Below are 72,089 nucleotides of genomic sequence, written 5' to 3' on the forward strand. Positions count from 1 at the left end.
TTGTTATTGTTGTTTGACTATTCTGGTTACTTTAGCAATGTATGTATTTTTAACTTACGCATTTATGTATGGACTATTCCGTATGTAATTGTATGAATCTTATTGTAGTATGTTGTTGGTTTAACTCATCACTTTGGATTGTCGACTATTCTTCTTTCCATTTTGTGATGTCATTCATCTCGTGTGTTCCTTTTAGGTTGTGTACCATTACAAGCTTCTAAGGGGCACACTTCCTTTTCCATCCATGTGTTAGAACCTCTCCATGCATCTCTCCTTACTTGCTACAAGGTCACACCCTTGCTTCCAACAAATATATCTTGATTACCTCTCCGTGCTATCGTAGTCAAGGCATAGATTTAGTACCCACTACTATGACTCCTACTCCAAACGGTATGAGGTTTAGTTGGGCTTCTTACTGGGGAGATCTCTAACACGTTGGTGGGTCCAACATTGTTGACATTTCTAGCATCAGAAGGAGGGAGAGATGACAAGATGAGTCCTCAAAGTCTGTTTTGAATCTCCACACATCTTTCATGACTATCTGTATAATTCGCCCTTCAAGATGTATGTCTTATGGAAATGACTTTGAAATCCTGGAGGATTTCTGGAATGACTTGTCACAATACACATATGAAGGTGAAGGAAGAACAACTTGGCCTAGGCATCTAGCTTCTTTCGAGGATCTCTATGATACCTTGGAAGACCCTGAGGATTATGTGGCCTGTTCATTGTTCGCATTAACGCTTCGAGCGCACCCATTGCAATGGTGTGTCACACTACCTGATAAATCTATTTACTCTTTCAATCACTTTGTTGAATAGATAGATTGTGCTTTCCATCACTTTGACCATTAAGTACTTAACAAAAAAATTCTTGAGTTACAGAAAGCCCCTGATGAATCCTTGGTGCAATTATGGGATCGTCTTTGTAATATTAGATTTCAATTCCCATAGGATGAAATTAATTGGAAATTTCTTCGTGAAATAATTCAATATCTTCTTCACATATTTGAATATCCACAAGTTTTAGAATCATTCAAACCCATCCAAGTATACCTCAGTGTTAGAGATGCTAAATCCAAGGTAGACATGGTTGTTGTCACAAGTGATTATCCATCCTCATCTCATCAAACAACTCTAGCCCCGCAGTGCAAGGTGGGAGAAGGTGCGCATCCACTTTTTGAACTATCACATCCTCCCACCCCACCTTCTCCTGATTTCTGCACAAACTTGGCTTGCAAGACTGTTGGTTGTCACGTGGAATTGTTTCCTCAATCTCCATCCCTACATTCTATTGATCCTCTGGGTTGTACTGTGTTGTGTTCTCCCGTTCCAGAGTCCACACTTGTTGTTCACGAGGATCAAGTTATTGACAGAGTTGGTGTTGAGCATCGAACCTGCACTATCATTTATGATGAGTATGTGTGGGAATCTGAAGGAGAGCCTGTGGTGAAGGATGACCTCCTTCTGTCCACACATCATCCGCTTTTCCTTGACATCTTTGGTGATTCTGGCATTTTTTATTTTTATTTTTCCATATGAGAATTCATTCCCTGATCCATCTACTTCTGATCATTCACAGGATACAACAGATGTTAGTCTGTCATTGCATAGCAGAGAGGACACATATTTTTTTGCAAATCCACTCAATATTTCATCTATTATTTCTGAAATGGTAGAGGGTTAACATTATATCTTCTCATCCATCTCTCTATATGATTCTTCAGATCATGAGGATGTTGATGGACATATCGAATTTTCTAATCGGGGATGTCGTGATCTCTTTTCTTCTTCATTTGATCATGATGATGATCCATTCACTATTGATCTTTCTAAACCAACCGTTTTCAATGATCAATCTATTGATCTTTATAAACCCCACAAGATATTGAGGCACTTCAGCCTGAGCTGATGGTTATGTCAGGTCCTCGCTGCCTTAAGGTCGATTCCACTTCAGATCATAAATCTGTTGAAACACCAAAGGATCATCATCACTCTCATGTTCACGCTAAAGATCAATCTAGTTCAAAGAATTCACATCCTCCACCTGAATCACATGATCCCATCTCTCATGCATTGGAAGAATCACACACAACAAGAACTCTTGCTAAACGTAAGTTTTCTTTCTTTTTCATGTTTTCTCATTTTTCAGGGTCAAAAGAGTGTGCATGTTTTTCATTTGTGCATAATGTGATGCATAACCATGATACGTCCGCATAATGATTATCTTGCGCTTTTATTGTTTTCTTTTCTATGGGTATTTTTAAACTCGGATCATTTTTGTATTCACTGATATATTTTTCTTGTTTGTTGGTTTACACGCTTATATTTCTCATAAACCACACCTTCACCAACATGGGTCAATCAATGCACCATTGGCTACATTGGAAATATCACTTTACATGATGAGGCCCATGCACTATTTAGTTTAGGAGTAGGAGTAGTGTTTTCTTTCTTGTTTTTCTTTGTTTGCATGCTTTGTTTGTTTAGTTTGTTTGTGTTGCTTGTGTGCTTGATTTTTTTTCTTACTTTTCTTTCACTTACTTTTTTCCTTTCCTTTCTTGTTTGTTTTCTTGTTTTTCACCCATAGGTTTAGTTTTGCACGAAACCTTGTGTGGCTCTCGAGACAAGCAAGGTAAAATAGAAGAGGACTTGTATAGCTACCAACACTTGGCTATTTGTTGTCCTCTCCCTTTTGAAGAAATTTTTTTCTTCATTCAATGATACCCTGATGGAAAATACGTTATATTTAAAGTGGGTCTTGGTGAAAACACAACACTTGCATTTTAACTAGTACTGCCTACTCTAATCGGTTCTTTTGGGTTAACCCTTTTCAGCTCAGTCAAGTAGAGTAAGGTGAGGGGGAAAACCTTAACAAGTATTGTTAGAGGTGTATATAAAATACTTCTCTAAAGCGACAACCTATTCTTCTCTCACTAAGTCAGGATCCCTCTTTAGCCTCTGAAATAAATAAGTGCCTATGCAAATTTCTTTGAAAAATGATAAAAAAAATGAAAAATGCAAACAAAATAAGGTGGAAGAAGAGAAAGGATTACTACGCAGAGAGGTGATGCAAGTAACTTTGCCGGGCTACTATCTAGGATCATTGGTAGCGGAGCAATGCTTGTGTCCTTGCATGACTCTGTCAAGGTGCTATCCAAGACTTCTAGCAATGGAGCAACACTAGAGATGAAACTAAGACTCTGACATCCATATTATTGTGCACCAACATACCCCTCATCCCCAATTAAAACAATCGACTTGACTTGGCTTGGTATGTGTGCTAACCAATCAAGAGAATGGCAGGGACTATATCTTTAACTCAAGTTGAGTATTGAAGCCATGATGATCGAAGAAACAAACAATACTTCCATAGAAGTTAGACTCACTTTTTACGAACAAGGTCCATAAAGATAGCTGGAATTCTACCATTGTGTCGCCAATGTTGTAGCGAGTACAACCACCCTCCAAATTTTTGCCCTCGCTTCATTTTAGAGCCTCCCTCTTCGAAATCAGAGTAGCTATCATGCACTGATCAAGTACTTGTGTTTACTTGTTTTCATCGGACGCTTAAAAACTTCTATTCACTCACTTGTCTCCTCAGTCAACCACAAGCTGACTAAGCACTTGGTTCAGATCTGGTTAATCGGCTGTTAGGTTAAATTGTGCAATATTGGAGGGTAGTCTATCCTCCCCTCAGAAATTTCCCAGAGAAGCCCAGTAGTTTCCCTACACTCAGAAATTATGTAGAGCAAGCCAGCCTTCCTTGATCTGGATATTGCGCAGAGCAGGTTATCCGACACTGCTCTCTAAAAATGCACAGTTCCAACTAAAATACACTTCTCTCTAGAAATGCGTAGAGCAAGCTAGGCCAGCTGCACTGATCTCTAGAAATGCGCAGTACTGGGTAGCAAAACTACTTCGAAAAAATGCACAGAGCATGCTAATATCACTGCTCTAGAAAATTTCGTAGAGATGGCCAGCTAGCCAAGGCCACTCAACCCAGAAGTAGCGCAAATGCTTTCCTTCAGTGGATGTCTATCACATGTGCCGATAGGTTGTCTAGTTCCCTCCATAACTACACAATCCTTCGTTTCTTGCCAGGAAGCTTTTCCTAGACAAGAAAAAAATCAAAAAGTGAAAAAGAATCCCTAGATTTTAGGGATCTATTTTTAGCAGCATGAGTTACATGTAAAGTAATTTTTAGAAACTCCCTGCCAAGTGTCAATTTTTCCTAGATTTGTGGCATGTGTGTCATAAACCCTAATTTTTCTAAATCTATTTATACGACACCTTAGAGCTCATTCCTCAAATTCGATCTTGGATCTCTGGCATTCCCGAGACATCTAGGAACCTTTAGTATAGTCAGCACAACTTTTTCGGGTAAGTTATGATTTTCATGCCTTTTACCATTTTTTATGTCGCTTTTTAGTTTTTGGCTTGTATAAGTGTTGTTTCCTTCATTTTATTGAATTACCGCTGTCGTTTTAAGGTGTTTTAACTTGTAGAAGTTTTGTTTCAAGTTTCAAATTACCTTTCCTTAGTGTTGCATGCATAACATTGTTTCTGCACTAACAGTTGCCATTGTGGCGACTATGTTCATGAGCTTCTTGGTTTTATCGTCTGACTGATTTCTATAGCATGCATGTCTATTCACTAAGATATGCACTAGCTTTGCACACACACTCAATCCTTTTCATTTTCAAGTTTCCATTAGGCAGATCCAAGCTATCTTGGCCCAAATATTGTGTCTTCGAGCATGCTCTGCGCATTCTTGGTAGTCAAGGGTTTGCCTTGCCTCTAGGAATTATGTAGGGGCTACCCACATTGGCTCCCAGTTGTGCTTTATGCAAGCCTATGAGGCAGTGCCCAGTCTTGCCCACTGGAACTGCAGAATGCACAGTTCCAGCTAGCAACCCAACTTGACTGTTATGCGCATTGCGTAGTTTCAGTCAGTAGTCATCCTCACTAGGCTACGCATTGCGCAGTTCCAATCAGTAGTAAGCCTCACCAGTAGCTATGACTGTTATAGACATTTTTGTGCCTTGCAGCTCCAAGCATGAAATGTCCATAAACCAAGGGCTCCTAAGTCCCTAAAGTGTTGTTCTAACCCCTAAAGGAACAAGGTCAACAAATTACAGCTTCTCTCAGAAGTTCTCCACCAAAAACTACTCAAAATTGGTCAAAACTGGATCAATGCACTTGCTCCATGGCCAAGGTGCGCTGCATCGCACCTTGTACACACGGGAAGTGCGTTGCAATGCACCTAAATACACTGTGAGGGTGCGATGGACGGGAAAAGACAAGTGGCGGAGACAGTTTGCGAGGTGGATGATCATGGAATCTTCTAGAAACTTCTCCTGGGACACTTGCCTCTCAAAATCGCCCAAGGATGAGTAAGAGATCAATGAGATCTCCAAGTGGCATCAAGAACTATCAGAGAGAAGACACTAATAAAAAACCCAGAGCTGACTCACACCTCTGCAAATATCTATATATAGATCTCTCATCCCAGAGATCCAGAGGTTAGAGGCTGGAATTTTGCACATTGTAAGGAATTGCTATTGGTTTTGAGATATATATCAGAGAATTGGGTGATCTATGCTTTGTTGGGGTTGAAGAAGGGAATTCTTTGCTAGGAGGTTGATGCTGGGTCAGGAATCATTGGTTGTAACTCCTCCTGGATCTTCTTGTATATCAATAAAACTATTTGAGTTTCTTCTCCATGCTTGCATTTCATTGATGCTTGTTACATTTGTATGGTTAACTTAAATCTGATCCTAAGTTATTTATGAATATAAACCCATGTCTTTGTATAGTTTCCTTCTTCTGTGATCTTACAGGTACTTGGTGAAGCTGGGCAAGTGAGGGAGTAGGTAGCTAGAAGCTGTCAAAGAGAAGAGAGATTGGATCGAAGGACTAGCGCAAGACACAGGTTGGTTCATCCTATCCCTCTTTGTTTATAGTTCATAAAGAATAATACAAAAGTAGTTTTCTCTGTTTGTTTCTAAGGTAGCTGTCACACCTTAGTGGGATAGAGTAGTTCTAAATAGACACTTTTCCCGATAACAAAATGGCGACTTCGTTGGGGATCATGTCTAGTTAGTTTGTTTGCGTTTCTCTTGTTGTTTGTTTCATACACTTAGAAGTAGCAATCGAACTGCATTTGCCATTAACAAATGCAAAGTAGACATATGCTGCTTCAATCCATTCACTAGATCTGTTTATGATTTGAATAGCTGATTCATAAACTAACTGATTTCCCTTTTGATAGCTCTTAGAACCCCCCTTAGATCTACCTCTGATTGTGCATTACTGATTGCTTTTACTCGGCCAAAAACCAAAGATTAAACTGCAAACTGTGACCCAGAACCCGGATAGAATTCTCGTTTCTGCCCCAGCGCAGGCACTGTGAAGAGGTTTTGCATTTCAACGCACTTCCCGAGAGGGCAACCTGCGCTGCAATGCAGTTTCTTTGTGTAACAGGTGCGCTGATCAGCCTAGCCCTGTGCAGCTGAGGTTCTTGTGCTTCATTCTTTCCAGTTTTGTCTTTGTATTTTGCAGCCTGTGATCAGTATATGACTGTTTCAAACCCCTTTTCCTTACTGATATTCTGCCTCATTTGTACAAAAGAACTGTAGATGTTTTTATGTGTTTGTTGAGTCGTTTACAGTTTTCCATTGCAAAAGTATAATAATCGTACTGTAGCCCTTTGATTTAGATCTGTCGCAAGTGTCGATTTTGATCATAGGATAAAGTTTATTTTCTTTTGATAGTCGATTATGCTTTTACTTTTGCCTTTGGTTTGAATTTGTGACTTTCTAGTGTCGAAACGAGTATTTATTTCAAAATCATAAAGTGTCGTAATTATCTCTACCTTTTGATTTCGAAAAAAGCTTGTTTGTGTTTGTCGCTTGAAACCAAATTCAGATTGGTACATCAACTTTCTTTTTAGCATCAATACTAAGAAAGTGAAAAACAAATACATGCATGTGCATTTGCATATAGACAGTCTGTTTGGATTGATTTAGGAAAGTGCATTTACAGTGTGCTCTTTGCTCTTTGTGAAAAGATTGTGTCTTTCTTTTCCCTTAGTAGCTAGGATTTTCATTGCTGAAAAGAGATAAAAGTTTGTTTATCATCTTTAGATTGCATTTTAGGAATTACATCTACATCTCGTGGTGAACCCAAAAGGCAAACTTCATAAGAAAGATCAACTTAAAATAAATTCAATGAACCTAACAACGCTTTGGAACTTAATGCACAACATTTAGAGGTCTAGGCTAGAGACATATTCCGGCGTTGTAAAGTCTGGTAACTGTTGTCCTCATTGATGGTTGGGTGATTCCTCCACTTTGAGACGATAAGTGCCAGTACGGACTTGTGCTCCCACATACCATCGAGTATATATTGGGAGACCCCTATAGGCTTAAACCCTTTATCCATAGGAAGCCGTGTCAGCCGCCCTACTGATCGCAATGCACCGAACACAACATTCGGGAAGATTGACTGCCGTACCGTAAAAAGTATTCTGCAGTTTTGCGATTGGTTTGGTACTCCCTCTACCTAGACCTCCAAAGCAGTCCCTTTCATTCCTTTTCAGACTCCTTAACGGAAAAGGTCCATCTGAGCACTTGTCACTTCAGGCTCATTAAAAATCGAAGGAGACTAGAGTCATCTTTTGTTTTTTCTCGACTCTTAAAAACTGAAAAAACAAGTTGTGTCAAAGCGTGTTAAAATTTATTTTAAACGGAATATTCATACCCTTTTCCTACGTTGATCTTGGGTTGAGAAAATGGAGCCTACCAACCAAGGAATTCCCCTTGGTGGAAATCCTAGTCCCTTCTCCTCTTGGGGAGATGTTGGTGCGCCCCATATGGCCACATTGTCGCTTCCAGGACTGACAATTGGCTTGCCAGTATGGCTCTTCTCAACCAATGTCGTTCAGAACACCACCATTCCTGAACAATCGAATCAGCAATTAGACGAGTCCAGAGTTTCCCACCAGCCTTCTACTTCCTCTAATTCTTCCTCTCCTCCTTCCTCTTCGCTTGATGGAACTGGTAAAGCTAAAAGCCATGTTCCTAAGGAGAAGAAGGAAAAGAAGAAGAAAGAGAAGAAGAAGAAGGAGCCAAAGGCGAATGGGGGAAAACGAGTGTCATCTAATGAAAATCCACACACTGCACCGACCAGGTCTAAATCGCCATGTGTCATTTGCAAAGGAGACCACTTTCACATAGATTGTCCTTGCATCCCCCGGATACTAAGGGACTGGTCTCCTCGTTTGCACAACCTGGTGTCGTCAACCTCTGGTGATCATGTTGAAAGCACACCGTCAACTAGTGAAAGTGAAGCCCCAAGACAAAAAGGGAAAGCTAGATTTCCTTGTAAACTGTGCGAACGCAATCATGCCCTCCACCATTGTCCCTTCTTAGACGAAGCTAAAAGAGTTTTGGATGATCGTCTGGTTTCACCGTTACGACTTCCTCCTGGATATAAAAAAATCTTGCCGAGTCCGTCACTAGTTGAGAATCCAGCTGGCCCGTTCAGGTGGTCGGCTGAAGCGCCTATCATTGAAGATAAACCAACTGAATCCATACCAGATGAAAGTCAAAAGGTCGAGGCGGCAGTTGACCCGCTCTTGCCTTCAGAGGTTTTATCTTCAGATGATACAATCACTGAAGAGAACAAGGATGACACCATCCAAATTCTCTTCATAAACATAGACTCCGACGAACATGGGGGCAATCTACCCATTCCTTTACCGTAGGAAGGAAGTTCGTCAGAGCCATACCCGGCCGTCTATTCGGTCCCACCTCCAAGCAACCTAGTTGTCTCCTTCGACTGGAATCAACTAGGCAGACCTCGTTTACCAGCAAGTGTACCATTCCGAATTATCGTTCAAATATATAGAATGGTCATGGTCGGTACCATCATAGATGAGGGGGCTTCTGTGAGTATCCTTTCCTCTACTGCTTGGGAAGCGCTTGGTTCGCCATCACTTTTGCCTAAGATGAGAAATCTGACAGGCTTTGATAAAGGAACCAGTCGACCTTTAGGGATCCTTCCCGATGTGCCCATAACATCGAGAAGGAAGACAGTTCACATGAACGTAATGGTAGTTCAAGGACCCTTGGATTATAACCTACTCCTTGGACGAGACTATATTTATTGCATGGGAGCGATTGTCTCCTCACTCTTTAGAGTAATGTGTTTTCCGCACGAAGGAAGAGTGGTCAAGCTCGTGGACGAGCTTTCATTTCCTGGATCACGCATAGCAAATAGTCATATACTGTCCCTAAATGGTCTCTTCATGCAAGAAATGTCTCAATCCCCAGTCTGTCCTCCCGATGAGCGCGAGTAATTCGAAGGGATATGACTGAAACCCAGCGGGCAAGCGTCCTGGTCTGCTTCGGCAGGAAAACTTCGGGTATAGAGTAGGTTTCTGCGGGAGAATATGCCTAGTCTGTACCCCCGTCTGTGATTGGAAGAGGGGGTTATTCTAGTACAGGATTCTCTTGTCAAAGTTATGTGAGTTGGCGAGCGCCGCCACTCACCTTTGTTCATCTCGGTAGACATCGCCAGGGAAGTGTTTTGTTTACGCCGTAAATAGAACAATCTTTGGGTAACCTATAAGAGGTAGTACCCTTCCTGATAAAACAAATGTTTTGTCAGCTCGAATAAAGGGTGACCCTTCCTGATAAAAACGAATGTTTTGTCAGCTCGAATAGAGGGTGACCTTGAAACTCTGTTTTATACCTGGGGGCATGCAAACCTTTTGGAGTGCAAGCAAAGAGCGATTATTTATCTATTTTTTAGATTAGTTGTTTCCTAACTTGTATAAAGAAAGGATGTGGGGCAAAAATCTAAAAATTGCCACTTTTATATGAGACATTCTTATCATATGACTGGATTAATCGAGAAGTGTTACCGCAAGGTTCAAGCTCATTAAAAAATACCCGCACCGAGCAAATGTTTCCACCCGCGTTTAAGCTCGTTAAAAAATGAACTATCCCCTGGTAAATAACCACCGTGAATGTAGCATTTCAACCATTAAAGCCTTGGTCGTGTTTGCACCGTCACCTCCACTTTTTCATTGGCCGATCATTCACCTCCATTTGATTGTTTACCCATTTTGAGGAACAGCTGCGAATAGTGATTTCACTAGCCATCCTTGTGACACTGCCGTGATTGGAAAATTCCAAACCTTACCTGGAATCAGCTACTACCCATTTTATCACTCGTTCCTCAAAAGACGAGTCTTCTTTAAGCTCTTTTCAACTGAATCGTAAAATATGAAAAGATTGCCGAGTCCTTGGCCTTCCAGCTCGTTAAAGGGATAGGAAGTGCTATCCCTCATTTAGATTTTAATCTTTTTGGACCTGAGGGATTATTGCACAAAAAGATCGAGCGCTTGTTTTGTTCGGCTCGTTAAAGCTATCGAAAATTCATCCCTTCTGTATTGTTTTATACTTTTTCGGACTTAAGGGATTAGATGACGAAAAAGGAATTTTGGAGTTACCTTTACGTACCTTTTCAGACTCTCTAAAATTGAAAAGGACCGAGTTATCTTTGTCGTAAACTCATTAAAAAGATTAATAGCGACAAACTTGTCTTTAGACGAGAACGAGTTTCACTATCGCTAGGCTCGTTAAAACATAGCGATGGGTTTTCCCGAAGGGAAAATTATAGAACAAGCATATGTTATCCTCCTCAAGCTTGACAAAAATAAAGAGGTACTGGTCATCAATGACTGGGGAAAAATTGGGAAGAAAACTCAAAGAATCTTTATTGGTAGCAAGTCACTCTTGAACATGACACTTCCACTCCGTGTCCGAGTCGGGTTGGGTTGTTTCATTCACCGATCACATCGCCATGGTCACACCATACCATCCACATTTGGGGTCAATGCTACCAATCCATCACATCAGTGTCGCCGACATGTTCAAGAGAAGTCATCCAGAGAAGCCACCTGTGTCCCACCCACTACCATACATTATACTCCATTCTTTCATGACCGCCACCCTGAACCGTATATCATCAGATCATTTTCACCTCCATCAAAATCATTTTCTCTGTTCCGTGTCATTGATGTGGGATTCATTAAGGCCCTCCTGTGATGGATCACTTCTTGTCGACATCAGCTCATTATCCAAGAAGTTGATCTAGGAACACCCCATTCAGTACTTTGAAGCTTGCATGCCTCAATGGCAAGTTTCTCACCTCCGACGACAGGTTTACATCAATGACCTTCGACCGAAAGATTTTGCATGGTGTTTGACGCCAAGTCCTTTATTCACACCATGTGAATTGTACTGCAGTACCTTGAGGATCATTATCATTATCGGTGATTCCTCTCGCGCTTGTTAATAGTTTACATCATTGACTAGTAATCAAGCGATGTCTTTCCATGTTCGACTTCAGGACATTTCTCACATGGATCGACTTGTACTTTGAGTGAAGACCCCGGATCTAGTTTCATCCATCCGGGCTGTTAGCACCCAGGTTGTTCCCTATGACTCCCAAGGGAATACGGCCGGGTTAACCACTAACCAATCTTTGGATTACAGTTTCTAGCCAAACTGTAACCAGAGAGGGCTCTCTCTTTATGATTTGTCTCTGTTTGGATAGTATTTTAGGCTAGCTGTGATGTTCAGGTTTTGGTTTTATGTTTTGGTTGAGGGATGTCTTCTGTACCTAAGGTGCAAACCTCTAGATAATTTTAGTCCATTGGGCAATGGAGTCTTTGGTTACTGGTTGTTTGAGAAGTAGATTATGATTGCTGAAAATGCAAGGCATTTTGAATATCTCATGAAACAAACTTGATATTATAGTGATGAAATGTGTGCAACCAGTGAAAAGCAATTAAGAATTTTCCACTAAGCTGGGTTGTGAGAAGGAGATGTATTGTAGAGGAGCAGACTTGAATTCCTAAACAATAATTTCTGTGAAAGATACAGTGTAGAGGTGCAGCAATTAAGAATCACACCTTTATAACCATAACTAAAGAAAACATTTGTAATAGCATAGATTGAATTCAGGGTATTATATGAATAAATCCTGGAATTAGTCTTTTTCTCTGTTATTAATTGTGAAATCTAGAACATGGATGAGTTATGAAAAATAACAGAAAGAAACATAACGAAAGTTTAAAGGAAACTTATTGAGCCATGACAACATGCAGGAATCCTGTAGCACTCAGCAAATCGCATCACAATCCCTCAGACAACACAGACTTTGGAAATTCCATCGGCCTTTGTATTAAACTCTGAAAATTTACAACAAAAGAACTCTTGAAGAGTAATCAACAACAACCCCCGCAAGCTTATGCGAGGGGGAAATATATACAAACGATTATACAAAATATCTAAGGCGTTGAGTCATCTGAGAAATGAATGTTTTCACCAACTTTGTATAGAACAGTAGATAAGAAGTTATGACTGCTTTTAACTCAACATAAAAGCTCTTTATGTTTGTCAGAAGATATTTTGGCCTTTAGAGGCCACTGAGTCGGTCTGACCGTTCTTCTTTAACTCTGAAAGATGCGTCTTTATGGCATGTCGTGCTGTAACTTTCGGCCCTGCTACCTATTAGCTGTCAATTGTGCTTTGTTGGCCAAATGGTTCTGTTGAGTTGGCTCAGCCCTTCCTCTTTCATGCTTGCTGATCTTTTCAAGTTTTCCTGTGCATGATCATTTGTAGATTTGAATAATAAATAACAAAATTTGATTTACAGGCTCTGGTTTATAATATCATCTGTATTGCCTTAGTCCACCATTCCTGTGTGGGCAATTGATGTCTGAGAATTGCATCTAATGTCTCATCTGCCTCTGTATATTTATAAAAAGTGGGAGGTACTTCAAACAGATGTTTGATCTCATCCATGATAAAAAATAAGTTCTCTACTCTGTTGTAGAGACTTTGCCCTGTTGCTGGCCCTGTTTCCTCTGAGGTGCTGGCCTTCTCTGTGATCTGATTTGTGGCAAAGGTGTTCACCCTCTTGGCGTAGTTTTCATGTGAAAGAAGTTTTCCTGCGCTGTTCAGTAAGCCTGGAAGACCTCTGTTTTGCAAAGCCACAAATTTTTCCATGAATCTATTGACCTCGGTCTGCATATCCTGGGTCCTTCTTTCTAGTGTCTGCACTAGGCTTCTCAGTGTTAGGACCCTCTTTATTAGCTGAATAGTCTCAGTTCTGTTGGGGATTCCCATAGTAGCTAACTGAGCACTTGTTCTGTTGTTAAGCACATTGATCATTCTGTTGGCAACCTCAGGCATATTGCCTAGAGATGCCCTCGATCTCTGGATTTCTCTCTGTGCTTTTGCTATGAGCTCAATCTGCTCATGGATTGTCTCAATATATTGCCATTGGTCAGTGATGGACTGGCCAATATTTGCCCATAGCACTGTCTTGAGCTCAGCTGTCACTTTATCTAATGTGAGCTCCTTCTCCAGCTCCTTAATCCTGTCTTTAAGGGCCTTTATCTCCCTGCCCTTTTCTGCTACAGTCTGCTTAGATTTGTCATATCTTTCATTTAACTTGACCAAATTTTCCCTGGCCTCTTTTAACTCTGACATTTGGGCTTCCAGGGCTTGGATTTCATTCCTTAGTTTCTGCATGTCCAGGCTTGAAGCCTGGTCTGTTGTTGGCACTGGTGCTGAAGTGGATGGTGGTGCCTGTTCTGTTTGTTGAGTTGGAGGAGCAGTGGTTTGAGGAGCTTCCTCAAGATTGATTATTTCAGGAGGAGGCTGAGAGGTTTGACCTCCTTCCTTTTGCTGCAATGCTGCCTGGGCAGCCTCTGACTCTCCCAGCTTCTCTTGGGTCTGGATTAGCTGTTTGTAAAGGGATACCAGCAAAGCAGTGGCATCTTGATCATGCCTTAGCTGAGCAACTTCTTCAGTTTGTGGGTGAATTGTTGCTGGGATTTTGACCATCTTCCTAAGGGCTGCCATGTCTGCATCCCTCAATTTCAACAATGCTTGCACAGCCTTAATATCCTTGGGATCATGCCCAAGTTCTATAATTATATCTTCTAAGGCCCTGATTCTATTATCCTTTGCTTGAGAGGAGGCCCTTTCCAATTCAAGCTGGGCAGTGGTGTTATTTAGGCTATTTTCTAGCCTGTAGTTATCCAGTGTTTTGTCTGCCAAGGAGGCATACACCATCTCACCTGTTTGTTTGTGCAATTCAATTTTGTCCATTGGGTGGATGTCCTTGGCAAGGACCTCAAGATTGGTCCTTATATAATCTGCAGGGGACTGGGGCTGTGCTACAGCTGGCATAAAATGACTCATGATCATTTTGCCCTCCTGTACATCATAGGCAGACATCAACCTTTGCTGGTTGGTAGGAGCCATTTTTAGCAGATGATTGTAGAGCTGTATTTTAAGTGGCTCATTTTTCCTTTTAATGTCAATAAACTGCTGTTTGATTCCTCCTTCAGCTTCTCTTTGGTGGCTTGAGGAGCTGACTTCTCCTCCTATTGTCTGTCTTGTCCCTGCTGGAAGGAGCTAGCAGATGCTTCTCTACTAGGTGGGCCCATGCCCAGAGACTGTCCTATTGGCATTTCCTCCTCAGAGAAGGGATTCAATCTATGCCTTTCTCCTCCCTGATCTATGGATGATGTGAGGGGAGTCTCTCTATCCCTTTTCCTACTTATGTCCTCCTTTTGTGGAGTTTGGAGGACTGAAGCTTCAGTAGTATTCTCTTGCCTAGGAGGCACAGTGTTCTGAGCCTGTTTCTCAGTGAAAATTGGGGCCTCAGCTGCCCTTTCTTGCTGTAATGGCTCCTCTTTGTCATGCTACCCCTCTTCTTGTTGTTGTGCCTGCTATTGTGGCTGCTCTACCTGCTACTGCACCTCCTCATGAGGTGGCCGTTCTGTTTCCATCACTTTTTCCTTGCCTTTGCTAGAGGTTGGCTCACTAGCTTTGGCTGCTTGCTGATTTGCAGTTGAGGACGAGGCAACTGCTCCCACTTGTGTGCTTGGAAGAGTGGGTACCTGTGAACAAAGTTCAAGGTCAGCCATCTTCTTCAGATTTCTCACTGCTCTTTGATTCAACTCTTCTTGTGTAACAGGCTCCTCTAGGGTTCCTCTTCTCCATTTTACTTCATTAGCATATTTTTCTATGTGAGGAATCCTCACATGATCATAACCGGACAGCCTATACTTGACCCTTCTTAGAGATATGAAGTGACTGGGGTCATATGGTTTCCACAGGAAACTGGTTTGCAGGCCAAGGGATTCTAACATGTTATCCGCCTCCTTCCAACCTTCTTCCCTTTTGTTGTAGATAAAGTGGCCATGTTGGTTCCTCACCTTTAGTTGTGCTTTCTTGCCTCTGCCTGAAAAGTGCAGCACATCGGCATTGTCAAATTGCCTGAAATATTCCAGGGCAAATAATCTCATGGGCACATACTTGGGCAATCTGTAGGGAGGCAGTTCACACCCATAGATCCTGATGACTATGTGGTTCTGGTAGAAGTACCAGTCCCCAATGTTGTATGATTTGGATAGCTCAAGGATCCTTTGCATGTCATTAGTGAGCCTTGGAGGAGGTGAGCTCATCAATATAGACATGGTTGGGTGGATGAAGAGATCTATGAACTCACAGTAAGTGTATGGAGAGTGAGATCTGTAGTGGAAGGCAGAGGACCAATAGACCACTGACCTTGGATTGCCTTGGGCATCCACTCTTTTCATAGCAAAATGAAATCTCTCGTGTTGATAGTACAAAATCAAATGGTAGATGTAGGAGGTGTATCTGAACACCCTTTCTCTGGCCAGGTTCATCAATTGATCGTGTATTTTGTCTGATATATAGGTGGCATAGTCATAGCAGACTAGAGACTTGCCAGGGGCAAACATAAGCATCATTACCAGCACAGTTTCATCAACAAAATCAATTGAATTGTAGCCCAAAGTGGGACTAATCATGTCTGCAAGATCTCTGCCCAATTGGTTGAGGTATACTTGATTGATAGGAGGATACTTCACATAGTCAGAGTCAATGTAGAGCTGATTTAATTTGGTGACCTGAGCATCTGTCAATCTGGCTCCTTGATTTATCAAGTCTATGAGTGATAGAGGGACCAGTTTCTTCTCAGTCCTGAAGCAGAGCATCTCTCTGATAGCTTCTGGGGTGATATAGAACACAGCTGATCCTGAAGGGTCAAGCACTGCCCTCTGAGTAGGGTCATAATTTTCAGCACATAGGTGGATCAAATCAGGGAACTGATTGACCTGAGGAAGCTTGAATATAGGGAGAAAAGAGTCCCATATGCCCAGCACATCTGTCCCACTCTCATGTTTAGCTTTTAATTCATTCAGCAGGTGGATGTGGAACTTGGTCCTCATCAACATTTCCTCTGAAATTTGATAGTCCAGGTCTGCCAGAGGCTGCCACTCCAATTGTCTCTGAGGGGCATTCAATGGAGCAACGTTTAATGCCACCGGGGCTACTGGTGGATCCATGGATGCTTTAAGGATTTCTGTGGTTTATGGACTAGTGTTACTGTGCAGAACAACACTAAAGAGTTTTCTTTGAACAGGAAGGTGAATTACTTGGGTATAGAGGACAAAAGGTGAGTTGCAACAATTGAAATACTGCTTTGAACACAACTAAGGCAAATGTCTAGCCTTACTCCCTCTTTTACAGCAAATTGGTATGGTTTGGGTTACTAGTTCGCGATTGCGCGAACAGAATGCAGTTTGGACAAAAATTTCAGGTGAACGAGGCTTAGCAGGTGAATGTAGACCTTCTCAGTGCAAATGGGAACAAGGCAGAGGGGATTTTCCGGTGAATTATCTATTTTTTCACTGCTTTGAGTTAATTTGGCAATTTACAGACAATAACCGGGCGCAGAAAGGATTTGCACGGATAAATACCTGATATACAGTCAGCAATGGTCAAGGATGCAGGTGAAATGGCGCGTTGGCGGTCTCGAGGTTGAATTCAGCAGGTTGGCGAATGCTCGGACGTAAAATTCATGTAGAGGATATAACAGCTTCTTTTGCAAAAAGTGCGAAAAATGTGACATTTCGGCCAAAATATGGTTTTTTAGGACTTTGGCGCCTTTTTTTGGATGACGTCATCAGGTGGGGTCAAGGTCGGATGACGTCAGCATGACGTCATCGGGTGACGTGGCGGCATACAAGGGGTCCACGGGGATGGTGAAGTGGTAGACAGGTGGGTCAAATCGGGTACGGGGCGCTGACACGGCGGTGACGCTGGCAGGGCGGATCAACCGAAACCGGAAGTGGTTAGCGGTTTCATATCGCACCGCTTTTGTTACGGAGGCAGGAATGTCAGATGTACCTCCGATACGCTGTGGGGGTGGCGCGTGGCAGAGGCCTGACGTCACCCTCTGACAGATATCGGAAGGTAAATCTCGTACGTCGGGGCCAATCCGATATGCACGAGGGCCGTTGGATCAAAGGGGCCCGATCCGACGGTCGACAGGACGCTGAGATGACCGAACGATACGGGCGGAGGGCGGAATAAAATAATATTTCTTTTGGGATTTGCGCCTGGCGGAAAACTTTGGAATATGGCGGATTTTTATGGTTTTTCCAATGTTTTTTGCAAAAATGTGCATAGCGCTAGAACTTTGGATAAAATGAAAAAGTGGGTTTTTGGTGGATATTTCGCAAACGAAGCGGGTTAGGGGTATAGTAATGGGGTTTTTATAAGGTTTTAGCATATGAAGGGGTTAAATGGGTCAAATGACTTCTTGAAGGGGGGAAGAGGGGTAGGGTTTAGGGTTCTTAAACTGGCCTGGTGCCAATTTAATCCCTGACTGTGAACATATGGCTATAATGCCAAGGGGAGGGATATTTATAAAATGCTTGGGGTTTATACACCATAGTGTTATAATAGTAGGGAAAGGGTAACATAGGGGATTTAGATAGTAGAAGTTAGGGGTTAATATGGGTGGAAAAGGTGAATGAGGGGTGAAATCACTAAGTTTATTTGAAAATCACTTAGCTTAGGGAGTAGATCAAAATGAAAAGAATTTTAGACAAGAAATGTGGCTTTTAAAGGAATAAGAACCACTATAAAACCACCAATTCTTCCATAAATCTCAACTGATGAGGGGATGTTAGGAATGGGAGTGAAAAGGGAAACCGGGAGGTTAGACATGCTCCTTAACTTTGCTGCAATATAATGGAGAAGAGAATCTTCTCAAACCATTGATTTTCCTTTGTGAATAGTTTAGCCCCCATTCAATTGTAAGGAATGACACTTCTGCAACCCCATCTGCCTACCCATCTATTTGCCTAGCATTTTTTATTTCTTCATAGAGGGTGCACTTAGACTTGCAGACCCTTATATGCCTTTTTCTTTTCCTTGGCTTTTTCCTTTTGATTTTCTATCTAATGCTACCCTTATTGCTTCCAAGGTCCCAGATTAAGCAGTTGGGAACCTTAATTCTCTACCTAAGCTACTGGTCTGCCAAGATTGAACAGTTTGGACAGACTTCTTTTCTCTATGCTACAACAGAAAATTGAAACATGGCATGATCCAGATTAGGCTTTTGGATCACCCACAAAATGAGTCAACAAAGAACTATGTACATACATGGTTTTCTCTAGGAAATATGGGATCTTTGCATCACCAAAGTAGAGCATATTTGGACCTTTCTTTGCCAATCATGAAATATGAAACCTATTGATATAGGTAGCTAACAGTGGCTCCACATGGGGATGGTTTTTCATTTGAAAGACCAAGAACAGCAGGTCAGAATGCCTCAGCCCTTGACTACTTTTACCAAAACTTGCAGTATGCTGCTTTGAAATGCCCAAATTGTGCTCTTCCTATCTTGGTAAATCTCTGCACTCATTTGCCTTTTGCTGATACCTTATAAAACTTGAAAAACTGCATTTTTACATGTTTTTAAAGAAAGCAATATATACACCTGGATATGTACAAGGTAAACACAACTGCTCTTATGGATAGTAGTCAAAATAGTGCTTCAGCATCCTGCCATTCACAGGACCTTCATTCAAATCAGCTTCATCAAGACTTTTGAGGAAATAAGTATTGTTTCCTTGCACTGCTTAAACAGCAAATGGTCCTGTCCAAAGGGAATCAAATTTTCCATGTTTTCCTTTATCCTCTCTTCTTGAGTCCCACTTGAGGACTTTGTCACCAATGTTGAAATCTTCTGCCTTGGTCCTTCTATCAAAAGATTTCTTTAGTTTTTCTTGTAAAACTTGAACTCTGCTATAGACTTGATCTCTAGTTTGCTGCAAACATATTATTTGATTGATCCTTCTTTGCATATCATTTGGTTCAGCTTGGCTTTCTTGAAGAAGTTTCATAACAGGAATTCCTAGTGATGAAGGGAATTTGGCTTCTAATCCATAAACCAACTCATATGGGCTGACCCCAATTGATCTCTTGGTTTTTAGTCTATCTGCCCATAAGGCATTGACCAGCTTCTTATGCCAATTCTTCTTATTTTCTTCCAGCACCTTCTTTATGATGTTAACAAGGCTTTTATTTGATGATTCAGCAAGGCCATTTCCTTGGGGATAATATGCAGTAGAATGGCCCAAAGTTATGTGAAATTTGTGGCAGAAATTCACCATCTTCTTAGATCTGAAAGCAGCAGCATTGTCTGTTATTATTTTGTCAGGACAACCAAATCTAGCCAATATGTTATTCTCCAAAAACTGAATGATTGTTGAATCATTTGCTTGTCTGCATGGAACAGCTTCAATCCACTTAGTGAAGTAGTCTGTAGCTGTTAAAATCCATCTATGTTGGCCTGAAGATGAGGGATGAATTTCCCCAATGAAATCCAAGCCCCATTGTTGAAAGGGTCTCTCTGTGGCAATAGGCCTTAAGGGAAGTGGCAGTAACTGTCTCTTTCCCTCAAACACTTGACATTTATGACATGAGGTGGTGAATTTCTTGACATCAGAGAACATGGTGGGCCAGTAGTAACCAGCCCTCAGTATTTTATCCACAGTGGACTTCCAGTACAAGTGTCCACCACAGTCACCTGCATGAAATTCTTTTATGATATTGTTAGTTTCATTCTCAATTAAGCAGTTTAACAATATCCCTTCATGGTTTTTCCAAAGTAAATTTCCATCCATAACACAGAATTTAGAAGCTTTCATTTTTAAGAACCTACATTTAGTTCTGGACAATCCTGGGGGAGCACACAGGTTTTGTAATACATAACATATATCAGAGTACCAAGGGGATTGTTCAAAGGCTACATTGATCTTTGGAGTCGCCAGCTCCGGTTCACTGTCCAGCTGGTTGATGTCTAAGGCTTGGAAGTTTGCCTCTGTCATTAGTTTGGCCAAACCTTGCCCTTTTATCAGTTTTGTAGGTTTTATTTCAATGTCAAATTCTAGAATATTTGCAATCCATCTTCCCCTTTTGCCCTCTAAGTTCTCTTGGGTGAGAATGTCTTTAACAATGGGACTTGGTACATAAGCTATAACATGTGAATAGAGGATGTAGATCCTAAAGTCTTTGATGGCCTTGACCAAAGCATAAGCTTGTTTCTCCATGATTTGGTATTTTAGGGGAGCATATCGAAGAGCTCTACTAAAGAACGCAATGGGTTTCTCATTTCCTTGGTCATCTTTCTGTAACAAGACAACAGCAATTGTGTGTTGGGAAGCAAAGGAAAATATGATAAATTCCCTGTCAAATTGAGGATTTGTTAGGACTGGGGTTTGGGTAAGGGCCAATTTTATACCTTCAAAGGCTTGATTTGCTTCAACTGTCCATTTCACTTTTGAATCCTTCTTTAGCATATTATTCAGTAATCTGATCAATTCAGCTAGATTTGGGATAAATCTTCTCAGGAAGTTGATTTTACCCAAAAAGGCTTGTAATTCCTTTATATTTCTTGGGTGAGGCATTTGTAAGATGACCTGGATTCTGTCTGGGTCAATTCTTATGCCATCCTTTGAAATGATATGTCCTAACAGCTTGCCTTCTTCCAAACCAAATAGAGACTTCTTGGGATTCAAGGAAATTCCATATTTCCTGCATGTTAAGAAGATCTGCCTTAGATGTTTCAAATGTTCTTGATCTGATTTTGAGAAAGGTGTGAGGTCATCTAAGTAAATGACAAGAAAGTCATGAATCTCCTTGGCAAAAGCAATATCCATTGCTCTTTGAAATGTTGCCCCTGCATTTTTCAATCCAAAAGGCATTTTCACATATTTGAAAGTTCCCCATGGGGTTGTAAATGCAGTTTTGTCTTGATCATCAGGGTGTACCAGGATTTGATTAAAGCCTGAGAATCCATCAAGTAGTGAGATCCTTGAGGCACCTACCACTCTTTGGAGGATGTGATCCATCTTGGGTAAGGGATAATTATCTTTGAGGGATACTTGATTCAGATTTCTTAGATCTACACAAAGCCTTATTTCACCAGTTTTCTTTCTTGTAGGGACCAAATTTGAAATCCAATCAGAAAACCTGATTGGTGCTATGATGCCTGCTTTAAACATTTTTTGCAATTCCTTTTCAATTGAAGGGAGGAGCATGGGATTAATCCTTCTCAATTTTTGTTTGAATGGCTTTTGATTAGGCTTGAGAGGGATAGTATGCTGGATAACAGAGGTGTCATAGGATTTTAAATCCTCATAACCCCATGCAAAGACATCCTGAAACTCTTTGAAAAGGTCAATGTATTTGGGTCTTTGATCAGGAGGCAGAGATGCAGATAGCTTTATTATCTTGGGCTTATCAACCGTGCCAATGTTGCACTCTTCAATGGCTGCATTTAGGGGCTGCATTTTTGGTTTTCTAGGGATGTCATTTGAGTCAAAGATGTCTTCTAATGGAGTTAGCCCTGTTGGGAGAAAATTGTCTTTCAGCTCTATGATTTCAGCCTCTACAACAGCTGCTTCCTCATGATTGGTTTGTTGAATTTGTTGTATGTTCTCCTTGTTGAAAATAGTTGGATTTAGCATTTGTTTTGCTGTTTTGGGTGATATTGGGTGGTTAGTCTGTTCAAACTGTATTTGTGATTGACTTGCTCTTTCAAGTATTTGTGATTGACTTGCTCTTTCTGTGTCAATATTTAATCCTGCAAATTCTTGTTGCAAGGTCAAGAAGTTGTTTATTTGTGCATCATCTTCAAATACCTGCCAGTCTTTGACATTGTTTGGGACAGAAGGTCTGTGTTTTACCTCAGCTGTAAAGCAATGATGGGGCTCAAAAGGCAGCTTGCAGGTACTTGCAAATGTGGCTAAACTATGAGCATGAAGATTATGGGTCCTAGAAATTTTGGTGATTTGGAATTCAGAGAAGAAGCTTAGTATTTCAGCCACAGCAGACCTATAAGACCTCAGTCTCTTGTCATTGGTGACAAAATTTCCCTTCACTTGTTGGATGACTAAATCTGAATCCCCCATAATTGAGACTTTTGTGGCTTGTAAGAACTTTACTGGCTCGAGGCCTAGTAAAAGAGCTTCATATTCTACCATATTATTAGTACACTTGAAATTCAGTCTATAGGCTCGGCCTTCTGCATGGCTGTCTTGTTTATTATGTATCCAAACTCCAGCTCCTGCCCCTAATTTGTTGACTGACCCATCAAATTCAAGGAACCATAGGATCTCTTGTTCCGGGGAGAGCTTAATGACCTCCTTGTGTGCTGGAATTGTAAGTTGAAGCTGTGGTTTGCCATCTGGTTTGTTTTCTAGGGCAGTCTCCTCACTTGATGGAACCTGTTCGCTTTCTTGAGCAGCAGCTGTGTTTAATGTTTGCTTAATCATTGTTTCTTGGGTAGCAGTTTGCTCATTGGTGTCTTCCTCTTGTATGAGTGTCTTGGGTTCAACCTCATTATCTGAGAGAGTTGTATTATCATTGAAGAGAATGTATGAGTCTATGTCTGAATGGACAACATATATGGGAAAGTTTTGAGGCTTTTCTTCACTGCTGACCATGTATTTCATTAATGTTTCTCTATATAATCTCTTTGGTTGCCCAAAAACAGTGATGGTGGCATATGACATATCTAACTGTAGGGAACCTTGAAGTTTAGCCCCCCATGACCTTGATAACAGCATCCCATACTTGGGCGGGATGTCAGCAACTACAACATCCATTAGAATTGTTTTGTTTGGGTACTGAACAAGAGACACACATAGATCTTTTATTAGGCCTAAGCACTTAACTTGGTTGGAATCAAAGGAGAACAGGTCCTTGTACGGTCTTGTAATATCCAGGTTTAGTCTTTCCATGACTGATTTGGGCATCAGGTTGTGAGAGGCACCCGAGTCAAACATTGCATTGTGTAATATCTTGTCATGAACATGCAGGCTGACATAGAAAGATAAAATGCCTACACCTGCTGTCTTTCCATCCACCTCTGGGCCGAAAAGTAGCTCTGGGGTATCATCCAACACATTAACATCATCTTTGTTGCTAGTAAGTTGGAGGGATTTCCTGATTTGTTGTTTGTAGATGCTGTGTTTGGCCAATTCCGAGAGAGGAATTGCTATCTTTAATTTCCCAATTTCAGCCTCTAAGTCAAAAGGTTTATCAGATTGAGTCTTGGTGTTGTGAGTGGCAGCCTTTTCCTTGTTAACCAGGTCCTCCTCTTGTTTCTTATCTTGATCTGGGAGCTTGTCCTTCTTACTCACTTCTTGAGAGGTGTTACTTAGGTTGGGCTTCAAGGGTGAGGGATCTACTGGCTGTTGTTTTGAGGAAAAGGTTTCAGCTATTTCCTCAACGGTTACCTCATCTGTATTTGGACCAATTTTGTTACTTGGTTCTGTGACAATGGCTCTTTTGGGCTGCTGGCTGTCCTTTGTCTTTTCAGGCTAAGTTACATTTACAGTTCTGCTCCTTAGCTTGTATTGCTTATGGACTTCATAAATAGCTGTGTCATAGCCTTGTTTGAAGTCAAATGACTCACCTGATTTGGTTGGGAACAGCTTGATTACATCATCCTCATGGTCTTCTTGTGTCAAAAAGACTTGACTTTCACCATCTAGACCCATTAAATTAATCTGAGAATCTTCATTGGGTTCACTTGATGTGGAAGTTTCAGCATAGTTTTCTTGGAAAGGGGGTCTTATATCTTGGTCAGCACTGGCCTTGCCAATGTTTGGGTTTTGAATTCTCCTAAAATTTTGATTCCTAGGAGGGTTGTTTTGTGGTGCTTCCCATGATGATTTTCTCTCAACCGATTCCACTCTATCCCCCAATCTCTTCATACCAGTGAGTATTGCATCCAGTTTTTGATCAAAGGCTGAGGGTTCTTCTTTGAAGGTGGTTCTCTTTTCCAACCTTGCTCTGTTTCTTTTGGCAATCAGGTTAGCTTCCACTGTGACAGCAACCTTTTGGGCATCTGCAAGGGTTTGAGGGTCTCTCTCCTTCAACTGATAGGCCATATCAGGGTCAAAACCATCAGGAAATTTGTACAAGGCCAAATCAGGGGGAGGTCTTAAATTTTGCGGGATTGCGTTATATACATTGTTAAATCTTGCACAATACTCCAAAACAGTCTCTTGGGGACCTCTTTTGATAGTGTCATATTCACCAAGTATGTGCAGAGGATCTTTCTTTTTCTCCCATCTGTTAGTAAAGGCTTGATAAAGTTCATCAAGAGTTGTGATGGAATTTGCATTCAGGGATCTAAACCAAGTTCTTACATCCCCAGTCAGACTTTGAACAAACATTTTCATTCTCACACCGTCATCATCTATTTCATAGGTCTCAAAATGGTCTTGCATCCTTTTGGCATGCTGAGTAGCTGTAAGATGGCCAGTGGAGTCAAAATATGAGATTTTAGTTTGGTAGTCTTGGGGTAGAGCTGCAGCATTAGCTGGTAACTGCAAGGGTGCATATCTGTTAGCCATATTCACAAGGTTTGGGGGATTTACAGGAGCAACTGGGATAAAAGGAACGATGTGTACCACAGGGGTAACAGGTGTAGCATCACCTAGAGTGTTGGTCAAGGGGATTTGTGCAGTGGGTGAAGATGTGAAAGGAGGGCTTTAAGATGTTGATGGTGAACTGGGGGAAACAGGAATAGACCGAAATAGAACCTTGATAGGAGTTGGAACTGGTTCAGGGTGAGCTGTCTCAGGACTCAAATCACTAGGATTTTCAAGCCTTTGCTGCTTCCTAATGATTCTAGGGATTATATTAGGATTCTCAAACACAGCTAGTGGATTTGGGTCAGGGTTCGACCTAGTGTGTCTGGTTTTCCTTCTAGGAGCCAGCTTCTAAACTTATTTTTGGTATTTTTTTATTTTTTTTGTTTAAGATATTTTTAGGACTATTTTAAGGGACTGCTCAAGCTTTTAAAACCACCGTCTTGGTAGACAATAGTTGAAAAACAATATGCTCATTCCCCAGTGGAGTCGCCAATTATGTTAGCACCCAGGTTGTTCCCTATGACTCCCAAGGGAATACGGCCGGGGTAACCACTAACCAATCTTTGGATTACAGTTTCTAGCCAAACTGTAATCAGAGAGGGCTCTCTCTTTATGATTTGTCTCTGTTTGGATAGTATTTTAGGCTAGCTGTGATGTTCAGGTTTTGGTTTTATGTTTTGGTTGAGGGATGTCTTCTGTACCTAAGGTGCAAACCTTTAGATAATTTTAGTCCATTGGGCAATGGAGTCTTTGGTTACTGGTTGTTTGAGAAGTAGATTATGATTGCTGAAACTGCAGGGCCTTTTGAATATCTCATGAAACAAACTTGATATTATAGTGATGAAATGTGTGCAACCAGTGAAAAGCAATTAAGAATTTTCCACTAAGCTGGGTTGTGAGAAGGAGATGTATTGTAGAGGAGCAGACTTGAATTCCTAAACAATAATTTCTGTGAAAGATACAGTGTAGAGGTGCAGCAATTAAGAATCACACCTTTATAACCATAACTGAAGAAAACATTTGTAATAGCATAGATTGAATTCAGGGTATTGTATGAATAAATCCTGGAATTAGTCTTTTTCTCTGCTATTAATTGTGAAATCTAGAACATGGATGAGTTATGAAAAATAACAGAAAGAAACATAACGAAAGTTTAAAGGAAACTTATTGAGCCATGACAACATGCAGGAATCCTGTAGCACTCAGCAAATCGCATCACAATCCCTCAGACAACACAGACTTTGGAAATTCCATCGGCCTTTGTATTAAACTCTGAAAATTTACAGCAAAAGAACTCTTGAAGAGTAATCAACAACAACCCCTGCAAGCTTATGCGAGGGGGAAATATATACAAACGATTATACAAAATATCTAAGGCGTTGAGTCATCTGAGAAATGAATGTTTTCACCAACTTTGTACAGAACAGTAGATAAGAAGTTATGACTGCTTTTAATACAACATAAAAGCTCTTTATGTTTGTCAGAAGATATTTTGGCCTTTAGAGGCCACTGAGTCGGTCTGACCATTCTGCTTTAACTCTGAAAGATGCGTCTTTATGGCATGTCGTGCTGTAACTTTCGGCCCTGCTACCTGTTAGCTGTCAATTGTGCTTTGTTGGCCAAATGGTTCTGCTGAGTTGGCTCAGCCCTTCCTCTTTCATGCTTGCTGATCTTTTCAAGTTTTCCTGTGCATGATCACTTGTAGATTTGAATAATAAATAACAAAATTTGATTTACAGGCTCTGGTTTATAATATCATCTGTATTGCCTTAGTCCACCATTCCTGTGTGGGCAATTGATGTCTGAGAATTGCATCTAATGTCTCATCTGCCTCTGTATATTTATAAAAAGTGGGAGGTACTTCAAACAGATGTTTGATCTCATCCATGATAAAAAATAAGTTCTCTACTCTGTTGTAGAGACTTTGCCCTATTGCTGGCCCTGTTTCCTCTGAGGTGTTGGCCTTCTCTGTGATCTGATTTGTGGCAAAGGTGTTCACCCTCTTGGCGTAGTTTTCATGTGAAAGAAGTTTTCCTGCGCTTTTCAGTAAGCCTGGAAGACCTCTGTTTTGTAAAGCCACAAATTTTTCCATGAATCTATTGACCTCGGTCTGCATATCCTGGGTCCTTATTTCTAGTGTCTGCACTAGGCTTCTCAGTGTTAGGACCCTTTTTATTAGCTGAATAGTCTCAGTTCTGTTGGGGATTCCCATAGTAGCTAATTGAGCACTTGTTCTATTGTTAAGCACATTGATCATTCTGTTGGCAAACTCAGGCATATTGCCTAGAGATGCCCTCGATCTCTGGATTTCTCTCTATGCTTTTGCTATGAGCTCAATCTGCTCATGGATTGTCTCAATATATTACCATTGGTCAGTGATGGACTGGCCAATATTTTCCCATAGCACTGTCTTGAGCTCAACTGTCACTTTATCTAATGTGAGCTCCTTCTCCAGCTCCTTAATCCTGTCTTTAAGGGCCTTTATCTCCCTGCCCTTTTCTGCTACAGTCTGCTTAGATTTGTCATATCTTTCACTTAACTTGACCAAATTTTCCCTGGCCTCTTTTAACTCTGACATTTGGGCTTCCAGGGCTTGGATTTCATTCCTTAGTTTCTGCATGTCCAGGCTTGAAGCCTGGTCTGTTCTTGGCACTGGTGCTGAAGTGGATGGTGGTGCCTGTTCTGTTTGTTGAGTTGGAGGAGCAGTGGATTGAGGAGCTTCCTCAAGATTGATTATTTCAGGAGGAGGCTGAGAGGTTTGACCTCCTTCCTTTTGCTGCAATGCTGCCTGGGCAGCCTCTGACTCTCCCAGCTTCTCTTGGGTCTGGATTAGCTGTTTATAAAGGGATACCAGCAAAGCAGTGGCATCTTGATCATGCCTTAGCTGAGCAACTTCTTCAGTTTGTGGGTGAATTTTTGCTGGGATTTTCACCATCTTCCTGAGGGCTGCCATGTCTGCATCCCTCAATTTCAACAATGCTTGCACAGCCTTAATATCCTTGGGATCATGCCCAAGTTCTATAATTATATCTTCTAAGGCCCTGATTCTGTTATCCTTTGCTTGAGAGGAGGCCCTTTCCAATTCAAGCTGGGCAGTGGTGTTATTTAGGCTATTTTCTAGCCTGTAGTTATCCAGTGTTTTGTCTGCCAAGGAGGCATACACCATCTCACCCATTTGTTTGTGCAATTCAATTTTGTCCATTGGGTGGATGTCCTTGGCAAGGACCTCAAGATTGGTCCTTATATAATCTGCAGGGGACTGGGGCTGTGCTACAGCTGGCATAAAATGACTCATGATCATTTTTCCCTCCTGTACATCATAGGCAGACATCAGCCTTTGCTGGTTGGTAGGAGCCATTTTCAGCAGATGATTGTAGAGTTGTATTTTAAGTGGCTCATTTTTCCTTTTAATGTCAATAAACTACTGTTTGATTCCTCCTTCAGCTTCTCTTTGGTGGCTTGAGGAGCTGACTTATCCTCCTATTGTCTGTCTTGTCCCTGCTGGAAGGAGCTAGCAGATGCTTCTCTACTAGGTGGGCCCATGCCCAGAGACTGTCCTATTGGCATTTCCTCCTCAGAGAAGGGATTCATTCTATGCCTTTTTCCTCCCTGATCTATGGATGATGTGAGGGGAGTCTCTCTTTCCCTTTTCCTACTTATGTCCTCCTTTTGTGGAGTTTGGAGGACTGAAGCTTCAGTAGTAGTCTCTTGCCTAGGAGGCACAGTGTTCTGAGCCTGTTGCTCAGTGAAAATTGGGGCCTCAGCTGCCGTTTCTTGCTGTAATGGCTGCTCTTTGTGATGCTGCCCCTCTTCTTGTTGTTATGCCTGCTGTTGTGGCTGCTCTACCTGCTACTGTTGCTGCTGCACCTCCTCATGAGGTGGCCGTTCTGTTTCCATCACTTTTTCCTTGCCTTTGCTAGAGGTTGGCTCACTAGCTTTGGCTGCTTGCTGATTTGCAGTTGAGGACGAGGCAACTGCTCCCACTTGTGTGCTTGGAAGAGTGGGTACCTGTGAACAAAGTTCAAGGTCAGCCATCTTCTTCAGATTTCTCACTGCTCTTTGATTCAACTCTTCTTGTGTAACAGGCTCCTCTAGGGTTCCTCTTCTCCATTTTACTTGATTAGCATATTTTTCTATGTGAGGAATCCTCACATGATCATAACCGGACAACCTATACTTGACCCTTCTTAGAGATATGAAGTGACTGGGGTCATATGGTTTCCACAGGAAACTGGTTTGCAGGCCAAGGGATTCTAACATGTTATCTGCCTCCTTCCAACCTTCTTCCCTTTTGTTGTAGATAAAGTGGCCAAGTTGGTTCCTGACCTTTAGTTGTGCTTTCTTGCCTCTGCCTGAAAAGTGCAGCACATCGGCATTGCCAAATTGCCTGAAATATTCCAGGGCAAATAATCTCATGGGCACATACTTGGGCAATCTGTAGGGAGGCAGTTCACACCCATAGATCCTGATGACTGTGTGGTTCTGGTAGAAGTACCAGTCCCCAATGCTGTATGATTTGGATAGCTGAAGGATCCTTTGCATGTCATCAGTGAGCCTTGGAGGAGGTGAGCTCATCAACATAGACATGGCTGGGTGGATGAAGAGATCTATGAACTCACAGTAAGTGTATGGAGAGTGAGATCTGTAGTGGAAGGCAGAGGACCAATAGACCACTGACCTTGGATTGCCTTGGGCATCCACTCTTTTCATAGCAAAATGAAATCTCTCGTGTTGATAGTACAAAATCAAATGGTAGATGTAGGAGGTGTATCTGAACACCCTTTCTCTGGCCAGGTTCATCAATTGCTCGTGTATTTTGTCTGATATATAGGTGGCATAGTCATAGCAGACTGGAGACTTGCCAGGGGCAAACATAAGCATCATTACCAGCACAGTTTCATCAACAAACTCAATTGAATTGTAGCCCAAAGTGGGACTAATCATTTCTACAAGATCTCTGCCCAATTGGTTGAGGTATACTTGATTGATAGGAGGATACTTCACAGAGTCAGAGTCAATGTAGAGCTTATTTAATTTGGTGACCTGAGCATCTGTCAATCTGGCTCCTTGATTTATCAAGTCTATGAGTGATAGAGGGACCAGTTTCTTCTCAGTCCTGAAGCAGAGCATCTCTCTGATAGCCTCTGGGGTGATATAGAACACAGCTGATCCTGAAGGGTCAAGCACTGCCCTTTGAGTAGGGTCATAGTTTTCAGCACATAGGTGGATCAAATCAGGGAACTGATTGACCTGAGGAAGCTTGAATATAGGGAGAAAAGAGTCCCATATGCCCAGCACATCTGTCCCACTCTCATGTTTAGCTTTTAATTCATTCAGCAGGTGGATGTGGAACTTGGTCCTCATCAGCATTTCCTCTGAAATTTGATAGTCCAGGTCTGCCAGAGGCTGCCACTCCAATTGTCTCTGAGGGGCATTCAATGGAGCAACGTTTAATGCCACCGGGGCTACTGGTGGATCCATGGATGCTTTAAGGATTTCTGTTGTTTATGGACTAGTGTTACTGTGCAGAACAACACTAAAGAGTTTTCTTTGAACAGGAAGGTGAATTACTTGGGTATAGAGGACAAAAGGTGAGTTGCAGCAATTGAAATACTGCTTTGAACACAACTAAGGCAAATGTCTGGCCTTACTCCCTCTTTTACAGCAAATTGGTATGGTTTGGGTTACTAGTTCGCGATTGCGCGAACAGAATGCAGTTTGGACAAAAATTTCAGGTGAACGAGGCTTAGCAGGTGAATTTAGACCTTCTCGGTGCAAATGGGAACAAGGCAGAGGGGATTTGCCGGTGAATTATCTATTTTTTCACTGCTTTGAGTTAATTTGGCAATTTACAGACAATAACCGGGCGCAGAAAGGATTTGCACGGATAAATACCTGATATACAGTCAGCAATGGTCAAGGATGCAGGTGAAATGGCGCGTCGGCGGTCTCGAGGTTGAATTCAGCAGGTTGGCGAATGCTCGGACGTAAAATTCATGCAGAGGATATAACAGCTTCTTTTGCAAAAAGTGCGAAAAATGCGACATTTCGGCCAAAATATGGTTTTTTAGGACTTTGGCGCCTTTTTTTGGATGACGTCAGCATGACGTCATCAGGTGGGGTCAAGGTCGGATGACGTCAGCATGACGTCATCGGGTGACGTGGCGGCATACAAGGGGTCCACGGGGATGGTGAAGTGGCAGACAGGTGGGTCAAATCGGGTACGGGGCGCTGACACGGCGGTGACGCTGGCAGGGCGGATCAACCGAAACCGGAAGTGGTTAGCGGTTTCATATCACACCGCTTTTGTTACGGAGGCAGGAATGTCAGATGTACCTCCGATACGTTGTGGGGGTGGCGCGTGGCAGAGGCCTGACGTCACCCTCTGACAGATATCAGAAGGTAAATCTCGTACGTCGGGGCCGGTCCGATATGCACGAGGGTCGTTGGATCAAAGGGGCCCGATCCGACGGTCGACGGGACGCTGAGATGACCAAACGATACGGGCGGAGGGTGGAATAAAATAATATTTCTTTTGGGATTTGCGCCCGGCGGAAAACTTTGGAATATGGCGGATTTTTATGGTTCTTCCAATGTTTTTTGCAAAAATGCGCATAGCGCTAGAACTTCGGATAAAATGAAAAAGCGGGTTATTGGTGGATATTTCGTAAACAAAGCGGGTTAGGGGTATAGGAATGGGGTTTTTATAAGGTTTTAGCATATGAAGGGGTTAAATGGGTCAAATGACTTCTTGAAGGGGGGAAGAGGGGTAGGGTTTAAGGTTCTTAAACTGACCTGGTGCCAATTTAATCCCTGATTGTGAACATATGGCTATAATGCCAAGGGGAGGGATATTTATAAAATGCTTGGGGTTTATACACCATAGTGTTATAATAGTAGGGAGAGGGTAACATAGGGGATTTAGATAGTAGAAGTTAGGGGTTAATATGGGTGGAAGAGGTGAATGAGGGGTGAAATTACTAAGTTGATTTGAAAATCACTTAGCTTAAGGAGTAGATCGAAATGAAAAGAATTTTAGACAAGAAATGTGGCTTTTAAAGGAATAAGAACCACTATAAAACCACCAATTCTTCCGTAAATCTCAACTGATGAGGGGATGTTAGGAATGGGAGTGAAAGGGGAAACCGGGAGGTTAGACATGCTCCTTAACTTTGCTGCAGTATAATGGAGAAGAGGATCTTCTCAAACCATTGATTTTCCTTTGTGAATAGTTTAGCCCCCATTCAATTGTAAGGAATGACACTTCTGCAACCCCATCTGCCTACCCATCTATTTGCCTAGCATTTTTTATTTCTTCATAGAGGGTGCACTTAGACTTGTAGACCCTTATATGCCTTTTTTCTTTTCCTTGGCTTTTTCCTTTTGATTTTCTATCTAGTGCTACCCTTATTGCTTCCAAGGTCCCAGATTAAGCAGTTGGGAACCTTAATTCTCTACCTAAGCTACTGGTCTGCCAAGATTGAACGGTTTGGATAGACTTCTTTTCTCTATGCTACAACAGAAAATTGAAACATGGCATGATTCAGATTAGGCTTTTGGATCACCCACAAAAATGAGTCAACAAAGAACTATGTACATACATGGTTTTCTCTAGGAAATATGGGATCTTTGCATCACCAAAGTAGAGCATATTTGGACCTTCCTTTGCCAATCATGAAATATGAAACCTATTGATATAGGTAGCTAACACGGGCTACGATATATATTCAGGAAAATAAAGACATTGAAATGTACAGCATTGCAGCACAGATAATCATCCTACCAAAAGGATGATGGCTCTATCAGAATCATCAGTCTACCATCAGTCGATTGTGTGTCCTATGTACATGAAAATGAATTTATAAAGCTGAGCATGGGAATTCCCACCTCAGCTAGATCATGAAAACAGTATGAAGATAATGTATTGTATTGTATCTTATTACAGGTCTCCTCCTAGCATTGAAAGAACTTCAGATCCTCATAATAAAGCATTTCACCCGATAAACGGCCTCATACTTTAGGGGGCAACTGTTATAGACATTTTTGTGCCTTGCAGCTCCAAGCATGAAATGTCCATAAACCAAGGGCTCCTAAGTCCCTAAAGTGTTGTTCTAACCCCTAAAGGAACAAGGTCAACAAATTACAGCTTCTCTCAGAAGTTCTCCACCAAAAACTACTCAAAATTGGTCAAAACTGGATCAATGCACTTGCTCCATGGCCAGGGTGCGCTGCATCGCACCTTGTACACACGGGAAGTGCGTTGCAGTGCACCTAAATACATTGTGAGGGTGCGATGGACAGGAAAAGACAAGTGGCGGAGAAAGTTTGCGAGGTGGATGATCATGGAATCTTCCAGAAACTTCTCCTGGGACACTTGCCTCTCAAAATCGCCCAAGGATGAGTAAGAGATCAATGAGATCTCCAAGTGGCATCAAGAACTATCAGAGAGAAGACACTAATCAAAAACCCAGAGCTGACTCACACCTCTGCAAATATCTATATATAGATCTCTCATCCCAGAGATCCAGAGGTTAGAGGCTGGAATTTTGCACATTGTAAGGAATTGTTGTTCGTTTTGAGATATATATTAGAGAATTGGGTGATCTATGCTTTGTTGGGGTTGAATAAGGGAATTCTTTGTTGGGAGGTTGATGTTGGGTCAGGAATCATCGGTTGTAACTCCTCCTGGATCTTCTTGTATATCAATAAAACTATTTGAGTTTCTTCTCCATGCTTGCGTTTCATTGATGCTTGTTACATTTGTATGGTTAACTTAAATCTGATCCTAAGTTATTTATGAATATAAACCCATGTCTTTTTATAGTTTCCTTCTTCTGTGATCTTATAGGTACTTGGTGAAGCTGGGCAAGTGAGGGAGCAGGTAGCTGGAAGCTGTCAAAGAGAAGAGAGATTGGATCGAAGGACTAGCGCAAGACACAAGTTGGTTCATCCTATCCCTCTTTGTTTATAGTTCATAAAGAAGAATACAAAAGTAGTTTTCTCTATTTGTTTCTAAGGTAGCTGTCACACCTTAGTGGGATAGAGTAGTTCTAAATAGACACTTTTCCAGATAACAATGACTATGCAATGAACAGTTCCAGCTATTAGTCTCCCAGCCTCCCGGAGTCAATGCTACGCAATATTTCCTAGCAATCACCAGTTTGTTGCCTGATTGATTCTCAAGTTACTTGATGTTTTTAGCTGACATTGTGTTTCCATGAGTGTATCTCTGTCTCCAAGTACAATAGGATTTTGAGCAGCTTCTCAATAGTACAGGTATCTTGGCCTCTAAGAGAGCTGGATCAAAAGACATAGTTGAAAGCAGTATTGGGGATGTGGTTGAGCAAGGGTCTATGAGCTTAACCGTCTACACAAACACACATCTGTTCATTGAGAAAGAAATCAAGATCACATGGAAAGACATCAACACTATTTTGGCAGATAGATTTGAGGAGAATTTGGAGGGCCGACAAGTCTATGTAAATATCCATAAGTCAAGATTGTACAAGGTTGAATACATGTTTTCCATATTCCCATGCACAGATGTGATCCATTGGATTGTCTCACAGACTAATTGAAAGGTGATGATACTAAGGAGTGCCAATGGAGTACAACTTGCTTCCTTTAGGACTGAATATTATCAGCAGATGTACCATTTTCTATTGTCGGTGAGCAGGATGGGTGCACCATTCTACACTTCCAATAGTAGCATGAATACAAGATATTTCTTGAAGAATTGGGTAAGGGAGCCAACAAAGATCATGACGACACCCAACTAGATATACAGGATGAAGACACTCAGGATGGGATACCAATTCTTGGTCATCTTCTATTGTCATTTGTATGGCCAAGGTAGTACGAAGACCTTCTTGCAGAGTTGGGTCGCTATGTTGGATCAGCTAGCAAATGAAGGCAAACCTTTCAAATGGTCTGACATGTTGGCTCTCTAGCTAAAAGTGCATGTATCTAGCACCCGGAGTCCACGCAAGGATCAACAAGAAATATTCTACATTTCTTCCTACCTACTTGATGAAATTTGTGCCCATCAATGGTTTCCTAGCATGGTTTGGTCATGGACACCTTCGGAGAATGTTGTGAATGCATATTGAAAGCTTCTCTCAGATTGTAGCTATCGATGAATCATGGCTAGACTATCTGACCATTTCATCGTTCCTCTGTACACTATGATATTTGAACAATATCTCCCTTCAAGCATGTCCCAGGAAGCAATTGAGGCATTCCTGAACATTTCAGATTGGTATGCCTCAGCCGATGGCACCTTTAACAGAATGCACATTGTAGAGAAAGCTCCGCATGTGTTGTCGAGGTTTTCCGTGGACAAGCTTGTCATGCATTAGGTTGCATACCACATCTCGATAGGGTTTTCAAATAGATTGCATAGGAAGAAGAAGGCACCATGGCCTATGCTTCTTTTGCGAATTGGGTTGTATACAATTGGGAGTTTGAAAGAAGTGGATGTTGAGGTCGAAGACTTCAAGAAGTTTAAGTTTGGAACCAAGAGTTTCAAACCATATGATCCATATGGCTTATGCAAGGACCACTGTGGGAGAGTGTACTATTATTGGATCCATTAGGAGTGTCATTAGCCAGAGGAAGACCCATGGAGATATTGTTGCAAATCCTCTAGGATCAATGAACCAGATAGCATGGAAGTAGAGTGGCTAACAACGCTCAAGGCAACAACACCACAGGGAGTAGCAACAACAAGCAACAAACCTATGTAAGAAAAAGTCAAGAGGAAGATTGTTGAAAGTGTAGAGACAGAGAAAAGCTACAAGTTTAAGGATAACCCACTTGTAGAGAAATTAGATTTGGAGATAGATGCAAAGAGGTGACAAGATGACAAGAGGATAGCCCAAAGAAAGAGGGAGAAGAAAATTCTGGAAGATGCAAAGAGGAAGTTACAGGATGTCCAGCAGGATCTCAAAGAAGAACAGGAGCTGCACACAGAGAGAAGGAAGCACAACATGAAGAGGAATAGGAAAAGGAATAGGAGGAAGTGCAAGGTGCACAAATAGCACAAACCATGCTTATACAGGTTGAAGATTATGAACTAGCAATAGATGCGGAACATTGTGAGCAACCGAAAGAATAGGAACTTGCTTCGTAGGATGAATTGATAGTAGAACAAATAGACATGGAGATGGAGCAGCCGGAATAGGATCAAGACACTGACCTCATGCCAAAATCAACTAGGGTCACCCCATAGGCTTCACCAACTCCAACGACAGAGCAAGTCCCGAGTGAACAAGGGGATACCATTCTCCTTAAGGATAATATGGGAACAAATGTGTACAACATAGCCTTTGATGAGTCACAACATAGACTTGTACAAGCACGTAGAGCGCGCACCCAAGATGAGCATGCATCTCTTGTGCACTTTGAACAATAGATTATTGTGTCAGATGTACGAAGACATCTAGCTTCCTTGGCCGATGCTACTGTTATCACTCAGGTTGTTCCCCAAAGTTGTAAGAAAGGGAATACGACCGAGGTAACAATAGACCAATCTTTTAGATACATATTCTAGCCAATATACATCCAAAGAGGGCTCTCTCTGTATGATTTAGCTTTTTTTTGAAATTTGTTAGGCTAGTTATGAGGTTCAAGGGTTTTGTTTTGGTTTTGGATGGTGAGATTCAATAGAACAATGAGACATACTGAATATTTCAGTCCATTGGGCATGTTGGAGTCAAAGGAGGTAGCTTCCTAGATTAGGTTTCTTTACAGAGGATGGTATCACAAAGCAAGGTAGTCAAACATGGAACAATTTAAAGGCTGGAATTAGATGGAATGGGATCAAATGGGTGAAGGGCAGTTAAGAATCCTTCATCATATTGACAGAGGGAAAATGGATGATTACTGTTAAGGAGAAAATAAGAATTCATTAGCAAACAATCAACAGGAAAGAATCAGGGGAAACAGGAGCAATCAAGAATTCACTGTTTATTCTAATTATGAGGAAAACACATAAAATAATAAAGACTGAAAACAGAGTGCAGTCAAGAAAATTTTGGATTATTCTTTTTCTTTATTATTGTGATCATGAAACATAGATGATATAATAAACGTAGATACTATAAAACACAAGTTAGAAAGAACTTATTGATCCATAATTTGATTCAAGAATTCTGTAACAAGTCCTCAGCACCAATTCCTCATCTAGTAGGCTAGAAAACATATGATTCCAACAACCTTTTTTATTCTAAAATCTTGTATTAAAGCAAAGTATGAGAATCCTCACCAACCTCAAGTACTTCGTCTGGGGGGGTATTTATACAAAACTATCAAAATATCTTACAAAATATCTGATAGAAATAATATCTGGTGATGACTAATCCTTTTTGTTTTACAAAAGATAGAGACAAATAGTCTCGAAAATAGGGAAATAATAAATTGATGTTGTGCTAGCTGTTCCATCTTTATCAGATGTATCGGAGGTAGGTTCTGCGAGTCGGTTTATAACTACCTTCCACTGATACTCTGTGATGGTTGCTCCGTCTTTGGTTAGATGTTTTTCAGTCCTGTTTCAATACACTTTGACCCGTTTGATCCTCGTTCATCTCTATTGACTTTATCACGGAAAAATAACCCGAATTTTATGTTTTACCCAAGAGAATTCTTACAAAATTCCCGAGATGTCTTCCCACCACTGTTGCTCCAGAAATTTATGCCTCTAAAGTTTCCTCAGTGTTTCATCAGTTTCTGTATATCTGAAAAAATTAGGCTGGAGCTGAAACAAATGTTTTACCTCATGCTCAATATAAAATAAATTCTCCAAATTATCATAGAGAATTTGGCTTGTGGGGAGTGCTTTTACTTCTGAAGCGCTTGTTGATGAATTAATTTGATAAACCGCATATGTATTCAACTTATGTACATAATTTGTGTGTTTCATAAGCCGACCATTATTTACTAATAGACTTGGTAGCCCTTTATCCTGCAAAACTATAAATCTTTGCATGAAAGAATTAATATCCACTTGCATATCCTGGCATCTTTTTTCCAAATTTTGCATTAAAGTTCTCTTGGTTAGAACTCTTTTGATATCCAAAATGGTGCTTGTCCTGTCTGGGATGCTGAGTTGTTCCAGCTATTCCCTGTTTCTACTATTCAAAAATTGTATGAGTCGGTTGGCTTGATCAGGGATTTGTCCTAGTAAATATCTTACTTTTTGAATTTCACCATGTGCTGCATTCACCAAGTCAATCTACTCATAAATAGCATGGATAGATGGCCAAACATTACTTAGGGATTGATTGATGTTGGTCCAAAGGATTCCTTTGATTTTTGCTAGAGGCTTGTCCATAGTGAGATCCTTCTCTAATGTTCTGACTTTGTTTTGTAATGCTTTAACCTCTCTTATTTTCTTTGACACACTTATTTTGGATTTATCATAACTCTATTCTACTTTTGCCAATTTTTCCTTTACTTAATTCAGCTCTGACACTTGGAATCTCAATTCTTCCATGGCGTTTATCAATTCTTTTGTGCTCATACTTGTACTGCTGCCTGGTGCTGTTGCTGTGTTTTCTGTACCTGTAATTACTGCTGCTGTGACTACTGGACATTTGGGGCCAATGCTGATCCATCTTTTGAGGGGACTGCAATTGTGACTATAGGAATTACCTAAGGTGGCTAGGAGGTCGACTCTCCCTGCTTCTTTTTTAATGATTTTTCAATTGCCTGATTTGTATCAGTTAATATTTCATTGAGTTTCATGAGCAGGTCCATCATGTCTTCTTCTGATTTCTACTCTATAATTTCTGTAGTCTGAGGGTGCCTTGAAGGAGGTAGCTTCAACTGTTTCCTCAGGGCAGCAATGCCCTCTTCCTTCTTCTTGATTAGTTCCTTTATGCCTTTAGTGTCTGTGGGGTCATGTCCCAGTTCCATGATGATATCTTCCAATGATTTGATTCTATTATCTTTGGCCAGAGAAGAAGATTTTTCCTAATCTACTGAGCTATTGTGTTGTCTAAGGAACTTTGTAACTGGTGGGCCAACATTGCTTTGTCAGCCAGTGTAGAATAAATCATTTCTCCCGTCTGCTTGTGGAGTTCAATCTAGTCCATTGGATGAATGTCTTTGGCTAGGACCTCTAAGTTTGTTCTGATGTAATCTGCTGTAGACCGGGGTTGCTGTACCTTTGGCTTAAAATAACTCATAATCAATTTGCCTTCTTTAATGTCATAGGTAGACATTAACCTTTGCTGGTTTGAGGGGGCCATCTTCAAGTATTGATTTTACATTTGAATTCTCACAGGATCATTTTTTACCTTAATTTCTGTAAAAGTCTATTTGATGTTAGAGGGTTGTTTGCTTTGTGGCCTTGTAGATGATACTTCAACACTGTGCTACCTTTCTAGCTCCTGCCTATCTGAGATAGTTGATGTATCTACCACTGGGGGAGTCTACTAGCTGACTAACCTCTCACCTCTTAGGTTGTCTGTTGTTTGTTCAATGATTTCCTCTTCTAACAGAGGATTCAATATTTTCCTCTTTGCACCTAGTTGTTCTGCAAGTCCACTAATAGGTGTGGCCTCTTCTCTGTCTCTCTTCTTGCTTCTTTCCTCATTTAGAGGAGTTTGTAACGCTGGGATTTCTGCTGCTTTAGATTGGGTAGGAGGAATTTGTACTTGTTCCTATTCTTTGGACCGCCCTGGCTGATCAGTCATGATTGGCTGCTCTGTAGTTTCTACCTCTTTTCCCTTTGAAGTCCCTGTGGTTGATGTGTTGGTTTTCTATGCAGGCTACTGAGAAGTTCCAACAGAAGATGTTACAACTCCTGATTGTTGAGGCAACTTGAAAGATACCTGTCCAAAAGAGTCCAGGTCAAGGGTTTTTTCAAGATATTTCATAGCCTTTTCCATCTTTTCTTGCTCACTAATTTCTTCTATTAAGATTCCTTCTACCCATTCTTCCTAATTTGCATACTGTTCAATTTCTGGGATCCTATGATGTACATACACTGATAGCCTGTACCATACCCTTCTATCACTTATGAAACTACATGGGTCTGTTGGAAATAATACTAAGAGGGGGGGGGTGAATCAGTATTATCAAATTCTTTTAACAAATCTTCCTTATTTATACTTTGAATTATTTTTTGCATATCAGTACCATAAAATAATGAGCATGAACAAGAAAAACCGATAGTCACACCAAAGAACACCAGATGTAAGGTGGAAACCCAATGTGGGTGAAAACCACCTGCTGCAATATGTCTCTATCTTCTTTCAAATTAGAAACTCCTTTTACAATGATTTTGTACTGGTGCAGTCCTTTACTAGTACACAGGCTGCAACCTGCAGAGAGCTACAACTCTCTCTCGTTTTCCAGTCTTTCCTGGAAGGGAGCTACAACCCCCTACTTCTTTTCTTACAAGGACCACTTTTCATAAATTTTCAAACTGGATCCATAAGCATCAAATGATCATCAAGTACATGTAAATTACACAGTCAACTGCAGTAACCAGATCAACAGTAACAGAACTAACCCAGAACACCTTATCAACAGAAAAATTCAGTAAACAGAAGATCTTAAGACAGATACGCAGTTTTTCTTTCTCTGGCCTGCGTCGCTACGCACTTCACCTTCTGCTTCCCTGCGTATACCCGCAGAGAGCCTTCTGCTGCACCGCGTACCCACGCACTACTTCTTGAATCGCGCTGCGTACTGTTACTGTAGGTACGCACCCAGAGACACTATCGCGCCGCGTACTGTTACTGTAGGTACGCACCCAGAGACACTATCGCGCCGCGTACTGTTACTGAAGCCACGCACTCAAAGATACTATCGCGCCGCGTACTTTTGCTGTGCGTACACACTTGAACCTTTGTCGCACTACGTACCCACGCAGTTTTCCTTCTTTTTCTCTGCGTACCCACGCAGCTCTCCTGTTTCTGCTCTGCGTACCCACGCACCTTTACCGTTAATCACCTGTGTACTTCTGATTAGGGCCGAATTGGCAGTCCACCAGTGTGGCACAGTTAGTCAGATGCCCAGATCTGATCATGCGCTCGAGAGATCACCCTTCACAGATTCGCTTTCAACTTTACTTACATATAGATCAAGCTTTTAAGACAATAACCCAATATTTCAGATCTTAAGATATTCAATTGCAAAAGATACTTAGCCAAGTGATCTCCTTTGCTTTATATAGGCAAGCTCCTCCTAAAATCATGGATCAATACCATAGATAACCAATACAAGGGGCCCAAAAACATGGGGCTCAATAATAATAACAATACCACGGGCCAAAACCATAGAATCAAGAGCGGCGGGCTAAATACCACGGGCCAAACATAGGAAACCCCACGTGAATGCGCTTCTCTGCCTTGAAGTAAGTGAAACTGGGGGTACGCACCTTCTAAACGGGTGACCTGCGTGTCTGGGCGCGGTCCCTTCACGGTGTACCTGTGTGTACGCATCTTCTGAACTGTTCTCCTGCGTACTTCTTAATTTTCAACATTTTGAGAGCCTGATCAGAGCATTGCCACTTGAGGGTGTTTCCATCAAGTACAACATCTGTAACATAGAGCCATATCAGAATCATAATGCCAACAATCTCCCCCTTTGGACTTGATGGCAACCTCAAAATCTTCAGCTTCATTCTCCCCCTTTGACATCAAGGGCAAAGGGTTATGCTCCCCCTAAGAACATGCTCCCCCTGAATATGAACCAGATCTGCAAAGAAGAACCATAATCCACCAGACACCATAAATGACCATGAAAGAGGTAGAGACATATTGCAGCTATATTCAGACCAGCTTCCATGATCTCCTTCTGTACATCCTCCATAATTCCAACAATGCATTATATGCTCCCCCTGAACCTGTACCGCAACCCCGCACATGTACGCATATACCCCAGATGAACCATGCGTACAACCATCAATCAGAAGAGTTTCAACAATAAGATGATGCATCAACAACCCCCAGCTTTTGCCTGAGGTATTCAAAAGTCTCCCTGGGCAATGGTTTGGTGAGAATATCAGCAACTTGTTCCTTAGAAGGAACATACTCCAACTTGACCTTCTGTTCAAGCACTTGTTCCCGGAGAAAATGATACTTGATTGGTATGTGCTTGGTTTTTGAATGCATGACAGGATTCTTTGAGATGCTGATTGCACTTGTGTTATCACATAAGATGGGGATAGGTGGTGTACAAGTGATTTGAAAGTCCTGCAAAGTCTGCATCATCCAAAGGAGTTGAGTGCAGCAAGATGCAGTAGCAACATATTCCGCTTCGGCTGTAAACAAGGCAATCGAACTCTGTTTCTTGCTGAACCAGGATACTAGTCTGGAACCCATAAAGAACGCACCACCACTTGTGCTTTTCCTGTCATCCACGCTTCCGGCCCAATCTGCATCTGTATAAGCATGAAGTGTGAGATCTGTATCTCTAGGATACCATAAGCCATAATTTTGAGTCCCTTGAAGATATTTGAAAATTCTCTTCACTGCTTGAAGATGAGTCTCCTTTGGATTTGCCTGAAATCTTCCAACTATTCCAACTGCATGCATGATGTCCGGTCGGGTACCTGTCAGATAAAGTAAACTACCAATCATAGATCTGTAGGTTGGTTGATGCACTGCTGCAGATTCATCATTTGCACTGAGGCTACATCCTGTGACCATGGGTGTACATACTGGTTTTGCATCTTCCATGCCATATTTCTTCAAAATCTGTTTGAGATACTTGGTTTGAGACAAAAAGATCCCTCCTTCTTTTTGTTGGATTTGCAAACCAAGGAAATATGTCAGTTCTCCCAGCAAGGACATTTCAAATTCTTTCTGTATGACCAAGGCAAAGCTTTGACTCATAGCTTCTTCATTGCTGCCAAAGATAATGTCATCTACATACACAACAAGTATTAGCAATTTGTCATTTTCAACTTTTATATAAAGATTGCTATCTGCTGATCCTTTTGAAAAACCTTGTTGATGAAGATATTTGTCCAAACGATAGTACCAAGCCCTTGGAGCTTGTTTGAGACCATAGAGAGCCTTTTTCAATCTGCATACAAGATTTGGATCATTTCCAAGAATGAACCCATCTGGCTGCTCAATGTATACTTCTTCTTCCAAGTCTCCATTCAGAAAGGCTGATTTCACGTCCATTTGAAATACTTTGAAGTTTTGAAAGCTTGAGAGAGCAAGGAACATTCGGATGGCCTCAAGTCTTGCAATAGGAGCAAAGGTTTCTTCAAAGTCTATTCCTTCTTGCTGCGCATACCCTTTACAAACAAGTCTGGCCTTGTTTCTAATTACTTCTCCATTTTCATTCAATTTATTTTTGAAGACCCATTTTGTTCCGATAACATTCTTATCCTTTGGTCTAGGGACCAGCTCCCAAGTGTTGTTCTTTTCGATCTGCTCAAGTTCTTCATCCATTGCTTTCACCCAACATTCATCTTTGCATGCCTCTTTCACATTTTGTGGTTCAGTGGAAGAGAGTAATGCCAAATAGCTTGAGGCTTCTGCAATTGTTCTTCTTGTTTGTACACCTGCTTCTTTCTGCCCCACAATCTGAGATTCTGGATGACTCTTCTGAACATATCTGGATGGAGTCTTCTCTTCTATTCTTGTCTGCTCCTCTGGTTCTTCTTGAGGTTCTTCTTCTTCATCATTCTGTCTTTGAGGGTAGCCTTCATCTTCTTCGATGTCTTCATGATGTGCTTTCTTAGGAATGTATCCCTTCTCATCAACCACTACATCAATGCTGTCAACAATTCTTCCAAGTCTCTTATTGTAGCACTTGTATGCTTTGCTATGAGGAGAATAACCAAGAAGAATGCCTTCATCTACTCTAGGTTCAAGTTTTCCAAGTTGCTCATCAGTATTCTTAATATAACATTTGCTCCCAAAGATTTTGAAGTGTTTTACCAAAGGAGTCTCACCACACCAGAGCTCATGAGGGGTTTGAGTGCTGTTCACCCGGACATTTGTTTTGTTGAGAATAACAACCGCAGCATGTGCAGCTTCTCCCCAGAAAGTTGCGGGAGTTCTCGACTCATCAAGCATAGCACGAGCCATTTGTTGGACTGTTCTGTTCATTCTTTCCACAACTCCATTTTGCTGAGGAGTTCTAGCTGTAGAGAATTCTCTTCTTATCCCATGTTCTTCACAGAAATCAAAAAATTCATTTGAGGTAAACTCCCCACCTCTGTCGGATCTGAGACACTTAATTTTGTGTCCTGATTCATTTTCAACCAAGGCTTTGAAGGATTTGAATTTTTCGAATGCTTCATCTTTGTGCTTCATAAGTCCTAACCAGACAAACCTAGAGAAGTCGTCAATGAATAATATCAAGTATTCTTCTCCTCGAGGTGTCATTTTCCTGAATGGACCACATGTATCTGTATGTACTAGCTCAAGAGGCATGCTAGCTGATCCTTCCTTCTCTGGAAAGTTAGTTCTGGTTTGCTTTCCAAACTGACATGATTTGCATATGGTGTTGTCTGGAATTTTGATATCTGGAAGATCGCGAACTGCCTGATATTTGCATGCTTTCCTTATTTGTGAAAAGCTTAGATGCCCCAACCTCCGATGCCATAACTAGTGTTCATCATCCTTGCTCAGATAGCATTGTTGTTGTCCTTCTTCAAATATGTATAGATTATTTGGAGTTCTTTTACCTTTGATAATTGTTTTACCCGTATCAAGATCACGAACAAGACATCCATTTGATCTGAATATTACCTCGGTTCTTTGATCACACATCTGGCTGACACTTAGAAGATTATGTTTCAATCCATCCACATACAAAACATTTCCAGCTTTGACCTTTTCTTTTAACTGAGCAGTGCCTTTTCCTTTTATAGTTGCAGGAGTATCATTTCCAAAAGAAACTTTCTTTCCTTTCTCTAGAGCAGAATATGATTCAAGTTTTTCTTTATCACCTGTCATATGCTTCGAACATCCACTGTCAATGTACCATAGATTTTCCTGTCCCTCTACATAAAATGCTATCCCACATCTTTCTGGTTGTGGTTCCTTTATTCTCCATGTTTTGGTGCTTGAGGCTTGTTCCTTTGTCTGCTGAAACCTGCTCCTACATTCAGAATCTTCATGACCAAAGTTATTGCAAATAGAACATTCAACTTCATTTTCAAGAACCGAAAAGTTGTTATAGGTCCTTTTTGTAATCCCAGTCATACTTCTTTGTTTTTGAGTTTCTCTAGTCATGATCGTTTTATATGCAACACATTGAGCTGCTTTGTGACAAAAGTTATGGCAAGAAAAGCATTGTCCATTGAAGAAACTTCTGCGGTTATCAAATCTACCAGCCAAATGATTGTAATTTCTATTGTCATTCATTCTTGAACCAAATTGAGAAGATTTTACCTATGGCTGGTTGTAGCTTTTGTTCACCCTTAAGATGGATTGCCCCTGATAGTCTCTGTTTGCAATTCATCCCTGCTTTACCTGATGGTCTCCATTGTGCTTTTGATCATTTCTTCTTGCTGCATCAAGATAATTTTTTGAGGTGGATGCTTGAGAAGTTTCTCCATTATAGCCCAGACCTGTCTTGTTTAGTGGAGAACATTGTACATTGATAATCTCATCCAAAGTTTCAGATCCTTTGACAAACTTAAGATTAATAGCTTTTGTTTTCTCAATCTCTTTTCTAAGACCAACAATTTCACCTTCTAATTTTTCAAGATGTTTTTCTTTTTCATCAATTTGAAATTGTAGAGTATCAATGATCATATTCTTTTCTTCTATACATCTCTTGAGTCTAGTAATTTCTTCATAAAGGCTATCCACATCTATAGCATCCATATAATCATCATCTTCAAATGCCATTAACAATTTATAGTCATTACCTCGTTCATCTTCATCACTATTTGATAGACCATCACTATCTTCATGAGTGTAGTAGATTTTCTTATTTGCACTCTGTTTCTTGTTCCATCTAACAGGTTCCTTTCCTTTATCCTTATAAGGACATTTTGCAGCATAATGACCTACTCTTCCACAAGCAAAGCATTTAAAAGGTAACTTACCTCTGAACCTTCCAGAACCCCTTTGAAGATTTCTGACAAAATTTGATACTTCTTCTTCTTCTTCTGGCACGTGACTTGCTTCATAATAATCTCCTTTGCCTGAAGCCTTGAAAGCAGCTTCTCTTCTGTCTGAAGGACCTCCCTTTCTCATTTCATAAGCAGTTAGAATTCCGTGAAGCTGAGACATAGTAAGAATTCGTAGATTTTCCTTTTCTTCTATTGCAGACACTTTAGATTCAAACTTGGGGGACAATGATCTTAGAACTTTTTCAACCACAACAGCCTCTTTTATTTCTTCACCCAAATTTTTCATGCAATTAACAATCTCATCTACCCGAAGAAAATAGTTAGCCACACTTTCATCATTATACATCCTGAGATTCTCATACTGAATCCTAAGAGTTTGAAGTTTAGCACGCTTTACCTGTTCATCTCCTTCGTAGCTCAAGACCATCTTGTCCCATATTTCTTTTGCGGATTTATATTGCATAATCTTTACGAATTCTGTTTGAGATAAGCATCCCAGCAAAGTATTGACTGCTTTAGCATTTGTTTCATATTTCTTCTTTTCGGCCGCATCTGTAGGAGTAGCTGAAGGAAAAGTGTAGCCTGTATCTATGATATCCCAAACTTCTGTTCCAAGAGATTGAAGATAGGCAGTAACTCTTACCTTCCAATAATTGAAGTTTGTCCCATCAAAAATTGGTGGCCTGATTGATGCTTCCCTCTCGTAGTTGCTCATGATGAATGATCTTCCTTCAAGCGATCAAGCTTCTCCGAAGGACCTGCTCTGATACCAATTGTTGGAAATAATACTGAGGGGGGGGGTGAATCAGTATTATCAAGTTCTTTTAACAAATCTTCCTTATTTATGCTTTGAATTATTTTTTTCATATCAGTACCATAAAATAATGAGCATGAACAAGAAAAACAGATAGTCACACCAAAGAACAACAGATGTAAGGTGGAAACCCAATGTGGGTGAAAACCACCTGCTGCAATATGTCTCTATCTTCTTTCAAATTAGAAACTCCTTTTACTAGTACACAGGCTGCAACCTGTAGAGAGCTACAACTCTCTCTCGTTTTCCAGTCTTTCCTGGAAGGGAGCTACAACCCCCTACTTCTTTTCTTACAAGGACCACTTTTCATAAATTTTCAAACTGGCTCCATAAGCATCAAATGATCATCAAGTACATGTAAATTACACAGTCAACTGCAGTAACCAGATCAACAGTAACAAAACTAACCCAGAACACCTTATCAACAAAAAAATTCAGTAAACAGAAGATCTTAAGACAGATACGCAATTTTTCTTTCTCTGGCCTGCGTCGCTATGCACTTCACCTTCTACTTCCCTGCGTATACCCGCAGAGAGCCTTCCGCTGCACCGCGTACCCACGCACTGCTTCTTGAATCGCGCTGCATACTGTTACTGTAGGTACGCACCCAGAGACACTATCGCGCCGCGTACTGTTACTGTAGGTACGCACCCAAGGACACTATCGCGCCGCGTACTGTTACTGAAGCCACGCACTCAAAGATACTATCGCGCCGCGTACTTTTGTTGTGCGTACGCACCTGAACCTTTGTCGCGCTGCGTACCCACGCAGTTCTCCTTCTTCTGCTCTGCGTACCCACGCAGCTCTCCTGTTTCTGCTCTGCGTACCCACGCACCTGTACCGTTAATCACCTGCGTACTTCTGATTAGGGCCGAATTGGCAGTCCACCAGTGTGGCACAGTTAGTCAGATGCTCAGATCTGATCATGCGCTCGAGAGATCACCCTTCACAGATTCGCTTTCAACTTTACTTACATATAGATCAAGCTTTTAAGACAATAACCCAATATTTCAGATCTTAAGCTATTCAATTGCAAAAGATACTTAGCCAAGTGATCTCCTTTGCTTTATATAGGCAAGCTCTTCCTAAAATCATGGATCAATACCATAGATAACCAATACAAGGGGCCCAAAAACATGGGGCTCAATAATAATAACAATACCACGGGCCAAAACCATAGAATCAAGAGCGGTGGGCTAAATACCACGGGCCAAACATAGGAAACCCCACGTGAATGCGCTTCTCTACCTTGAAGTAAGTGAAACTGGGGGTACGCACCTTCTAAACGGGTGACCTGCGTGTCTGGGCGCGGTCCCTTCATGGTGTACCTGCGTGTACGCATCTTCTGAACTGTTCTCCTGCGTACTTCTTAATTTTCAACATTTTGAGAGCCTGATCAGAACATTGCCACTTGAGGGTGTTGCCATCAAGTACAACATCTGTAACATAGAGCCATATCATAATCATAATGCCAACAGGGTCATATGGCACCCACCCAAAACTCTTCTTCAATCTAAGGTAGTCCTCTAAGATCTTTTCAGCATCCTTCCATGCATCCCTATCATGGATAACATAAGGGCCTAACTGGTTTTTGATTCTTAGCTAAGCTTTTTTCTTTACGTTACAAAAGTGGGTTAAATCTGCATGGATGATCTGCCTGAAATATTCTAATGCAAATAACCTCATGGGAACATATTTAGGAAACTTAAAAGGGCAAAGTTCACACCCATACATTCTGATCTCTGTGTGATTCTGGTAGAGGTACCAGTCACCTATTTTGTAGTTTTTGGAAAGCTGCAAAATCTTCTTCATGTCACCAGTGATCCTAGGAGGAGGGGCTCCTATCAACACAGTGGAGGATGGGTGTACAAACAAGTCAATGAATTCACTATAAGTCTAAGGGCACTCATATGTATCATGGAAGACTGAGCTCGAAAAGATCACAGACCTCCGATTTCATTTGGAATATAATTTCCTGATGGGAAATGGAAAGCTATCTGGTTGATAATATAACAACAGATGGTATATAAAAGATGTGTATTTGAAGACTCCTTCCCTCTCCAAATTCATGAATTGAGCATGGATATTGTTGGCAATGAAAGTGGCATAGTCATACTTGACAGCAGGGGGCTGTTTTGGAGTAAATATTGATAATAGAACTAGGGTGATATCATCCACATATTCACTGGACCTAAATCTCAAGATGGAGGATATCATGTCAAGAATGAGTTTACCAGTTTCAGTGAAAAAATCATGCAGATAAGAAGGATGGCCTTTAGGTTGGTGCTTTGGTGACATGAACATCTGAGCAATACGGGTTATCTTTGAGCTAGGCAATTGAGAAGCCTTTTCCAGCAAAAATCCCATGGACAAAGGAGCAAGAGGCTCAGTGGAATGGAAGTGTATCATCTCGTTGATGGATTCAGCAGTTATGGAAAAAAGGACATCTTGGGAAGAGGACATAACTGCGCTATGGATAGGGTCATAGCTGGCACAACATTGGTGAATGATGTCTGGGAAAACATGGACTGAGGGGAGAAAGTCCACGTGAAGGTTTGATTCCCACAGTCCAAAAATATCATAATTGCTTAGATAACTATCCCTAATTTGGCACAAGGCCTCAAGATGATTATAATCAGTGGTTAAGTCCTTTATTTGAAAGTCTTTGTCTGCAAGAGGCAGATAATTCAAGTCTTTGTGAGGTGCATTTACAGGCACGACATTCAGGGCTGCGGGGGCTTCCATGTTTGGTTCTTGTGTTTTCAAACTGGAATTTGGGATTGTTTGTGGAAAATTGGACTGAAAAGCAGGCCTAGGAGTCTTTTTATGGGCTAAACAGACTATTCTTGACTCAAATTTGGTTTTCACAGGTGGAATGTTTAGTGAAAAAGCAGAATTTACAGGGTTACTGGTAAAATGGATAAATACATGGACTATGGAGGCAAATTAAGTAACTGTAGGTCGAATGACGAAGGGCAGAGCATGCTGCTGGGGTCTCTTCGGCCGGGTGGTGGTTGAAAAGCTGGTACAACAACTCCATTCATTGTTTTGCATGGGAGCGTGAATAGAGAGATTTACAACGAAAATGATATTTCATCGCTTTTTAACGAAATTCAGGTTGGCAGGTAATTTTTGGCATTTATTGAGCAGATGACATCAGCATGATGGGACACCTTGTCGCTTAGCGGGGCGTACGTGGCAGTGACGTGGTAGTGACGTTAGCGAGGTCTAGCGGAAGGGTGGTAAGCTATTTTGGCCCGTATCGCTTATGGGCTTAAGTGGTTTCGGTCAGGAGGGCCGCGAGCAGTGCAGGCGATCAACACGCGTCTTGGTACGGGCGGTAATACTGCCAATTCCCCAGAAATTAAAGTGTAGCGGTGGAGGGGGTCGCGAAATGAACTACAGCCTTGGATCTGGGGTCGTTGATTTGATGGTTGGCGCTTAACGGTGGTGAAAGATGGTTACAACGCGGGGGCCCGATGTAATAAATATTAACAAATCATATCGGGGCTACGTTGATTGGTTGGTGCGGTGTTTTAGTTAGGTTATTAATTAATGTGGGGTTAATTAGTCCCTCATCTGCATGGGGAATGATTATTATAAGGTTTCAAATAAACCTATAATTCCATTTAAAACAACGATATATGGCTATAGTTTAGCTGAGGGCGTGAATAATAAAGTTTTGGGGTTTTTCATATATTAATATAATACAGAAAAGGGAAATAAGTATAGGGAGTTTATACAATAATGTTAATAGTTAATATGAGAAACGATATAAAAATAAGTGCTAAGCTATAAAGTCTAAAAACTTAGGCTTAAGGGGAAAAAAGTTTCTATGTGATTTTGTACAATTTCCTAAGTAAAAAGGGTTTTACTTAGGCTTTTTATGAAATGGGATGGAGTGATTTGGTGATATTAAGCAGATCTCAATATCTCTGGGGGGAGATTAGTAAGTGATTTGGGAAAAGGATTGAGGGGAGTTAATCATGCCTCACTTGATCTGCTCCAAAATGTAAAATTGCCCTAGTACCTGTGATAGAAGTAAGATTAACATTCTGAGAGACAAAACCTATCACAAGTCTCTTTTTGCAACACCAAAACTGCCTACCCAGCCTACTGTATCTAACATTTTTTCTTCTTTTTCCATGGGTGCATTTAGACTAGCAATCCCTTTTCAACCTTTCTTTTCTTTACATGATAAGCCTATCTAAGTCTGCACTTATTTCATCCAGGGCTCAGTTTAAACTGTTGAGCTCATTTTCTTCTCTACCTATCTATTTATCTGCCAAGATTAAATATTTTGGACAGATTTCTATTCTCTATCTCTAAAGCAGGAAATTCAAACATGAACTGGCTAGGATTAAGCTATTTGGCCATTCACGACTTGTGGTAAAAAATTCAACAAGCTGTACATGGTGCTTTATTTACTGAAAATGAAATAGTAGTGGCATTTGGACTTGCACACTTTCCTGTTCCTTTTTCTTTGGGGTTCATTTCTTTCACTTTTTTGACCATTTTATTCTTTTTACCCTTTGATTTTTCTTTTAGGGTATACCCTCTTTTCATTTTTTAATTTTTTTATTTTTTGAAAATATGGAAAACCTTTACAGCAAGAAAATTTATAAACATATTGCAGAGCTAATCAAGTCAATCATGAAATATGACACCTTTTGGTATAGGAGTATAACACTGGCTCCACTTGGGGATGGCTTTCCCTGGTGGAAAGTCAAGAACAATAGGTCTGATGGCCTTCTAAACAACTCTTGCTATGCTCTGAACTCTTCCTTTGCTAAAAGTAGAAAACCGTACAAAGGATCATGTAAAATATACACATTATTCTTGAGCTGATTCAACCAAATGTACATCTATTTTGGATAATCTAGTGGGATTTTAGTTCTTATGTTTTCTGCCCCAAGTCTTCTTCTGCAATCTTTGATAAACAGAAATGAGGCAAAAAAAATGGTAAAGTTCCTTCACTATTTTTTTTTAAATTTTCTGCACATTCCTCCTCATTCTTATTGTTGTAATAAACAGGTTGATCACTATTTTCAAGATGTAGAAACTGAACTTCCTTTTGTACACGTTGGAGTTAGGATATATCAACAAACTGGATAAAAATAGTGTGTCAACATTTGATCGTTCACTGGTCCATCTTCTACTTCTGTACCATCCAGGCTTTTCAGAAGGTAAGTATTGTTGCCTTGTGAAGCCTGAATAATAAAAGGTCCCTTCCATATGAAGTCTAACTTCCCATTTTTTCCTTTATCTTCTCTTTTGGAATCCAATTTTAAAACTTTTTCCCCTAGTGTTATAGACATTTCTGTGCCTTACAGCTCTAAGCATGAAATGTCCATAAACCAAGGGATCCTAAGTCCCTAAAAGTGTTGTTCCTACCCCTAGAGGAACAAGGTCAACCAATTACAGCTTGTCCCAGAAGTTCTCCACCAGAAACTGCTTAGAATCAGTCAAATCAGGATCATTTCAACTGCTCCACTAGCTAGTTGCATTGCATAGCACCCAAGTACACTAGCTAGGTGCGTTGCAACGCACCTAAATGCACTACCAGGGTGCGCTGAGTGGGAAATGACAAATGGCAGTGTCATTCCGCGAGGTGGACAGACAATGGAAGCTTCCAAAATCTTCCCCAATGACACTTGCCTCACTGAGTTCGACCAAGGATGAGTAAGAGGCTCTCAGTCTCCAAGTGGAAGCAAGAACTGACAGAGAGAAGCCACTAGTCAAATCATAAGCTGACTCATCCTCTTTGCATACATCTATATATGGATCCCTCATCCCAGAGATCCAGAGGCTAGAATTTTGTACATTGTAGAGAATTGTTGTTGGTTTTGAGATAGAGATCAATGTATTGGGTGATTTATGCTTTGTTGGAGGTGAAGAGGGGATTCCTTTGCTGGGGGGTTGATGCTGGATCAGGAATCATCGCTTGTAACTCCTCCTGGACCTTCTTGTTATATCAATAAAACTATTTGATTTTCTCCTACATGCTTGTGTATCAATGATGTTTTGTTATATTTGCATGTTTAGCTTAAATCTGATCCTAAGCTATTTATAAATATAAATCCATGTCTTTGTGTAGTTTTCTTCTTCTGTGATCTTGCAGGAACTTGGTGAAGCTGGGCAAGTAAGGGAGCAGGTAGCTGGAAGCTGTCAAAGAGGAGAGAGATTGGATCAAAAGACTAGCGCAAGACACAGGTTGGTTCATCCTAATCCTCTTCGTTTATAGTTCATAAAGAAGAATACGAAAGTAGTTTTCTCTGTTTGTTTCTAAGGTACTGTCATGCCTTAGTGGGAGAGGGGCGTTCTGAGTAGACACTTTTCCCGTTAACAAAATGGCGACTCCGCTGGGGATCGTGTCTAGTTAGTTTGTTTGTGTTTCTCTTGTTGTTTGTTTCATAAACACAGAAGTAGCAATCGAACTGCATTTGCCATTATCAAATGCAAAGTAGACACCTGCTACTTCAATCCATTCACTGGATTTGTTTATGATTTGAACAACTGATTCACAAATGATCTGATCACCCTTTGTGATAGCTCTTAGACCTCCTTTAAATCCACCCTCTGATTGTGCATTACTGATTGCTTTTACTCGGCCAAAAACCATAGATTAAACTGCAAACCGTGACCCAGAACCCGGATATAATTCTCGTTTCTGCCCCAGCGCAGGCTCTGTGAAGAGATTCTGCATTTCAACGCAGTTCCCGAGAGGGCTACCTGCGCTGCAATCCAATTTCTCTGTGTAACAGGTGCGCTGATCAGCCTAGCCCTGTGCAACTGAGGTTCTTTGCTTCATTTTTTTTAGTTTTGTCTCTGATTTTTGCAGCCTGTGATCAGTGTGTGTCTGTTTAAAAACCCCTTTTCTTTGCCTTAATTCCGCCTCCTTTGTACAAAAAGACTGTAGATGTTCTTTGTGTGTTTGTTACATCATTTACAGTTTTCCATTGAAAGAGTAGAATAGTCATACTGTCGTCCTTGGATTTAGATCTGTCGTAAGTGTTGATTTTGATCTTAGGGGAAAGTTTATTTGCTGTTGACAGTTGATTATACTTTTACTTTTGCCTTTGGTTTGAATTTGAGACTTTCTAGTGTCAAAACGAGTGTTTATTTCAAAATCATAAAGTGTCGTAATCTTCTCTACCTTTTGATTTCGAAAAGAAGCTTGTTTGTGTTTGTCACTTGAAAGCAAATTCAGATTTGTACATCAACTTTCTTTTTAGGCATCAATATTAAGAAAGTGAAAACAAATACATGCATATGTGCATTTGCATATTAATAGTCTATTTGGCTTGATTTAGGAAAAGTGCATCTACAGTGTGCTCTTTGCTCTTTGAGAAAAGATTGTGTCTTTCTTTTCCCCTTGTAGCTAGGATTTTCATTGCTGAAAAGAGATAAAAGTTTGCTTATCATCTTTAGATTGCATTTTAGGAATTACATCTACATCTCGTGGTGATCCCAAAAGGCAAACTTCTAAGAAAGATCAACTTAAAATAAATTGAATGAATCTAACAACGCATTGGAACTTAACGCACAACATTTAGAGGTCTAGGATAGAGACGTATTCCGGCGTCGTAAAGCCTGGTAACTGTTGTCCTCACTGATGGTTTGGTGATTCCTCCACTTTGAGACGATAAGTGCCAGTACGGACTTGTGCTCCCACGTACCATCGAGTATATATTGGGAGACCCCTATAGGCTTAAAAACTTTTATCCATAGGAAGCCGTGTCGGCCGCCCTACTGATTGCAATGCACCGAATACAGCATTCGGGAAGATTGACTACCGTACCGTAAAAAGTATTCTGCAGTTTTGCAATTGGTTTGGTACTCCCTCTACCTAGATCTCCAGAGCAGTCCCTTTCGTTCCTTTTCAGACTCCTTAACGGAAAAGGTCCATCTGAGCACTTGTCACTTCAGGCTCATTAAAAATCGAAGGAGACTAGAGTCATCTTTTGTTTTTTCTCGACTCTTTAAAACTGAAAAAACAAGTTGTGTCAAAAGCGTCTAAAATTCATTTAATTCGGAAACATAATTCCCTTTTTATTTTAGTTGATCGAGTAATCTGCAATCGTGGAAGAAAGTCAATTGAAACCCCGTCATTCGCGGAGGCTTACGAGTCAACCGTCTTTGTCTCCGGAATCGAAACCAGTACGGACAAAGCGAACTCGTCTAACCGGTTCGAAATCTCCTATTAAAGTTAGAACAAGTGTTCCAACAACATCCGAGATTCCGGTTACTCCAAACATTTCTGGAAAACCTGCCTCTACAGAAGAAGTTCAACAGCCACAGAGGGACAGTGATATTGATCCTAGTCTGAGAGTAAACACTTGTGTTACCGAACCAGTTCCATCTACAACCGGTTCGGAGAGTCTTGCTCTTCAAACATCTGTCGCTGTCAATTCCACCCCTTCTTCGGCACCAGAAATATTTTACGGACCTGACGGTCTTCCCCTTCCACCTGGTTTGATTGCGATTGAAGAAATTGTAGAAGATCCTCAAACAAGTACTCCAACACACTTTGGAGTTGGGATCACTCTATATCCTTCTTCATCAGAAGTTCGTCTACCACCAGTGGAAGTTCCTGTAGAATCGCTAGGTAATCTTTTGGATAGACTCCAAATTTCTGAACAACCGTCAACATCTAGGACTGTGTCGTCTGACACAGCGACAACAGAACTCCCTGCCATCACTCTGACAATGTTCGTCGGCATACCATCTGTCCCAACTAGCTCTCAACCGCTAGAAGGAGCCCACTCAGGGGCTATTTCGACAGTCTGGTCCGTTCCTGTTTGTTCATCTGGAATAATATCCGGAAACTCTTGTGCCGAGTCTCAACAAATTGATCCATTTGGAGGTCAATTTGGGCAGTTTGGTCCCCAAGGGCAAACAATCCCCTTGAGTTTTGGATTACCACCGTATGGGGGGCAGTATGCCCTTTCATTACCCCCTCCGGGAGGATATCCATACGGGAGTTCACAGCAATATTCAGGTTATACTGGAATTACCTCAAGTGGTTGGGTACCTATACTACCTCAACAACCAAGGGTTGTGTATTCGACGCAACAATGTGTACCTATGTCGAATATCCCGACTACACCAGCTATTGTGACGGTGTCACAAGTTCAAACGCTGCCTGTTGTATGTCAACCTCAGATTTCTCAAGTTGTAATGCAACAGCCCCTTGACCTTGTGACTCAACCACAATCGCCAACTGGTGGGGCGACACAGGTCCAAACGAGTACAATTACCCCACACCTTGGTCCAACGGTTAGTATAGCGCAACAACACATGGCTTCTCAACCATGGCTGGTGCAATACCAACAACCACAATTCCAACAAGTATACCAAGGTTCTGAGCAGCAAATCTTTGCGAACAGTGGACAACCGTACATTCAAAACGGTCAAAATCAACCATTTTACAATGGACATGTCCACCAACCTTATCAGTCATATTAGCATCAAATGCATTATGCTGGCATGCAAAGACCAACTGCTCAGGCAATCCCATCTTACCCTGGGTATGCTTCACCTAATATGAATCAACAGTTACCATTCGTGGCAACTTTAGAGTTACCTGATTTAAATCGGTTAACAAACGATCCAATTGCTTACGCCCCTTGGTGGCCAGCGATTCGACATAAACTTCCATCAGATATTCCTAAATTTAATGGAAATCCGGGTGAAGACCCATCGAATCACGTGATGACATTTCATCTATGGTGTTCATCAAACACCCTAAATGATGATTCGATAAGGCTTCGCCTCTTTCAGAGGACATTAACGGGTCCAGCAGCAAAATGGTACATTGAATTGCCTAGAGCTTCGTTCGACAACTTCAGTACCTTAGCCACAACCTTTTTAACCCATTTTCAATTACCGATAAGGTATGAAACGGGAACAGAACTCCTTACCAACTTCAAACAGACAACAACAACTCACATATCTGATCATATACATGAGTGGCGACGTCGTCGTAGGATGGTAAAAACGTACGTTCCCAATCAGCTATTAGCTAAATGGTTTATCAAGTCATTATTACCTTCCATCACAGAAGATGTGGCAAAGGGGGGAGTCGTAACAGAAGAGCAAGTTATCGCTCGTGCGCAATATCTAGACTTGATTTATACTCAGTCTGGCACGCTCTACGACAAAATACCTGACGCCCCTAGACCGGAATTCTCAATTCCTCCTCCTCCTAAATCGAACAATGAATCTCACGCCAGCGATGGCATGATTGGCACAACAGACACGAAATCGACAAAGGCTACATCCAAGAAGGCCCGTAAGATTTCAGATCAAAATGCAAAAGACGAACTTCTTGCTTCGGAAGTAAATACCATATCGATAGATAAGGGCAAAGAAACCAAACAACCAGGAACAAAGAAGAAAGGCAAAGGGAAGAAGAAGAAACAGGATGAATCATCACCTGAAAAATCTTCTTCAAACCCTCCTGGAAATAGGAAACCAAAAAATCCATGCTATATATGCGATGAGGATCATTGGACCGCAGATTGTCCACACAGAGCTGAGCTTAAGAAATTCTTTAAAAGTTCGAAAACCTCAGCTGTGTTAACTGATCCGTTCCCAAATCCAAGAGCAAATCTGGTTGAAAGTGGAAATGCTTTCCCGTCTCAAGTGCTAATGTTGTTAATTTCGAAACAGCATAATGATGCTTTGATTTCGACAAGGAACAAAGATTACAGGAATCCGCAACTGTCGAACGACAAGGATAAAGATCAACCAAGTAGTTTGACAACAACTTCGACAGAAGTTGTACCACCCACCATTCCTGAACTGACAATAAAACCGCCGAAGGGAGTAGTACACAAGTCGACATTTAATCCCCGCGCTAGAGCGGCACAGCATTATAACATAGTGGAAGATTTGGCCCAATCGCCATCCGCTATGTCGGCTCTTGAAGTACTACAAAATTGCCCATCCCAAAGGCAGGCTTTGTTATCGGCCATTGGTGGGATTGATCCAAAGGATTCCAATCTTGTATCCTTCGACCACAAAGGATACGATCCTTAGTTACCGGCTCAACTAGCTTTCCTTGTTCAAGTGAAAGCCCTCAAGAAAACTGTTCATCGACCAATTATTGATGAGGGGGCATCTACATGTATTATGTCGATGAGTTGCTGGAAAAATCTAGGATCTCCAACCTTGTCGCGATCTGCGACGACGTTAAAAGAATTCGACGGAAGGACATATACCCCATATGGTATCCTAAATAACTTGAAAGTTGAACTAGGGGGAAAAACGGTAGAAATAGATGTTGAAGTCATCGATGGGAATCTTGATTACAACATCCTACTAGGAAGACCATGGATATATGCCATGGCAGCTGTTGTGTCGACCTATTTTAGAAAGATTGCATTTCCCTTTCAAGGAGGGATTACAATCGTCGATCAACAAAACTTCCTCCCCAATGGTTCTCAAGTTACAGGAAGCATTCCCATGATCCATGGAAGCCCCCATTCGCTTCAGAATATCGGAGTAGGCCTACTAAAAGATCCTATACTAATGGGAACTTTCACTCTTCCACCTCCAATCAATCTGGCAGAGGTAGCGTCGATAGGAACCTACAATATGATATCTTCTACAAAGATCTCAGAAAACGATATCGATATGGATCATGCAATGGTTTTTCCCCCAAGCCCAATAGAAATATTATAGAAATCAATGTTTCTAGCATGGGAGGCAAACCCAAATCAATGCTCATCAAGCGTTTGGATAGATAGGTCTAGAGAATATGGTACTCCTTCAGATCCTTGGTCGCAAGTGCATGTCACCAACGAAGGAATTCTCCAAGCTATGGTAGTTGAAGGAGCACCATGGAATGATTCCCACCATCGTTCCCTTCTTCCGGATAGTGAAGAAGGGACTCAACATGACCTTTATCATCCCTCAGTATTTGATTTTCTTTCAAATACTGTAAATACGGTGGATTCCGAGCGAAACTTATCCAACATTGAAGAGACTATAGCCATAAATATCTCAACTAAAACAGATGTTGTAGAGAATATTTATGTTGGCAAATGTTGTTCTCCTTCCGAACTGGAAATATATAATGCTCTTTTTCGCAAATTTAGAGATGTCTTTGCTTGGTCATACAGTGAAATGCCAGGCATCGACTCGAGTATCGTTGAACATGAAATTAAGATGTATCCAGATGTCAAACCGGTACGACAACGGCTAAGGCAGGTGCACCCCAAGAAAGCCGCTGCCATTAAGGCAGAAGTTGAAAAACTTCTCCATGCTGGTTTCATCTACCCGGTTCCTCTAACCGATTGGGTATCAAATATTGTCCCTGTCATGAAGAAACAAGGGACAATTAGAGTGTGTGTCGATTATAGGGATTTAAATCAAGCTTTTCCAAAAGCAAGGATAATTTTAGGGGCGAATGTTTGCCCTTTGGCGAAATTAAGGGGTTTTAAATTTTTAGTGGGCGAATATTTTGTATCATAGTACATTTTTACAAATCACCTCAAATAGCCCACCTTATTTTAAGGGAGAAGGTAAGAAAGGTAAATTTAGCCCTTGAAATTAGGACTTACAATCTTCCATTCGCCCATTCTCAAGAATAGGTTTTATTTAAGTGAATCCATTCGCCCATTTTCAAGAATAGGTTTTATTTAAGTGAATCCTATGGGCCAAATACCATATTTATAAAAGAGGTATGGTAAATTAATAAAAATATAAATAAATGAGAGGTATGGTAAATAAATAAAACATTTTTTATATTTACTCCATAAGTCACCTTATATACATGTAAGGGTGTAAACAAATAAAAATATAAGTAAAGTGGAGGTATGGTAAATAAATAAAACGTCTTTTTATACTTACTCAAAAGGTATGGTAAATAAATAAAAATATAAATAAACTAGATGTGTCGTAAATAAATAAAACCTCTTTTTATATTTAGTCCATAACTCTCGTTCTATTTATGAAGGCTCAAGAAAGAGGTTTTATTTAAGTGAATCCTATGGGCCAAATACCATATTTGTAAAAGAGGTATGGTAAATTAATAAAAATATAAATAAACGAGAGGTATGGTAAACAAATAAAACATTTTTTTATATTTACTCCATAAGTCACCTTATATTTACGAACACTCAAAAAATGGGTTATATTTAGGTGAAACCTATGGCCAAAATACTATGGGACAAATACCATGGACTAGATTGTTATTAATACCATGCAAAAAACCATTATTAACCCTAATATTAGAATTAATAAAAATAAAAATGGCACATGGTATTGACCCATGGTATTCACCTGGAATGTAGCCTATTTAAATGGGGGAATTAAACCAGCATGTAGCCTATGCTAAGATTCACTAGGACTTTACAAAGTTTTATTATTTAGTGAAAGACTCGCCAAGATCTTACAAGATTTTATAATTGAGTAAAATATTCTCCATGCCTGGTGAGAGATTCGCCAAAAAATTATATATACATATTATATTATTGATAAAATCGCCTTCCATTTTTCCTATATACCATGGAGATTCGCCCATTTATTATATTTATAAATTTAGGGGGGGTTCTTAAAATTTTCCCTGTCCAAAAGACAACTACCCTACACCCTTCATCGACCAGATAATTGATGAATGCGCCAGTTACGAAATCTTTTCATTCATGGATGTATTTTCTGGGTATAATCAAATAAATATCCGCCCGCAGGACCAGTCAAAGACTGCATTCATTTGTCCGTGGGGCACATTCGCGTATCGAAAATTACCCTTTGGTTTAAAGAATGCAGGGGCGAAGTTTCAGAGGGCAATGAATTATGCCTTCCATGACATCAAAAACATCGTTCAACCATACCTCGACGACCTTCCGGCTCATTCGCGAAAGCGGACTGATCATCCGCAGCATTTAAGAGTGATATTTCTACGTTGCCGACACTACAAGATACGACTCAATCCACACAAATGTGTATTTTGCGTCAGTTCTGGTCGTTTACTTGGCTTTGTAGTCTCCAAGGATGGAATTCGTCTCGACCCGTGCAAGGTCCAGGCAATCATAAATTTGCCTCCACCTTCAAATTTGCTTCAGATTCAAAGACTCCAAGGGAAAGCAAACTTTCTGAGGAGGTTCATTCCAAATTACGCCAAACTTGCTAAAGGTTATACACGTCTTTTGAAAAAGAAAGTACCCTTTGTCTGGGATCAGGTCGCGCAAGCTTCCTTTGATGCTTTAAAAGATTCCCTAATGAAAGCATCTTTAATGTACGCCCCCGATTATCAAAGAGATTTTAACCTGTATCTGGCTGCAGCAAATACAACCATCGCAATGGTTTTAGTTCAAGAAGTCGATGGAATTGAACATCCTATATATTATTTAAGTAAAAACTTAAATGATATAGAAAGCAAATATTCTTATGTTGAAAAACTAGCGCTTGCAGCTGTTCAAGCGATACAAAGATTTCGACACTATGTCCTCTTTCGGAAAACTACCATTCTGTCCGATTGCAACCCCATGACTTATATATTGTCGCGACAGTTGCTGGGGGGCAAATATTCAAAATGGATAGCGATCCTTCAAGAGTTTGATCTGGAATTTGTAAAATCCAAATCAAAGAAAGCTCTAGTTTTTGCAGAATTATTATGCGATCTCCCATCGTCGTCCAACGATGAAACATTCAAAGAATCAATCGTGGATGAGAATTTGTTTCTGATATCTACAAGCAATGAGTGGTATGGAGATATAATAATTTATCTCCAAACCCAAAAGTTTAGGCCAAACACCTCACACTCTAAACAAAAACGTATTTGATTCCAAGCAAAAGACTACATGATCGTCGGTGATACACTTTACCGTCATGGTATCAATACAGTTCTGAGAAGGTGCCTCACCCATGAGGAGGCCGAAAAAGCCCTGAATGAGTGTCATTCAGGAGCCTGTGGGGGGCATCGATCTGGATATGCTACAGCAGAAAAAATCTTACGAGTAGGATACTTCTAGCCAACAATGTTCAAAGATTGCATAACCGCAGTCAGAAGTTGCCATGCTTGTCAAATTTTTGATAGCAAAACCAGAAGACCACCCGCACCTCTACAGCCAATAGTTGTTGTTGGGCCGTTCGCCAAATGGGGCATCGATTTCATGACATGTAACCCCACCTCAACCGGGGGGCATGGGTATATCATAGTCGCAGTTGACTATTTTACCAAATGGGCCGAGGCAATGCCTACATTAGATAATACTGGTGAAACAGTTGCCCTTTTATTTTTCAATCATGTAGTTGCCAGATTCGGCGTACCACAGGCTATAGTCACATATCATGGATCGCATTTTTGCAATCACATGATGCTCGAATTAGCTGCCAAACTAGGATTGTCTCACGACAGCTCTACTCTGTATTATCCATAAGCCAACGGACAAGTTGAAGCGATCAACAAGGTCCTGAAGCGCATGTTGCAAAGGATGATCAGAGTTCACAAAAGAAGGTGGCACCTAATCCTGTTGTTACACTAAAATTTGTCACCATGAATATTTGCAGTTAGTATGGCTCCATCAACTGTCATACTATCCTCCTTGGCAAGCCTCATACCTCTGCTCTCCATGTCAAACTTCAAGAGAGAGAGAAAGTCATTAAAAATCTATATATCTCTGGGTACGCAGTTTCTCTTAGCCTTACCTGCGTGTATGCACCCCAAGTTCACAATACCTGCATACTTGTACGCTCTGTCTATAAAGCAATGGGTGCGTACTCCTGTAAAGGTCAAAAGGCGCAAGTTTCACTCCAAAAAAGTTACTTGTGGTCATTTCTAGAGCATTCTAGAAGCTTGTTTGACGTGTATGAAGCACCTCCAGATGGTTCATGTATCCCTACCAAAGAGGAACTTATCCCATCAAGAGGGGAGCTATCCCATCCAAAGAGGGGCTTATCCCATTGATGGTGGACCTGAATAACTTCCTCTAGAGCACTATAAATACAGGCATTGGGCTAGAGGGAGGGGAGGTTGAAAGATGAACATTGCTAAGGGTAGATGCTGCTGGAATTAGGACTTCCTTGTAGAAGCTTGTGAGGAGAGATTACCATTTTTGCTTGTTTCATTTGGAAGTGGGTGAGCTCATCAGAGTAAAGGAGAACTCTTGTGGACCCTGGGAGGGACTTGCACAACACCAAGGCTCAAGTTGTAATGGTTCCTTTTGTTACCTTTTAATACAAATAAGTCCATTCTTCTCAACAATTTTTTATTTATGAGTTGTTTCATATACTCCTTGGTCTATATGTTAAATATGTTTTATTGTATGTGATATTCAGGTGCTATTTAATCGTTTGATTGTTAGTGAATGCAGGTTTCGAAGAGAAGGAGGAGCTCATCCGGATCAACGAAGCTGGACTACTACAACAGCGTTGGGTTACAGGTAGGATCTAAACACTTGATTTCTCATATTGTAAATGCATATTTAGAAAAGGATTGCTCTTATTTGTCTTGTTTGTCACTAGAAAGTCTTAGGCTTCTAGGGAGGTCGGTTGTGTCCGCACTAACGACTCTTTCCGCATGACAAAATGGCGACCATACTGTGGAATCCATTGATGTGAATGTTTTTTTCCTTTGTATCAAACTTTGATCTAAGAAAAGTCGTTTGTTTTCTGGTTTTTGGCTGTCTAACTGTGTGTTTGGGTGGGCTAGCTTAGGGTTAAATTAGATTTTAGTTTTTCTTTGTTTTGCTAGAAGTACGCAGCCTCTCAGTTGAGCACACTGCGTACCTGTACGCACTGTCGCTTTGTGCACAGAGTGTACCCGCACCTGTGCGAACAGGCTGCCTGCGTACCCCTGTCAAAAGCCTAGAAAATTTCAATTTTTTCTTTTTAATCTTTTAGATTTTGTTTATAGCTTGTTTTTGCTGCCCAGATCCACTGGTTACCTGTCAGAAACTTTCCTTGGTTAATTCCATTGGCATTCCTACTTTAAGCTTTCATCAATTGGGTGTTTTGAGTCTCTTTTTTGAGAAATTCTTAATTTGATTTCCTTTGGTCATTACTTGGAGGTTTGTCTCAGTCTTTTCACAATTTTGCATCTTTTTTCTTTTGTTTTTGCAAAAAAATTTCCCCCTCATTCGCCGGGGGGGGCTAAATTGTGTATGAGTGTTAATCGCCTTTGAGTGTTTTTATTTTTTGATCTTTGGAACTCTCACCCAATTTTCTCGACTTGCACTTGATTGATTCTTAGATTACATTAGAATCATCTTGTGTTTGAGAATTCTCTTGCATAGATCACATTTGCATAATTAGAATTCTCATTTTCAGAATATGAATGAAAAATGTGCATAGATTACATTTGCATACTTTTCAAGTGAATTGTGCATAGATTACAATTGCATAGTTTACATTCTAAAAAATCAATTGTAGGTTTAGATCAGTTTTCTTTGATTTGAATTTACACAAAAATAAAAATAAAAAATAAAAAACTATTTTGGAATTGATTTTCATTAGTTTTTCTTGATGAAATTAGTGCATTAGAGAATTTGTTATATTTTCTCTTAGTAATCAATTTTTTGCATTGTTGGAAGTGAATGGAAACTCTCTCCTTACTTTAGTTAGGATTCATCGAATTGAAAAGATCACATTATCATATTCGATTGCATTCAGTTGAGTCGGGTCATAACACCATTGGTTTCATATCCATTTACCCATTTGAGTAATAACAGCCTTAATAACACAGTGCTTAATTAAAATTTATCTAGTAATTTTTACATTTCTAGGGCTCTGAAACACCAATATAGCTTAGGCTAGTGTCCTGGAATAGGTTTTAGTTAACTCTCCAAGACAGAAAAACCAAACAAGTAGCTCATCTTGTGGTAGGATAAATCCAGCTATTACATTTATGCTCTGGGAAATCTCCTCTTAAAGGAGAAGCATGAGACCGTGTTCGAACCAGTGAGGGGATCAATCCTCCTTCATTGGGAAAGACGCCAGATACGCACGTACTACAAACGGTAAACCTCGGATTATTGTCGAGGAGCCTGGGGTCACTTGTCGGTAAACCTTGGATTATTGTCAAGGAGCCGGCAAGGGGATTGAGCTTGTTACTCTGCCCTTGCGTGCTACCGGGTCATAGACTGTTCCCCCAGGTATATTTGTTGTTGTTGGTAACCTTAGTGACCATTATCTTTAGGATTCTACCCAAGGTGACGGTGGAGGGAAGATCCCACTATACCTGGAGCAGACGTCGGCTAGACTCACTTGGATTTTCTGGGGGGTTCACTTCACTCGAGACGGTTAAAGTGGAGGAACTTGGTCCAGTCTATTCATTAAGCAGGTTGCCGGGGTAACTGTTCCACCCGCCACTTCTGTACTGAATTCTGCGATGTTGGATTTCATCCCCAACTAGTGTTTTCGGTCCGGAAGGTTACTGTTTGTGTATGGTTTGACTCCTAGATTTGATAGCGCGCGTTAATTTGTTTGTTTTTACTTTTAGAGACCATAGGTGTGAATTGTGAATTTTAATTGTTAGGTGTGAATTCTGAATTGTTAATTTTAGTTTTAAATTGTTAATAAAATTCACTGAAGTTGAATATAATGGCAAATGTTCCGGAATTTACCAACTTAGGAACCCCTCCTAACGAGAATCCTAGTACTTTTCCTTACTTTGGAAATGTTGGTCCTCCTTATATGGCTACTTTGTCATTACCTGGATTTACAATAGGATTACCGATATGGTTATTTTCAACTTCGTTGGCCCAAAGTACTCCAATTGTTCCACCTCAACCGGATGCTTCACCTCAACAGAGTTCACCATCTCAACATCACCAACCTTCTGTTGACCCTTTACCTTCTTCGCCTAATTTTTATTCCTCCATTTCTTCCTCTTCACTTGGTAAAAGCCTTGATGCTAGTAACCAGGAGGCTAAGAAGAAGAAGAAAGGGAAGAAGAAGAAGAAGAAGAAGAAGAAGCAAGATAAGAAAGAAGTCAACACTGTAAGTGTTAGTTGTGTTGAGGAAAACTCCGACATGCATCGTAAACCCAAATACCCTTGCAGGCTTTGTAAGGGTGACCACTTCCTTGTCAATTGTCTTGGTATTCCAAAGGTCTTGGAAGTGTGGTCAGAAAAATATCATCAACTTTCCATTGATCCATCAACCAGTGATAGTCAGGTTCCTGGGAAAAAGGGTAAAGTTAGGTTTCCTTGTAAGTTATGCAAAGGGAGTCATTAAACTCACATTTGCCCTCACATGGATGAAGCCTCAACATTATTGGAAAACCTTACTATTCCACAGCAAGAATTTCCAACTGGTTACCGTAAACTTTCTCCCAACCTACCGTCAACTGACGGAGTGATTGATTTAAATTCAAGTACAGTCGATCACACTCTCCCATTGGAGAGTGAAACTCATGTCACTCAGGTTGATGATCCATTAGTTGATCAAGTGGTCGATTCAATTTCACATTCGGTCGATCCCACTTTCCATTTAGAGAGTGAACTTCATACCACTCAGGTTCTTCTTGTTACATCAGATTCTTCTATGCCGGGGGGCATTTCACCTATTTCTACAGAACCCCCTCCAAGTACTGAGGTCTTTTCTTTTGATTGGAATCGACTGACAGAACCTCCTCTTCCTTCCTCCATCCCTTTCCAAATCATTGTCAAGGCTGGTGGTAGGGACATACATCGTACTCAGGTAGATGAAGGTGCTTCTGTTAGTATTTTATCCTCAACTGTTTGGAAAGCTTTGGGTTCCCCTCAGCTTGCGCCTATTACGCAGAATCTGAAAGCTTTTAACCGAACCATTAGTGAACCTTTAGGGATCCTTCCTAAGTTTTCTATTACCTTGGAAGGTAAAACTGTCTGTATTGATCTTATGGTCGTTCGAGGTCCCTTGGATTTCAATTTACTCCTTGGGCGAGACTATGTTTATGCAATGAAAGTTGTCGTATCGACACTCTTTCGCGTGATGTCTTTCCCTCACAATGACAATATTGTGACTGTAGACCAGATTTCGTTCCCTAGTCTTGTTTCAACTACCAACAATATGACAACCCTAAATGTTCCTGATTCTAAAGTGGTATCTACCCTGCCACGGGTTAATTATGTGGCAACTGGTCCCATGTTTTCAGTTACCGATGTAAGTGAGCCTCTCACTGTTGATTTAGATCCAGTAATTGACATGGAAAACTCTATGGGATTATTTGAACACGATGTTCTTATCCCTTTTGAGTCCCTTGACATGTGTTCCTTCCAGAGCGCTATTCTTCCTTCTGATGAAGACCTCTTGGAAGCCATGATCAAGGTATGTCCATTGACATGTCTTTCTTCCAGTTGGAAGCCATGATCAGGGTTTCGAGGAAAGTTCCTTTTACTGTGTCGACCTCGTTAAAAAATGAATCAGTGAGTACGAGGATAGTTTTTTCCTGTATCAACCTCATTAAAAAATGAAACAGGCTAGTATGAGGATAGTTTTTTACTGAGTCAACCTCATTAAAAAATGAATTAGGTAGATTTTAGGTTATGTAGGTAGATTGTAGAAAGTAGGTTTTTGAGGATAGTTCCTGTTACTGAGTCAACCTCGTTAAAAAATGAATCAGGTATGAGGATAGTTCTTTTCTTGTGTCAACCTCCTTAAAAATGAAACAACTCCCTTTTCAAGTTAAATATTGAAAGTAAACCTTCATTCCATCCATTTGGTTGAATGCAATGAAGCCTGGGGGGCATGTACCTCGCTTTGCATCATTATACTAGGGGCATGCGAACTTTTTGAGCATAGTTCCTTGTCTTGTGTCAAACTCACTAAAAAATGAAACAAGGGTAGGTTAAGTAGGTAGATTGTAGAGAGTAGTCATGAGCATAGTTCCTTGTCTTGTGTCAAGCTCATTAAAAAATGAATCAAGGATTTTAGAGCACAGTTCCTTGTCTTGTGTCAAGCTCGTTAAAAAATGAATCAAGGTTTTTTAGAGTAGAGTTTTTTGTTAGGTAGATTGTAGAGAGTAGTTATGAGCATAGTTCCTTATCTTGTGTCAAGCTCGTTTAAAAAATGAAAGAAGGGTTTTGAGGATATTTCTTTTCCTGTGTCAACCTCACTAAAAAATGAAACAACTCCCACAAGTCTTTCCAAGATCTTGAAAGTAAAGCTTCATTCCATCCACCTCATTGAATGCAATCAAGCTTGGGGGGCATGTACCTTGATTTGCGTCATTATGTTGGGGGCATGCGAAGTTATAACAAGCATAGTTTTTCGTTTCGAGCTTGCGTAAACATGAAACTGAATCCGAGCATAGTTCTTTTCCTGTGTCAAGCTCGTTAAAAAATGAAACAAATCCTCCTCTATTTGAGTCGAGAGATTGACTAGATCTCATAAATGTTAAGTTGTATATTTAGGTTAGTTTTTTCAGTTTTTTGCATAATTTTCTTACAGTTTTAGGTCAAGTCTTTCAAATGATCTCGTAACTCAACCTTCATTTCATCTAACTGGTTGAATGAAATGAAGTTGGGGGGCATGCGCTCTAGCAGTTACGCTTAGGGGGCATCAAGCACAGTTTTCTCTCTGTTTCAAGCTTGTGTAAAAATGAAACTACTTTGAAGCATAGTTTTTATCTGTTTCAAGCTTTTGTAAAAATGAAACCTATCTCGAGTCAATTTCAGTTATTTTCAAGACTCGTTAAACTCATGAAAATCCCGAGATTATTTTGCTATTTTTCATTCTCGTAAAACAAATGAAAATGCCGAGTTCTTTCCGTCTTTTCCTGCTCATAAATTAAATTGAAAGTCGGCCATATGAGTACATTTTTATCATTTTTTCGAACTCATTAAAACTTACGAAAAATGAAAACCATGAGTACATTTTTATCATTTTTTCGAACTCGTTAAAACTTACGAAAAAGTGAAATCTTGGAGTTCTCTTTTAAGCCCTTTTTGGACTCCTAAAATATGAAAAGATTGCCGAGCGTTTCTTTTACACTCGTTAAAATGGAATTAAAAGATGGTCCTCTTATAACCCTTTTCTAATCGTAAAAACATGAAAAGATTGCCGAGTGTTTCTTTTACACTCGTTAAAACGGAATTAAAAGACGGTCCCCTTATAGCCCTTTTCTGACCGTAAAAACAGGAAAAGATTGTCGGATTTTTGTCGTTTCAAATTCTATAATGGAAATAAAATGACGTGTCCTTGATCACTTTTTACTTTTCAGGTCAAAGACACTAATCATGAAAGTACTCCTTGGTCGTAAAAGATCAAGCGGTTCTCTCAAGTATTATTTTATACTTTTTCGGGCTTGGGAGACACAAATTTACGAAAAAGTTCAACCCTGGAGTCTTCTTAAGTTTTTTCAGACTCTCTAAAAATGAAAAAACATCGAGTTTCTCCTATACTGGACTCGTTAAAATTTCACAGTAAAGGACCTGTTCGATTACAAACAGGAACGGACCACTCCTTCTTAGGGTTCGAATCAAAACTAAGTTGGACTCATCTGAAGGATGAGCTTATAATCAAGCATATGTTATCCTCCTCAAGCTTGTTAAAAATAAAGAGGTACTTGCCAGAAATGGTGGGGGAAAAGAGAGAAAAATGAGTCCATTTGTTATCCTTTGTCTCAGAAGAAGCCTTATTACCACTCTTGAACACGACACTTTTCATTCACTTGGGTTGGGAAATCCTTTACCTCACAGTTGATCAAACCACATTGAAAGCCTTTAGCCTGGTATTAACTTTGGGTCAAATGTCACCAAGCCATCTGCCATGTCGTTATGTGTTCAAGAGGTCTCTGCAATAAACATTCATCTGCAAAATACTCGTCATCCATTTTGACCATCCCTGAGTCAGTCCTTACAGCTACATTTCTTTAACTTGATCTATGATTTCATGTTGTGGGCTTGCCTGCAACGGGTCGCTTTCTATCGACATCAGCACATTATCTAGAAAGATGACCTAGGAATCGTCAGTACCTTGAAGTCTGCATGCATCAATGGCAGGTTTCTCGCCTTTGACGACAGTTTACATCATTGACTTTCGATCGAAGGATTCCGTGAAATGTTCGACATCAACTCATTCATTCACATCTCATGGATTGTACTGGGTACTTTGAGAACCATTGACATCACTGGTGGTTTCTCTCATGCTTGTTAACAGTTTACATCATTGACTGGTAATCAAGTGATTTCTACCATGTTCGACATCAACTCATTTATTCGCATGGATAGAATCGTACCTGTTCGGGAAGTAGAAATGAAGACCCTGGATCTAGTTTCCACCATCCAGGCTGCGAGGAGTTTTGTATTCATTATACAGTAGACTAATTATAAACAGATGGCTACGTCCATACTGTGTCTACAAAAGTCTATGATTATGATGTACTGCAGAATCATTCCTGTATCAGAGTAGTAGATAGTCAATTAGTTAAAGTTTTCAATCTGAGTATGGGAATGCCTACCTCAGCGATGATATGATCATATATATGTATTTTGTGTTGAATACTTGTAGGTTCCGACTGGGCTCTCCACAAGATAATCCTTGAAATGATAAAGTACTTCACCCTTCCTAGATGATATGAAACCCTTATCTACTACAGGCTTCGCACTTTAGGGGGAAATCTGTTACACTAAAATTTGTCACCATGACTATTTGTAGTTAGTATGGCTCCATCAACTGTCATACTATCCTCCTTGGCAAGCCTCATACCTCTACTCTCCATGTCAAACTTCAACAAAGAGAGAAAGTCATTAAAAATCTATATATCTCTGGGTACGCAGTTTCTCTTAGCCTTACCTGCGTGTACGCACCCCAAGTTCACAATACCTGCATACTTGTACGCTCTGTCTATAAAGCAATGGGTGCGTACTCCTGTAAAGGTCAAAAGGCGCAAGTTTCACTCCAAAAAAGTTACTTGTGGTCATTTCTAGAGCATTCTAGAAGCTTGTTTGACGTGTATGAAGCGCCTCCAGATGGTTCATGTATCCCTACCAAAGAGGAACTTATCCCATCAAGAGGGGAGCTATCCCATCCAAAGAGGGGCTTATCCCATTGATGGTGGACCTGAATAACTTCCTCTAGAGCACTATAAATACAGGCATTGGGCCAGAGGGAGGGGAGGTTGAAAGCTGAACATTCCTAAGGGTAGATGTTGCTGGAATTAGGACTTCCTTGTAGAAGCTTGTGAGGAGAGATTACCATCTTTGCTTGTTTCATTTGGAAGTGGGTGAGCTAATCAGAGTAAAGGAGAACTCTTGTGGACCCTGGGAGGGACTTGCACAACACTAAGGCTCAGGTTGTAATGGTTCCTTTTGTTACCTTTTAATACAAATAAGTCCATTCTTCTCAACAATTTGTTATTTATGAGTTGTTTCATATACTCCTTGGTCTATATGTTAAATACGTTTTATTGTATGTGATATTCAGGTGCTATTTAATTGTTTGATTGTTAGTGAATGCAGGTTTCGAAGAAAAGGAGGAGCTCATCCGGATCAACGAAGCTGGACTACTACAACAGCGTTGGGTTACAGGTAGGATCTAAACACTTGATTTCTCATATTGTAAATGCATATTTAGAAAAGGATTGCTCTTATTTGTCTTGTTTGTCACTAGAAAGTCTTAGGATTCTAGGGAGGTCGGTTGTGTCTGCACTAACGACTCTTTCCGCATGACACCTGTACTCAGCCTTGTGGGCTTATCGAACATCGGTAAGGAATGCAACCGAGTTCACACCCTTCCAACTGGTATATGGCCTGGAAGCAGTCTTACCAGTCCAGTGTGAAATCTCGTCTCTTAAACTCGCAATCGATCTCCTCCCCGGAACTTCAGAAGAAGAGGCTCGTTTCTTGGAATTAATCCAATTGGATGAAACCCATCGTGATGCCGCTTTGGCTAACGAAGCCCATAAGAAACGAGTCAAGGCGCAGTTCGACAAAAATGTCAAACCCCGTGTCTTCTCAGAAGGTGACTTGGTCTTGCTTTACGACCAAGAATCCGATAAATTGGGAGCAGGTAAATTTAATTCTTTATGGATGGGCCCCTATATTGTTAAATGGGTGTTAGCAAAAGGAGCCTACAAGTTAATGGATTATGACGGAGTTCCACTGGCGCAACCTCGTAATGGGTTGTACCTCAAGCGTTACTATGCTTAAATAGTAACCAATATGCTTTTGTTATATTTTGTTTTCGCTAAAGTGTTTGTTTTGGTCGAGTAATCCGCCTTTTACATTTATTGCATATGTCAAACCTTTTGGAGACATGTGTTGGATATGCCGACGGAGCGAGTCGTAGTTCGCGGAACCTGTCCTCTGCAGCCTGGGCCATTTTTTATCCAAGCGGCGAGTTGGTAAGTTTCAGAGGTGTACGTATTGGTCAATCAACGAATAACATCGCTGAGTATAGCGCATTGATAGAACTTCTCTC

The sequence above is a fragment of the Pinus tabuliformis genome, chromosome 5_2, assembly GCF_031772625.1.
Source record: "Pinus tabuliformis cultivar Carrire ecotype Pingquan chromosome 5_2, CPIR1, whole genome shotgun sequence".
Taxonomy (NCBI): domain Eukaryota; kingdom Viridiplantae; phylum Streptophyta; class Pinopsida; order Pinales; family Pinaceae; genus Pinus; species Pinus tabuliformis.